At 40.7% G+C, this 72,089-nt stretch overlaps 1 protein-coding gene across 1 annotated transcript; it reads right to left on the reverse strand.

The window, feature by feature from the left end:
• Positions 1-29,509: 29,509 nt before the first annotated feature.
• Positions 29,510-33,229, reverse strand: neurod6a (neuronal differentiation 6a). Its single transcript, XM_007900862.2, has 2 exons — positions 33,097-33,229; positions 29,510-31,590 (listed from the first exon to the last, which is right to left on the reverse strand). Exon 2 carries the CDS (start codon positions 31,580-31,582, stop codon positions 30,566-30,568), a length of 1,017 nt encoding a protein of 338 aa, XP_007899053.1. The 5' UTR covers positions 31,583-31,590; positions 33,097-33,229; the 3' UTR covers positions 29,510-30,565.
• Positions 33,230-72,089: the final 38,860 nt, after the last annotated feature.

Raw genomic sequence — 72,089 nt, forward strand, 5'->3', positions numbered from 1 at the left:
ACAGACAGTTCTTATTGTGTGACTGGATAAGAGCTATCTGTATGTGAGCTGAGCTCTCAGTGATAATTTGTGAAAAGGAGTCAGAGCTGGTGGAGGGGAGGCAGGACAGAAAAGAGGTGGTGGTCATAGGAAGGAATGTCAGAGGTACTGAGTGGACATGTGATAGGAGGGTCTGAGACAGAGGCATGGAGATAAAATTTGTGCGTAACAACTACGCACAATTAAAAAAAAAAAGGTAAAACATAGGATAAATTGTGAATGAACCTTCACAAGTTATCTGTATGCAACAGTTCCTGCAATAACATTCAATCGTGACAAGAGCAACTTGCATTCGTATAGCGCCCTTCACATAGGATATCATCTTGGATAGCTTTCAGTATAGTGGGCAGACTTTTACAAGACCTTTACAGCTTGTGATGTGCCAGCCACCTTGATGTTCTTGAGGTCCAAGTCCAATGCTGGATCCAGGCTTACTGAGCACTACGTGACTACAGGTACGCCAAAGAGGTCGGTTTTTAGGAGGGATTTAAATACAGATAGTGAGGGCACAGGGCAGAGAAGTAGAGGGAGGGACATTGCAGCTCAACTCATGTAAAGAACAAAAAAGAACAAAATAGTTATTTTGTTTACCTCGTCTGAGACTGTACAACCAAGATCATGCAAATTGTAGAAAATGCAGGCTTAATTTAGAAGCCTGTTATTTTTCAGAATTGTGGAAAACTGGCTTTCAAATTAAAACTGAATTGAAGAGTTCTCCACAATTCTGCATAATCTTAAATTTTAAACCGAAATGGTTTGATGAGCTAAGACTAGGTGAAATTTCAGGCATCTCTTTGGTAATGTCCAGCGTGAAGAAATCACTCCCTCTGCTCAGTGTCCAGTGGCCTGCTTCATGTCCCCCGCATGGTCTGCCTCACCATCAGCAGGCAAGTTCTAAGCCCTGCTGCCCTGCTCCCTGGAACTCCCCTCTCCCCACTCTCTTCAGTACGTTACCCTTACCATCCCATTTCGCACAGGTAAAGCACTTTGAGACATCCTCCCGACGCGAAAGACACTATATAAATGCAGATCATATTGTATTTGCGGTTATGAAAATGACTCTTTTGAGGGAACAAATATTGGAGTTGAGAAATCCTGAGTGAAGTATGGATCCTGTTTGTTTGCTATTGATTTTAATGTTTGTTGCCAGCACAGGATAGCACTGGGATCTGCCCATTGAAAATGACACTTCCCTCTCCATCTGGGAACCCTGAATCAAATTACAGTTCCCAGCATGCATGGCAAGCTTACTTCAGTGCAGTGCACTGTTAAAAAGACAGGTGACATTTAAATTCCAAGAAAACTGTTTCGAATAGGAATACTAATATAATTTTCATGAATATATTATACACAAAAGATAAAGGAGATTTGGCATTGCAGATCCTCGCCAAGTTTGTTAACAGATGCCAGCTATCAGTGCAGACTATCAGGATTATCGGGTACTGAAGGTTATAAATATAATAAACGCAGTAAGTTATTTTTATAGATGTCAGCCACTGCTACACTGCTGAGCAGATTGGAGTCAAGGGATTATGACCCTTTCCATGGCTTCATTGTGCCAATTCTCCTTAGTGAAAAATGCACCACTATCGGAATAAATTATTTCACTTATGAGAAAACAAATGTCATCTTGATGTAAAGGTCTGGACCGGAATGGAAACATTATTAGAGAAGAATTCCTGCTCAAATCCTGATCAGGGCAAGGAATAGGAAGAATTATTCTGAAATAAATAAACCATTCTGATGTGTTATATTTAAAATGTATCCTCCATTCAGCAAATGTATAACTTGTGAAATTGAAATGGTCACATTTTGGTGCTTTACTGCTACTGGACAGAACAGACCTTCCATTACAGGATAGCTGCCCTGTGATTTAATCCTTGCATTTGGTTTAGTGCCTTTCACATTGGAAGGATATCCCAAAGCGTTTCACAGGATTTACTGTGGCTGTGTGTTGTCAGGAACATGTGCACACCCATGTAATTACCTTCCAATTATTCCTATGGTAACTTAGGGTGCAAAGTGACAGACAGAATATTGTAAGTACTAGTTTGTCAAAGTTACAGTAGTCTCCAATGGACGGGATGTATGCGATTATGTGATTCCCTTATTTCTCCCTGCATGTGCTTATAGCACACAGCAGACAGTTAACCATCAATACACCATTGTACAATTGCTATTTCTAATAGTAAGGGAGTCAGTGATTAGGGGTCATAGCTATAAGTCACAAAAAGAGTGAAAGTAGAGCTTAGGTGATTTTTTTCACTCTTTGTTGTTGGGATGTGGAATGCTCTGCCCAGTAAGATGGTAGAGGCAGAGTCCATTCTCAGATGGGAAGCAGATGGGTATATGAAGGACAGAGGCGTGGAGGGGTATGGGGATGGGACAGGTCAGTGAAACCTTGTTCTAAGATCCAGTGCAGACTCAGTGGGCTGATTGGCCTCCTTGTTTGCCATAAATTTCTTTGATTCTATGATTTCACCCACAAAATATACACAGTCACACTACAATATATCCTGGGAAGCACTTTGAGGCATCTCAATGACATGATTAGTCATCATATCAAATGTAAGGTTTATTATTATTATCGAAGGATTATTATTGGAGTGGTCAGGAGAATTCTTTTCACACACAGAATAGTTAGTGTATGGACTGCCATGCTTACCTGAAGAATCCATAGAGAGAACCACATAACTATTTTAAAAAGAGTCAGCTACAGGGAGTATGGGGAAAGAGCAGGTAAATGGGACTGAAAGAATAGTCTTGAGGGAACCAGCAGAGACATGATAGGCTGAATGGCCTTCATCCATCCTGTACATTTCTATGTTTGTATTATTCTATACTCTTCTGGTATACACATTTACTGAAGGCTTCAATACTTCCTTTTATTAAAGCAATGAATCAGCTTCTTAAGCCATTCTTATTTGAGGCTGGCTTGTGATGCTGGATGTCAGGATTACTAAACAATATTAAGTAATTTACTTCAAACTGTTTGAATGCAGCTGGGTGTCAAACTACGCTCTGGGTTGACAAAGCGGTTCTCCATTCTGGGCAGCTGTGGCAGTGGATACAGCATATTGTGAAAGTTCAAACACATGATTTTGTTGCTGCAGAACAGGTAGACATTAATTACGGAGTCATGCCAGGGTTGGAATCATAATGAAATTCCAGGTCTTTTCTACATGATTATTATGTACATATTAAATACATAGGTAGTGAACAATTCCTCCTCGGTCTTACACAATTTTCTTAGCATTTCAAAATGTGTAGAATTTCACAAATTCTCAAATGTGGTCTTAATTTTGCAGCCTTTCTATCTGTGGCTTATTTTAAGGTCTAGAGTAAACTGGCTTGAAAATGAAGTCTGAATTTGAGAATTTGTCAAACGTTTCTTGCTCTGAATTGCTGAGAAAATAGTGCACGTTCAAATCGACCCAGATGGAATTTCTCCCCTAAGGTGGTAAAGAGAAAGGCAAGTACTGCAGATCTATACTAAGTCTATTGCCCAGTATTGGTGAAGTAGTGGTTGAAGAATCCATCAGTAGATGTTACAGACGTTAGTCATCTGTAGCGTTTCATTCTCAATCGTTTGTACCCTGGCAATACTCTTATGATAGTTCTGGCTAGTGGACCAGAAAAAGGCAAAGAAAGCACACTTATTTTTGTGGAGTCCAATGAGGCTTGTGTTACATCATAATATAATAATAATGATAATAATACTTGCATTTGATATATTATGTCACCGAGAATTTTCAAAGTGCTTCACAGCATATATGGTAAATATATGTGCGTGTGTGTGCCTATATAAGCAAGAGTGCTACCAACTGAGCTAGGCTGATATGTGTATATAATAAGAAAATATGGTAAGAACCAGGTAACAAAAGAATCATTGGGGTTAACAATCAGTCACACAGGCAATATTACAACAGAGATAAATATAACAACATAATAATGATCTTTTCATTTGACATAGAGCCTTATCACATCATTGAAACATCTTAAAGCGCTTCATAGAATAAACTGTAAAGTGAATTGACTGTTCATTTTGTGAGCGAAATGTGGCAGCAAATTGCCCACAGATAAGGCTGATTTATTAGATTCAACCTAGCAAGACACTTTCACCTACACTACACAGTCACTACACTTTACAGTAAATCCTGTGAAGAGCTTTGAAACATAAAAGATACTATATAAAATGTAAGGATTATTATTATCACTGATAAAGGGGAAAGTCCAAGCATGATGAAAGAGGTTGACAAGTCAAAGGAAATTTGTTAATATTTTTTCCGTGACTGCAAAAGACACAACTGTAGCGAGCATGAGGGAAAGTTGTTGCAAAATTGATATTAAAGCAAGGACAGGCAAAACTTTAACTTCTATTACTTTAAGTCTATAATATACACAAAAGAACTAGGTGTCTCCAATGTGTGATGGGCACACTTAATAACCATTCTCAAATGTCATTAAAGATAAGAAGAAAATGCATTAGTTTGTTTAGTGGGATGTTGAGACTGGGCCACCTGTCAGCCCTAACCTACAACTATTAGAAATAAAGATAGGAGTATATTCACAGAAGTAAATTAAATGAAGGCACATATGCCAATGATACCAAATCAACAACTTGGCACATTGTCTGCATTAATAATGTCATTCAGGAGCTCAATGGTAAACAGAGGCCATGTCACGGCCAACAGTGAGATGTGATAAATATCTCCACAAGTGAGTTACGACCAACCTCAGGAGCAGTTCCCATCTTTCATAAATGAATATTACATAATTCTATTTGAATCTCGTGATTATATCTAATTTCAAGACAGATTTTACCCACCGCAGTTGTAAAACTAAAAAGAGAGATTTCTTTCTAACGAACCAAACATGCAGAAAGTGCAATTTTTGTCATATATTTATACTCTATATTTACTTAAATAAATAACTATTACCATTTATCCCTATTAATAGAACATTGGGGAGAAAGTTTAGAATATCCAGAATTTGGCAAATTGTTGAATTCAGTCTTAAATTTGAAGTCACTTCTCTACAACTTTTAAATAAATCTCATAGCAATCCAGCTTCAAAGTTATGATTAGTTAACAATTTGTCAAATCCTGGACTCTATAAAATGATACTTTAATAGAATAAATTTAGATGCAGAGGGAAGTTTCTTCCCAATGCTTTCTTCAAAACTAAAGTTCCAGATTTTTATGAACCAAACGAGTTGTAACATAATAGCTTGAGTTCAGAAAGAGTTCAGGTTTCCACAGTTCTTAAAAAGATTGAATAAAATTGAATTTAAGAATTCAGATTGAATTTAAGAACTTAGGTTAAATTTATTAATTTTCCACAATTATGTGTAATTTCGAATTTTAAGACAAGGTGGAATTTTGAATCTGGGAACTTCAATGACCCTTTTTCCCACATTGCCTTAAGAATTGCAATATAATTTTTTTATTAGATTGCAAATGAACATGTCTTCTTTTCATGACAGCACTACCTCCAGTAAGCCTGCCTGCCTGACCATCATCAGTGATGATTTTCTTTTGTGATATCACTGCTTCCATTTAACCTTCTGATTTTAGTTGGCATCATTCCATTCCGTGAAGAATTAACCTGCATATTAGGATCTCTCAGTCTGGTTTCAATACTTTTAAGTCTGAATCATCAGACACCTGGCTGACCAATACAAAATCAGTCATTACTTTTTGAAATGAGTTATTACAGATGTTTACATCAATGTGCAGCGACTACATAAATACAAGTTACATCATAATCCCAATAGTATATTAGGCTGCAATTTTGGTCTGTAAATTAGGACATGTGTGGATATAAATTCCATTAGGGACTAGGTTTATCCTATTAATGCAATACTTCAGAGCATAAACAATTTGTCAAATTCATTTTTAATACGGTTTTCTGTAAGTTTTTTTAAGAAGTACAGAAAAAGGGTTTCAAAGTTAAAACTGAACTTAACAATTTGCCAAATTCTGCATCCTCTGAAATGCTACACTAAAAATTGAATAAATGTAGACCCTGAAGAGATCGTAAACCAGTGATTTGTTAATTTTCATACAGTTGATAAATGTAGACAACAAGTCCAATTGATACTGGGACCCATTCATTGCAACATCGATATTAGGGGTCAGACCCCTAGCCAGTCTTGCCACCCCCGGCCTTATTGATTGACAATAATCACATTACATGTTGCACTTTTCACCCCAGTATCTACAGACAAATATGATTGATTGACAATTAGTTATTTTTGTGTTCATTTTTTCAGCGATACAAACTTTCAACTTCAGTAACAACTATTATTACCTGTAGTTACATAAATCCCAGGACCCTAGATTCATATCGACCTCTTTGACCATGCTTTTAGTCATCTTTACCCCTTTCTCTCACTCCCTTCAACGCCTCCCCACTCTCCCCTCAGCTCGGGTGCCCAGTTAGCTGTGTTAAGTGCTTTGAGACATCCTTCCAACATGAAAGGCATTAAATAAATATAAATTGCACTGTATTGTGTAGAAAATTCACATGAAGGAAGGAGACAAACACTTTATTATACTCTTTACCCACTCATTATATAGAGTACTAGGCATAGGTTAGCAAGAACCAAGCCTTGGGGCCGCCAGAGTGTGCTTTGGGGTACTACTGGAGCCTAACCAGCTAAAACCACATAACTTGCCATTGAGAACACTGTCTGGCAATCTTCCCACAATGGGTATGTTGCTCCTTTTCAGGCGTGACATTCAATGAGAGGCACCAAATGCTAATAGTAGGCAGTTGCGTGCATTGTACTGCATGCAGCAATATAAATTCGTCAGAGGTACGTCCTCCTCCACTGCTTGTCCTCCCACCTCAACCTTCAAGGCCCTGTCCTTGAGTGGTTTAGGTCATACCTCTTCCACCGTCTTCACTTTGTTTTCCACAAATGGCTTTTCCTCCAGCCCCCGCACTGTCTCGTGCGGTGTCCCTCAGGGCTCTGTCCTCGGTCCCCTCCTCTTCACCCTCTATATGCTCCCCCTTGGTGACATCATCTGCAGACATGGGGTTAACTTCCACATGTATGCGGATGACAGCCAACTCTACCTTTCCTCCTCTACCCTCAACTCCACGACTACCGATGTCCTGACAGCCTGCCTGTCCGACATCGAGTCCTGGACGAGAGACAACTTTCTTCAGCTCAACGTGCGTAAAACTGAGGCCCTCCTGATTGGGTCGCATCAGCGCCTCCGCACCTCAGGCGCTGACAGCATCAGCATCCAAGGCTGCACTCTCCACCTCTCAAAGCCAGTCAGGAACCTTGGTGTTCTGTTCGACCCTGAGCTGTCCTTTCTCCCTCATATCCGCGCCACAACTGGCACCGCCTTCCATCACCTCCGGAATATCGCCAGACTACGGCACTACCTCACCCCTCACGCTGCTGAAACTCTGGTCCATGCATTTATCACCTCAAGGCTGGACTATGGGAACTCTCTCCTCGCCGGCCTTCCCGCACCTCCCTCCACAAGCTGCAGGTCATTCAGAACTCTGCAGCTCGTGTACTGTCCCGCACCAGGCTTCAGGAACACATCACTCCCACCCTCGCTCGCCTCCACTGGCTCCCCATCCCCCAGAGGATCGAATTCAAGATCCTCATCCTCACCTACAAGGTCATTCACGGCCTTGCTCTCTCCTACCTCTCCGACCTACTATCCCCCTACCTACCTGCCCGTACTCTCCATTCCTCTGGCTCCGGTCTGCTCCACATCCCCCGCCCCAACCGCCCTACCATCGGTGGCCTGGCCTTCAGCCTCTCAGCCCCTAGGCTCTGGAACTCTATCCCCCAGTGCCTTCGCCGCCTCCCCCCTTTCCTCCTTCAAGTACGGTCTCAAGACCTTTCTCTTTGACCGTGCCTTCAGCTCCCCTCTCGACTCTCTACCCCCTCCTCACTCCCTCCCTTCCCTCCCCTCACCCTGACCATTTCCCCCCTGCTCGCTCCCTCCCTTCCCTCCCCTCACCCTGACCATTTCCCCCCTTGCTCGGGTCCTGACCCAACTGTGCAGCGCCTTGGGACGTCCTCCCGACGTGAAAGGCGCTCTATAAATGGAATCTTGTTGTTGTTGTAAGAGAGGTTATCAATAAGTAGCAGTGTGCTGTCCTACAAGGTGCTCACAATGGCAGCTTGAAAACTTAACTTGACATTGGAGCAACAATGGTGTAGTTCAAGAGCACCCCCATGTTAAAATACTGCCTCATGGAGGTTGGCTTTTGAGTGCAAAGGTAGAAGAGACTGACTGAATTAAGACAGATCCGGTCTTTCTGGACTGGACTTAAATTCTGCCTTCAAAGTGACAGATCTCAACAGGGCCAGTACTTGAGATTACAATATGTGCCTTGAAGTTCTCGAAGTATCGCTAAGAAGACTGAGCTCAGATATGAGATGGGCGGTGGTGGGCTGGGGGTGAATCAGGGTGGTGTTAATTATCGAATAGTCAGAAATTAATAGCATTTCATAATATCGTAACATATATTGCTTGTGATAATTATCATAAGAAACACGTTATGGAATGTCGCTAATTTCGGTCCTTGAGGGGTATATTTACGACATTTCATAACAAATCCAATGTGCTAATTATGGCAATTTATGGCAACTTTCAAGCCATAGAAATAGAAGTGTACCATTTCACTCAGGAGCTGTTAGACAAGTTTCTTAGTTCATGGCGGCTCACATAACTCTCTAACCTCGTCTCACTAAAATTTGTCCAATGCTCTTGCTACCATCACTTCTCACGTTCACACACAAAAATACACAGTCACTACACTTTATAGTGAATCCTGGCACTGTGAGATGTCCTCTTGAAATGCAAGACATCACATCAGATGCCATGATTATTATTATTATTAACTATCCATGGAGTTGAAAATACTCATCAGGAAACTGATAAAACAGCACTTGAAACTGGAAACAATGGCATAAAACACATCACTTTGAAGGAACAGGATGTGTGTCACACCAGCTCCTGAGACATCGGCTCCGACTGCAATCTTACAAGAGTCAAGCTCTCACATGTCGTTGTGATGTACACAGGGGTTTCCTGGAAGAGATGCCGATTGCATACCAAGGCCCATTTTCGGGTGCGGTACAGTTATACTACTTACTCCCCTGCTCAGTGTCTGACTCTGTCACTATAAAGAACACATTATCCTATGTAAATGCAAATTGTTGATTCTATGACTGACTGCTATTATTTTGTAACTCCTAGCAAATCCTGCATGCTCAATACATGCAAAGTGCATTAACACATGTCTCTGTTGATTTGTTACTAAATTAAGCCATTTTTAGATATTCAAGTAAATTTTCAGTTCACCATTTTTTTTCATGAATAGTGGATTACAGCTGCACTGTTTGTTCCTTCATGCTTGAAAGTATTGTGACTGATAGTGGGGTCTCCTTGAAGCTGAACTGATCCTGATCTAGGAGGGTCCACAGCAGTCCAGGGCACAGCTGATAACACACACCAGCCAGCCAGGCTCATGGAAGGGCAGACAGAACACTGGAGGTAGGTACTCCTGCCCACCCAGCTGCAGTTTGCTTGGGACGTCCTCCTGACGTGAAAGGCGCTATACAAATATAATTTTGTTGTTGTTGTTTACCCTGCAAGCCAAAGCCCTAATGGTGGTTCTAGTTAGACAAGCAACAGGAAACTTGACAGACAATACTTTCAGTGACAAACTATAACAAAACAACAATATATTTACATTTACATAACATCTTTCATGTTAGGAGGATGTCACAAGGCACTAGACAGTTCAGGTTTGCACCTAAGCTGGGGGTGAGGTTCGAGGGGAATGATAGGGGAAAAGATGGCTGAATGTGTGGTTGGAGAGGAAGATCTTAAGGTGGAGCTTGAAGCAGGTGAGGGAAGGGACATTGAAGGGACTCTGGGATAGAGTTCCAGAGAGTGGGGGCAGATACACTAAAAGTCCAACTGGCAATCTTAGGGCAGGTAGGGTGGCGCACATGAATCAGACCAATGCCTGCTGAGCAGAGAGAGCGGATGGGTCGGTTTGAGAAGGTCGCAGAGGGAGGGTGAGGCAAGACCGCATAGAGATTTAAAAGTTAGGACGAGGATCTTCATCTCAATCTTCTAGGGGATGGGGAGCCAATGGAGCTGGGAGAATATGAGTGGGCCATAGATTTGCGGAGCTTAGTGCAGGAGAGGACACAAGCTGCAGAGTTCTGGATGATCTACAGCTTCCTTATAAAGAGAAAGTTGGGAAGACCAACAAGCAGAGCATTGGCATAATCTAGCCTGGATGTGAAGAATGAATAGTCTCGACGGCTTGAGGCGAGAAATAGTGGTGGAGGTGAACAATGTTGCGGACAATGTTGCGTAGGTGGGGCATAGCTGAGTGGATCAGAGCACAAATGTAAGGTTTAAAGGACAGTTGAGAGCCTAACAAGACATTGAGATTCTCCACTGGCTCCATGAGGTGGAGTGCGCATCCAAGTAGTTTGATGCTGTCAGCAGCAGCTGTGATGAGAAGGCATTGCTTTCCTGGGGTAATTCCTTCAAAATAAATAAAATATAATTTGGTCACTCATCCACAACTGTTTATGGGACACTGCTGTGCGCAATTGGCTGCTGCATTTTGCCCACAAAATATACAGTTAATTCACTTTACTCTATATTCTGTGATGTGCTTTGAGACGTCTCAAAGACACGATAAGGCGCTATATCAAATGCAAGGATTATTATTAGTATTATTAGTATTATTATTGATGGGCTGAGCGGGAGAGCCTCTGTCTTGCTAATTTTCAACTGAAGAAAGCTGTTTAATTCCAGCAAAACATCAAAGCACACTACCCAAACCATGGCACTTTCCAACCTGCAGCTAATACTCTCCGGAATTAGGTAAGCGGGGTGAATCCCTCTGAGGAGAGAGTACACATTCCATTCCAGACATGGGAATTTCCATGTATAGGTTGCGATCATATAACTGTCAGTGTGGTTTGGATACTCTTTAGCATGGTAATGGGTTTCCACATATGTCAGTCATTTGACTGACCAAAAGAAAGCAACCCAGATCACCATGTTATTCATGTTTAATCCCCCCCCAACCCCACCCACCACCTGAGCTCTATTGTCTATTTGTTTGCCTGTTTGTATATCTGTATCATTAACTAAGAAATACTGCAAAATCGGTCCCCAATATAATTTCAAAGCTAAACATGTTTACTTTTTCCATCTTAAGATACAAAACAAATCATAGTTTGAAATTTTATCATCAATCTGAATGATTTACTGTGATTCCATTAAAAAAAACTAAAACCACAGCATTTTAGTTGATTTTCCCGTTATTTTCCTTGCTCATAAATTGTCTTCCCTATCTGAACCTATTAATTACAATGCAAAATGCAGAGCTTCAATGAATTGGCTCGAAGCAAGCACAAAGTGTCTTTTCTATAACATGGAAGTTCAGCAATGCCAACAGGTAGAGGTCTGTCTTGCTGTGGTGCAAGGAAAAGGGTATTTAATGGTATGGAAAAGGCATTTAAAGGGAAATTGTCTCTTGAACATCACAAAGTTCCCTGAGCAATTTTCCGTGACAGAGTATTGTGATTGTGCCATAAAGAGGGAGTTCTTGTCAAACTAGGATTTGTGCCAGACTGACACAAATCAGAAATGGTAATTGGTCGATAGCCGTGATATTGTGTCACTCTTTAGAGGGGAATCACCTGCACCCAGCTCTCTGAGGAGGGAATTTCAAATAGTCTTAGCTCCTTAAACCTACTAATTAAAATGAGAAATCCCCAAGCTTCCATGAATCATCCTCAAAAAAGATTATTAGGAATTTAATGGGGAAAAGCTCATCCCAGACCATCTGTGACCTGAGGCACTGTGAGCATTTCTGAAAAAGGAGAGAAAGCGGTCTTCAACTCACATGTGCATGGATAATGTAGAAATACAGTGCTGCAGTAATACATATTACAATGCCTTTATTCCCACAGCACACAACGTGACTGTAGTGTAAACACATACATGCTCCCTGCAACAAAAGGAACAATAGAATTGTTTCTAACCTTTGAGACTTAGTAAAGACAATGCAGATCTATCCTGTCAACAGGGAACAAGCTTCGACCGAGTTTACAAAACCGCAGAATACATTGCAAATTCAGTTGGTAACTGTAATGCTATTGTAATTACACCACAGACTGTGGAGATGGTTGTGCTGTAAGTTTAGTTTTGTTTAAGTGCAATGCACAATAAACTATCAGGGTTGCTGGTAAAATTTCAAAATTCATTATTTAAATTTTTTATGGTCCTTCATCTGAAGTGAGAAAAATAAACATCTTTGTTGCTAAACTGGGAAATTACACTGGGGGTCAATTTCGCGTTGTTTCTTAACTAAGAAATCTGAATGGGGGATTCATTTCGCTAATCGGAAGAGTGTCACGCTCATCATGCTGAGTCATGGGAAGTCTTGCTCTAAAAACAGATAGAGCTGGAGTGTTCTCGTGGGTCGGCATCACAAACTTTTACAAATTTCTTAGTCAAGAATTCCAGTTCAGAAATACTGTAAACCTGTTCCCTTTAATGTTGTAACATATTAAAGTGTTGATAAGGGATTTTAATCAACTGCTTTTGGATGATTGATTTGGACTTTGCATGAGAATGAGGGCCAAATTTTTATCCTCAACAACTGAATTTGTAATTAACATCAATGAGGTAAAGCCAACCATCCAGAACCAGAAAGCTATATTGTTTATCTTTTCGATGCCATAACTCAGATGGCGATTGTACTATTTGATTCACTTCCTGGTTCCCTTATTTTCCCATGCCTTTCAGCCATCCCTTAGCTCTAATAACACAATTCTTCCAGATGTCAAGGTGGAAGGAAAACTTTATACAAGTGCTCACCCGCATATTAAGCCTAGTGGTTACCGGTGAAATGTAACAAAAGGGAATTAACTTCAGCGTGGGGTAAAAGTAGGCTTATCATAAATTAATATTTACAGCCCAGTGCTGTTAGAAGAAACAATGCGAACAAGTCCTGTAATTTTCTTACAATTACGTGGGTTTAGCAGATCAAATCTGAGTGAGCGTCAATCCCATCTATCGAACCTCAAACACCATGGCTGGTAAAAATAATGGTGATAGTCAGAGGCTTCGATCCCAAACACCATTGTGGTTGACAGGTGGGAAGGCAACGACAGTGGAGGACTAGTAATTATCAATCAGTTGATAATTAAGCATATTAAGCCTAGTGGTTACCGGTGAAATATAACAAAAGAGAATTAACTCCAGCGGGGGGTAAAAGTAGGTTCATCGGGAGTCACCAAAAGGTCAAAGAAAAGAAATTTGGGGTCAACTTTGGAAGTTTATACTTCGAGCCACTTCTTACTTGTTACACTGAAATATTGCTGGAGCCCGCGCATGGTTACAAGCACAATTCAAATCGTCTTGCACTACTAACCTAGAATTTGTGCCAAATGCAGCCATTGCCGTGTTTTGCCCACAAATACACAGTCAATTCACTTTACGGTATATTCTGTGAAGTGCTTTGAGACATCTAGAAGATGTGAAAAGCACTATATCAAATGCAAGGATCATTATTATTATTGCCCACTGAAACTACTATATAAGCAGTATATATTAAAGGTGTCCATGGAATTATAGGAATAGAAAATGTGAAATGCGGGAAATAATTTTCAAAAGGATCATTATAAATAGCAGTTCAACTGATTGATAATGACTAATCCTCCACTGTCGTTGCCTTCCCACCTGTCAACCACAATGGTGTTTGGGATCGAAGCCTCTGACTATCATCATTATTTTTGCCAACCGTGGTGTTTGAGGTTCGATAGATGGGATTGACGCTCACTCAAATTTGATCTGCTAAACCCACGTAATTGTAAGAAAATTACAGTATTTGTTTGCATTGTTTCTTCTCACAGCACTGGGCTGTAAATGTCTTATTTTCTCATTGTATGTGCAAGCCCTGCATAAGGGTTTGTACAAGCCAGTGGTGCAGAGAATCCGCAATGGTCTTACCTGTGTGGCGTCAGGCTTGATTGTTTGGAGTTACCATTTTGTGGCTACTGGCACCTGGAATTGAATTAGCAGAAATGGGATCATGTTTAAAAGAAAACGTTTGATTGGCAGTGGTCCTCAGTGAGCAACGTAAGGGAGCAATAGAACAAAGGCCTCTATCATATGTGCTTACAGGACTGACACAGAAAGCACTGACATATTCCAGTTTATTAACAGATTAGTAATTGTAGTTCAAGAAGGCAATAACCACAAAAAAAAGTTAAATTGTGAGCAATATCAATTTTAATAACGACAACTTGTATTTATATAACGCCCCTCATGCCAGAAGTGTCTCGGAGCATGTAACAATCGGGTGGAAAGGAGCCGAAAAGGAGGGGGAGGTGACTGAAGACATGGTCGAAGAGGAAAGAGATTCAGGCTAGGAGTTCCAGAAATTCGGGGCTTAGTGGCTAAAAGCATGACTGCCATTTGTGGAGAGGAGGGATGAGGCACATGCAAGCTGAGTGAAGAGAGTGGGTAGAGGAATGGGGTGTGAGCAAATTGGAGAGGTGTCAGGGCATGAAGAAATTTAAGCATGAGAGTGAGGATCTTGAAATTGATCTGTTCTACAATCCATACCACATTTTTNATTCCTGTATATTTGTGTTTGAAATAAATCAATGCATTCAGCATTAGAATTCGTCCTGGAAAGAATTGGGGTGATGCAGGAGTGGAGCCTGAAATATTAGCAATATTACCCGTTTTGATCTCTTGATTGGTACAAGACAGTCAGTTTTCCTCTTCAATTTTGTAAGACAGCTTCTCCCCAGGAATATTTGACTTTAGACTATTTTTAGTTTAGGTTTGCTGGAACATGCCTTAATTTATTGGAAGAAAAAACCTGCGTCCATTTCAAGACTGCTGATGAATTTTAGAGATAAAGAACTGAGTAATTCAGAATAAAGCAATGTCTAGACCACACCTGGGCAAATATTAGTGCTGAATGCATTGATTTATTTCAAACGTGAATATACAAGAGTGAAAAATGTGTTATGGGATGTGATAACTATCACCTACGACAATTAGTATATCATATACCACAATTTTTACTCATAATGTGAAACCAGTGCAGAAGGCGGCAAATTGATGGCAACCTCTCAGCCAGCTCAGTCTCCTCCAATTGTTCCCCTCCCCATTCCTCCTCAGTGAATAACATATGTTGTTTATTTATTGCTACATGAACTTACTGTCATTTCACTCTGGAACTAATGGGGATGTAAGCTTTGTCTACTGAAGAGGCTGCTTTGGTTGTTGTGGAGGTGTAAGAGTCAAGTGCGCAATCAGCACAATCATTCTGATTCTGGATAGTCAACACTCTCTATGCAGAACATAGCAAATGTAGAAAAACCATACCTCTGGCCCATAACATCACAGGTGCCACAATATTGCACTATTAGACCTGCAATATTAGACCTGTGCAACATTGTGTGAAAAGTGCCAGTAAAATAACATGAGCTTTGTTCTGTGAAGGTATCATTACCTCATATGCTTGTAACAATGAAATGTGGTTCCTGCAAATCTTTACTGCGCTGATTGCAAATTTGGATTATATGCATGTGTCTCTCACTCATCCCCATTACACCTGCATTGAATTTACAAAGGAGAACAAACCTCCTTATGTCGAGCTCCTTTCAGATCAAATGTATTACACAATCAGATGCTTTATAGTGGATAGTTCCCATAGTGTATCTGTTGGTTTAGTGTTTCAGACAACAATCTCTTTGTGACTTCTGCTAGAGGCAATTAGACCAACACAAAGAATGAAAACAAGAGTGAATCAATACATGCTTATGATCACAAGAACCAAGGAAGGTTCGGATGAACTTGACTCTGGAACTAATGGTTTTAATGAACTAAGGCTGTTTGCTCCATTTGACCTCATCATTCCAGAATACCCACCTTACTATCCTTGCATCGCAGCATTAAGCAATTTTTTAAATTAATCAGCATCCTTGCTGCAACCACCCTTCCTGGTAAATATTCCAATTGTTAATGAATATCTGGATAAATAAATATTTCTTGGTATCCGTCGATTGCAACCCTAAACCTATGTCCTCTGCTGCTCTCTTGTTTCATCCAAATGTATTGTTCTGGGTTTACTTTTTCAACTAACTAGATACTGACTCAAAGGGGAAGGGAATAGAAGGATATGGGAGGCTGCAAGAAGTGGGCGGTGATTCATATAGAATATAAACATTGTCACTGACTGGCTGGGTCAAATGGCCTGTTTCCGTGCTGTTCAGTCTATGTAAATCTATGTCAGCATCCACCCATTGAGGCAGACAGGACCTTTGTTTAACATCTCAACTGAAACATGGTCCTCCTGACAATACAATGCTTCCCCAGCTTTATAGTAGAGTGTCAATCTAGCTTAATCTCAGAACTCAGAGAATAACACAATTACAAAGGGAAGCAAACACTTTGTACTCTGAATACCTGTCCAATAAGATATTTGAACTTGCTTAGCAACTAATGAAAACAAAGCAAGAGTAAAACTCCTTGTTAATAGCTAATGCTGTACATACCCTGCACTGGGCAAGTGGTACAAATGCCGTCTGGCAAATTGCTTACATGAAAGCTTACAAAAACAAGGCAGCTAATTTGATTGTTTGCATTGAAAGTTGAGCAACGAGAACCAAATTAGAGCCAAGGGAAATTAACCAGACAGTCCATGGTTTTTACAAGAGACCATGTGAGTCAGGAGTTTTGGTATCAGAGAAAGAACACAACAAAATGTTTTTACCCCTGTCAGCCACAACACCATGAATACAATTTTGACAAGAGTTTAGGGAATGATTGAATTGCCTAATGGTTTGTGAAGTGCAAAGCTCTCTATGCCTATTGCCATGGAAATAGTTTTTAAATGAAGATAATTTTCGGATTGAAACTGATACAATTCTGAATGTAAAGAATACTTAAGATGTACAAAAAGATACTGCAGAAAGTCAAGCTCAGACCAACCTTAACACTGTACTGTTATTGCTCTTTTACTGAACCCTTGTAAGGATGCAAAACATGTGTTAGTTGAAACCATATACCTGTACAATGCTGCACAGTGCAGCTTGTAGGTTTCTGACCAAATGTTAGTTGAGCGGGAGGAAATTTGGGCATCCAAATCCTTTCCAAAGAGGCTCCCTGCTTGGACATTTGTGGAACAAATGCACTACAGGCTTGAAATTTATCATTGAAGGTATCAACGTCAGCTACAGGTTTATTTTTGTCCTGGTTCAGTTGCATTTAGATATTCCTGGAAAAGCTTACATCTTGGCACGAACCACCCAACAAGTGGGAAGTGGTGCAGTTGGTAGGTATAATCTGGCATTCAAGGGGTCTTATGGCAGCATAGTCAACAAGGTCCTGGGAGCCAGAAAACACAGGGGAGAGAAGCTTCCCATGCCTTGAGCACCAAGTGATCCAATCTGCCTGGGAACCAGCATTGTGTGAACTAATGGGGATTTCCTGCATCCTTCAGAAATTATGCTCTCCAGCTATATCTCCTTATGATGTGGCTTGCATCACCAATACCCTATCAGCATGTGTCAATCTCCTACATAGTAGTTCTGAACAGTAGGCAAAATTTCAAGAAAAAATATACATAGAATTCTCAGAGTTGAACCTTCTTTGAACGTAGGACTGGAGAATCTCATAAAGACAAAACGTTATGTCCATATATATTAATGAACTGGAAAAAAGAAAATAATTAACAGGTAAAATTTGCCGGCATAAATATCATTTGCCATACATGAATGTCTCTTAAAAAGGCATGACATTTTGAAACTTATTATAGATATATAAAAATGTTGGCAAATTAACAGTAAAGCAGAAATAATGCCAATAAAACCATTGTAAATCACATTTCTCCATCACCATAAAGCATGCCCAAATGTGTACTACTACACAAATACACAAATACACGCTCCAATAAATGACCGCAATGATTTTAGAATGAAAAGAATGGCAGGTGTATAATAATTGTTGACACAATCAGTCTAATACAATGTCAATCTTCAGCAGTTATTCGAAGGCTGAGGTTTCTTTTCTATAAGAAAAGCAAAAATATTTTAGGTGCTGCTTCCTTTCCACAAACGTCATAAGCAATGTCCAAGGCTTTCTAAAATCGCTGAACTGTGAAGGTGTTGTAACTCAAAATTGATAAACTGTGAGCAAGGTGGGGGGGAGGGGGGAGGGGAGAGGGATTTATATTCTTGGTCAGCTTCTGGTTGTTGTAGCATTATTAAGGTGGAGAAGGAATATTTTTCTTTACGTTTGCCAAGAAGGCTGCGATGGATGATATAGCTTCCTCAATGCTACCTGGAGTTGCTTCCTGCCACTTCGACAGAAGGTTGCCCATTTTAAGTGCCATTGTTCAAAACCGCCATCTGCCCTGGTAGTTGGGGAAAGTGCAGTTGCTTTGAAAGCTACATTGTGCCGCAGGAGTAGTTGAGGTGAACAACACATTTCCAAGAATTAAAGGTCTTGCAGGTCTTGGGATTACACGATCAAGCAATAGTTAAATGGGTTCTTGGTGGAAACTTGATCAAGCAAGAGACGTTGGCGTGCATTCAAAGTACAGGTACTTCCACAAATACAACATATGGCAAACTAGAGAGCAACCACAGAGATAACAATGCCAAGTAACTACACATTTTGAAGAAAATTCTCTAGTTTATCATAAGATCCAAACATCCTTTCTAATGAGCTGGCTGTCTGTCCACCACATTGATAAATATGATTTGTGAAGTGTGTTTGTTCAGACGTTTAAAAGATTTGCTTTTGTCTTGAAACAGAGGAGCTGATCTTGTCTGTAATATTTAATTTTCAAAGTTACCCATTGTAACTGCTGTTCAATCAGCCATGTCAGATCATTCTACAGGACCAGTAATATTCTTGATTAAAAATTGACAGTAACAAATCAGCGGTAGTCTTAAATAAGTCTAAAACAACAGAATTTAGATTGGAAACTAACACTAATCTGTACAAGCGCTCTGGGATGCTACCCTACTTGGGGGCGCTGTCTAAATGCAAGTTGGTTGTTGTTGTAATGTGAACTTCACCCATTAATGGGGGGCAATTAAGATTATCTGGGTGATTATGTAAAATGTGTTCCGCAGAAAATTGAAATAATCCTCAATGGGATAATTTTTCTTTTCCCCACTTTGACTTCAGATGACAATTCCCATATATTTAGTCCTATTTATATAACAAATGAACCATCACCTCTTACACATTTTGTGCCTCTTCTGTCACTCACGAGCTGTTGTGCATTTGGATGTTGAAAGCATGTTTGTAGACAGCTGATCAATGGTGTCTCTCAACATATTAACATTAATCGACTAATTTGCTTTAGGTTTCTGGTTGTAAAGTTAACTGGATTGAGTAGGAAATTATATCTCTACTCAGGTTCCAAACTAGAAATATGCTAAATGAGTTTGATTTTGACTGGAAGCCAGAATGTGCAAGAACATTTGTGTACCTTGATCTCAAGTTTAGTCCTTCTCCTATTTTTGTCTATTCCTCAATGTGTTTGGCTCTTCTTCTGTTATACACACCATTACCCCACCAAGATGCTGGACATGTCTTTTGCCCCCAAGCCTGTGCCAGTTTTATCCTTGAGCCAATTACTATGGGAAGGCATCTGGCTGACTTCTGCTAATGATGTGTTAACACCTAGGTGCTAATTAACATGTTGGTCCATTTAACAACCTTACAATATTACTGGAAAGGAATGTAATAAGTAAGCAGGCTTCAGGAGCTTCACAATATACAGCAATGTTGACCCGATATTCTACCCAGTCTTAGCCTGGTGAAGCTCTGTTGTTCAAAAATTGGAGACCTCCCCTTAAGAATTGCAGAAAAATCTCAAATTCAAATTCTTAAATTAGAAGCTGTTTCTTTCTAAGAACTGTGAAGAATATTTTCCAATTTAAGACTATATTTGCGAATTTTCCAAATATTTTATGTGATCTCAAATGTTAAGATAGAATGACCTTAAGATTAAGATTAGGTGAAATTTCAGGCCTTATACCGCTACAGGAAACATTAAGGGTATGCACAATGAGTTCACACTGGCAAAAACAAAAGATCTGAGTGTGATTACTTCACTAAACTTTTCCAATCTAAGCAAATCCATCTTCAACAAAGTTAATTGAGTCTTGTATGTTTTCACAATATTTGATTGTGGAAATAAATTATTTTACAAAGCAATTCATTTTACATAATGTAACTGTGAAGTACAGTAAACTCCTAATACTTTGATCCTGGCTTAACGGCACTGCCACTTAGGTCACCACGCTGTCAATATCCTGGTGGCATTTATTTATGTATTTATATATATATGCCTAACTCAATGCTCAGGATAACTCATCATTGAACCCCTTTGACTTGCAGTGATGAGTTATCATGAGTTTGCTGTATAATGATTTGTATATATGCAACTGAAGCAGCTAATCAACGTCAGTAATGAAACAAATAGAAATGAAGAGAACGACCAGCTGACTCTGTTTTCTAACAAATTTAGAGAAGTGAGAGATATGGTCTAGGACACTGGGAAATTGCTCTGATCTGAAAACTCTGAATAATGAGGGGAAACTCGCAGAACTAAGTACGTATTCTTGAGAATAGAAAAATTGAACAGAGACCGATCCAGGTCTGTGTGAGTCATAGACATTTTACATGTAAACAAACTATTTAAACTGGGGGGAGGGTGTTTGAAACATTGAGCAAACCATGGAAGAAAACACACAGACCCCAGTTGACCAATAAAACAAAGTGTGGAAATGTAACATTCTTTAGGATCAAGGAGCTTCATACTCTTTTGCAGTGATACCTTATTTACTCCCTCCACACCTCAAGACTCCAGCTGGAGATGCCTATGGAATAAAAGAGAGGGAGATTTGAAGATTTGCTCTACCTTCACCAAGTGAGGTTAGTGGTCAGGGCAGCAGTTAAACAATGCAGGACACTCTCAACAATGTACTGGAATATCACCATAGACTTCGTTCAAAGTCCCGATATGGGGCTTGAACCTTCCAAGTAACCTTCTGCCTCAGGAAAGAGTGGTATCAATTTAGCCAAGAAGGCAGGTATTGATGCTTTAAGTGTGCCATCTCTGGTGGAAACCTTTTTTTAATAGACTTGAAAATCAATGCTTATGTAAATGATGATATAAGAACATAAACAAGAAAAGTCCAATTCATTTATCAAGCTTGCTCCTTTTTGTAAACCATGTAGAAGAGATCTTAACATACACTCTTACACCTAATTATTTCATCTTTTAATATTTAAAAGTAATCAGCATTCCCCAAATTTTCAAGAGAAACTTTCAGAATATTTTTCAATCTTAAATTTATCCTGGACAGCCCTTCTTGTTGCTCATTGTGGCCAACATTCCCACCAGGCCCGACCAGCACACAAACCATCTCTACAACTCCAAATCAGTGTCCACCCAAATATTTATTTACTTCCTTTTTGAAGCATTAAGTATTTTTGCTTTGCAGTCTCTTTCACATATAGTGAGGCTTCCGAATTTTTAAACATGTTCTCTATTTCTGCAGTCAAAATCTAAGTAAAATATGTCTATATTTATAGTTATGCCTCTCAGATATTTATGCCTCTCAGGAGATTGCAGACCTATATTTCGGTTGTTGATATTTTTTGTCAGCCATTAAGGCATTAGCACAGTGCTTCACCAACTGATCGCCAGATTGCAGTATTACATACCGCTGTTTCAGTATTACTGCAGCATGACTGTTCCACCCTAAGAAATGCTGCCCACTGCAGAGTAAAGAAAACCAAGGATCTTGTTATTTTTAACATCAAATGCATGAAAATTAAATATTTTGCAAGTTATTCTGCTTTGTATGCTTGTGTGCCTAAAAGTCATGACACCTACCAGTAAATCTTGTGAAGCGCTATGAGTTGTTTCAATGATGTCATAAGGTGCTAAATCAAATGTAAGAATTGTTATTTTGATGCCCATTTGTTGATGGGAAGTGCTATTCTAACCAGTCATTACAATCTTTCCAATCCCTTTAATAAAAGTCATAGATCAAAACCTCAGTGATTCAGTGTTGCTAATTCAATAATAATAATAATAATAATAATAATCCTTGCATTTGATATAGCGCTTTTTACGTCAGGAGGACGTCCCAAAGCGCTTCACAGAACACACTGTAAAGTGAATTGACTGTATATTTGTGGGCGAACGCGGCAGCCAATTGCGCACAGCAATGTCCCACAAACAGTCGTAGATTGAAAATGACCAATTTAATTATTGTTTTTGGTTTTTTGGAGGGATTATTATTAGGCGTGTGGAGTAAGGAAACTTGCCCAAGGTTTCGCCCTGCCTGGAATTGAACTCAGGTCTCTCACTTGCAAAGCGAGTGCTCTAACCACTGAGCTACAGGACTCCACATAATTCAAATTATGAAGGCAGAATGAAGCACAAATTCTGATAGCTATTACTAAAGCACCTTCTGCAATCATGTGCAATGACTGTTCAGAAGATCAGAGGAGAGATTTGGATGAAAAAAGCCCTTCAGCCTATTTGATGTCATCTTTCCAAAATACTCACCCTACTGTATTCCTATTATAGCATCAAGCTGTTTCTGAAATGGGTCCAATGTCCTTGCCTTCACCATTCTTTCTACTGACCAAGTACAACGATTGAGAAAATCCCAAGGGATATCTTCTGACTCCAATTATGTACCATGTTACTAATCAAAGCATTTTAAAGTAGAAAAGAGATTTGTTCAGATTGTGCACATGGGTTAATTAGGTGTGTACTGCTGCAGTTAGACTGCTGGCAGTGAACTGATGTCCAACACTGTTTTGTTATAAAGTACAGCATTTAAACCACACTAATAATGTCTCATAAAAAACAATGAAAAATTTGACCAAATAAGATCAGAAGACAACAATAAGAGTTAAATAGATGGCCCATGTCAATGTTTACTCTTGAAGATAGAAGTCAAATTCTAGACTTGGTCATTTCAATTTCTAAGGAAAGCAACACATGTTATGAAGAAGTTCATAGAATGTCTTCAAGGTAACCAGATCAGGTGGATGCATCCCAGGATCTTCAAGAAGTGTGGATGGAAGTAGGTCATCATCTGGTTGATAGTTTTAATTCTGTAAATACTAGATTTGAGTGTGGAAAATTGCAAATTTTGTCCTTTAAAGATTCACAAGATATATAGCAATGTACTAAACCAGATTAGCAAATGGTAGCAAGCAATGGATAATGGTGCATGGGCAATTAACCACAGGGAATCAGTTGCTAGATGTGCCACAGGGATTTTTGTGGACTATTGTTTATGATATTTATAAATATAATTTAATCTGATATTACATCAAATGTGTCTAAAGTTCCTGATGGCACTAAAGTTAGAATACAACTGAAGTTTCAAATTATGAAAATTAATATGTACCACATTCAGAAGGATCTGGATAATATGGGTACTTGGATAGACAGGTGGCAGATGGTGTTTAATATAGACAAATATAAGGTTGGTGATTCTGCAGAACAAAGGATACTGTGGAATAGCTACTGAACAGAAATGTTCATGAGGTATCAAAATAGAAAAAAAATCACACTATCACAAGAGATATTCAGATGAAGTTGGTGCTATGGCCCATTGATATGATACCTCCAGAATATGCTCAACTGTATATTGGTTGATAAGACATTATTATAGTGTTGCTAGATGGTTAAGAAAGGCTTAAACATTTTGAGATTGATAGCTAAATAGATCATATATGAGAGATTATTTTAAGATGATCTGTCCAATCAAGAGTGCTGCCTGCAGTTTTGGTATCCCTATATAAAATAAGATATTTTAATTAAGGGGCAAGAAAAGAAAATAGGAAGTGGGAGAAGACTTGTTATTTGGTAAACAGGTATTGAACATGTGAGACAAACTTCAAACACAGGTGTTGGGAACAAAAACAACAACAACAACAAAATTACATTTGTATAGCACCTTTCACATGGGGAGGACTTCCCAAGGTGCAGTGTTTTGGACCTGAGCTGGGGTTTGGGATTGGAGAGGGTGGAGGTCAGGGGAAAGCAGGATGATTGAAAGCACAGTCAAAGAGAAGGTCTTGAGATAGGTCTTGAAGGAGGCAAGGGAGGGTGCATGTGAAGAGACTGTCAGATGGAGTTCCAGTGGGTGGGGGCGGAGTGGCAGAAGGCCCCCGCCTGCCAATGGTCGAGTGCACGAGGCGGGGGACGTGAAGCAGGCTGGAGCCCATTGAGCGGAGGGAGAAGGATGGTAGGGGGTTAGGAGGTCGCAGAGGTGGGGGGGCGCAAGACCATGGATGGGTTTGAAGGTGAGGGCCAGGATCTTGAACTGTATCCTTTGTGTGATGGGAAGCCAGTGGAGTTGGATGAGGATGGAGGTGATAGGGTCATGGAGCCTGGTATGGGAGAGGACATGGGCTGCAAAGTTCTGGATGACCTGCAGCCTATAGAGGGAGGCGTTGGGGAGGCCAATAATCAAGGAGTTTGTACAGTCAAGCCTCAATGTTATGAATTTGTGTATGAGGGTTGGAGGCGCTGACAGGAGCCAATCAGGAGAGCCTCGGTCTTGTTGACATTCAACTGAAGAAAGTTAGCTCTCATGCAGGACTTGATGTCTGTCAGACATTCTGTCAGGACAGCAGTGGTCCTGGAGTCAAGGGTGGAGGCAGAGAGGTACAATTGGATGTCATCCACGTACATGTGGAATTTGACCCCATATCTGTGGATGATGTCACCAAGAGGAAGCATATAGATATTGAAGAGGAGCAGACAGAGCTCTGAGGAACGCCACATGCGACAATGCAGGGGATGGAGGAGAAATCATTTGTAGAGATGATATGGAGGTGGTGTGAAAGGTACAATCTGAACCATTCAAGGGCAGAACCATGAAGGTTGAGATGAGAGGAGAGGTGGTGGATGAGGATAGAGTGGTCATCGGTGTCGAAGGCAGCAGAGAGGTCGAGGAGGATGAGAAGGCAGAGGGAGCCCTGGTCGCAGGTGGACAGAATGTCATTTGGCACTTTGACCAGAACTGTGTCTGTGTTGTGGGTGCCTTGGATACCCAATTGGAGGGGTTTGTTAAGGATGTGGTGGGAGAGGAAGGAGTGAAGCTGGGAAACAGTGACTCAATCAACACCTTGGAGAGGAAAGGGAGGTTGGAGATGGGGCAGTGATTCGAGAGTAGGAATGGGTCCAGGGAGGGTATTTAAGGATAGAAGTGATGACAGCTATTTTTAAAGGGGGGGGGGGAATGGTACCAATGGATAGGGAGAGGTTTTTGATGTTTGTGAATAGAGGGGCAAGGAGGTGGAGCTGGGAGGTAAGAAGAGTGGTAGAGATGGGGACGATGTAGCAGGTGGTCAGTTTCATGCGGGTTATAGTTGTTGTGAGTGAGGAGTGCGAGACAGGTTCAAAGGTGTGGAGGGAGGGATGGGTAGGGGCCAAGGTGAGAGGGGAAGATGGAAGGGCAGAGGCAGCTGATTTTGGATTTAAGGAAGTCCAGCATCGCCTCGCAGTTGGCATTGAGGTGAGGATGGGTGAGGCATGAAAGGGTGGGTGGAGGAGCTGAATGGTGATGGAGAAGAGGAGCCTGGGGTTGTCCTTGGCCTCCAAGATTGTCTTGGACCAGAATGACAATTTATCAGATAACAAATTTTACAATGGTTTCAGAAGGGAGAATAGCTGAGTTCCTGTCAACTAAACAAATTGAAGAATTAATAGAATTAGAAGACATGGATACTGTAAATAAATCTTATAGAAAATTGGATGGAAAGGTTGGATGGACTGATGGTCCACTCCTGCATGGAATTGTTACAATATAGTGCAGTGAACAAGAAAAAAGAGCCTAGAAATTATAGAGCGATCATCCTGACTTCTGTTGTCATAAAATCCTTGAGTGTTACACGGAATACTATTAATGCTCATCTAAAAGGAAACATGCTGCAAACAGTACTCAAAATCTAGGAGCGATGGTTCAGGTCTCACAAGGTTAAAAATCGTGAATTGGTTTGGAGGTTAGAACAATTATGTTCCCATCGAATATTGGATTGTTAGAACAGACTCTTAATGCAATTCACATCTATTAATTGCTTCAAACAGTCACTGGACAATTATCCATTTCAGAAAAGTATTAGAGGTGTCCAGATAGGTGCCAGCTGAAATGAACACAGAGACGATGGGATCAATGCTTTCTCCCCTGTTGGGCCTCGTGTGCCTGTATGTGTGTATGTGTGTGTGTGTGTGTGGTGGGGGGGGGGGGGGGGGAATTGTTGCCCATGGTGGAAGTCCACCAGGGGTGAAAAATGGAAATGTGGTTAGGCAATAGAATGGAACAATAGGTGTTTTGCTTAATTATCTTTAGAGATAATAGACTATCAATGCAGAAGTGGCTGGGATGGAGTCCACCATTGGGTTAGGTCTTCCAAGGCATGTGGCAGAACTGGTAAGTCTGGATGAGTCCTCTTCTCAGAGCATGAGATCACCAGTGATGTCTTAAGCCAATATGTAGAGTTAATGTAATTAATACGACAAGACTAGGCTACCATGTTTATGTCACAATTGCGGTATACGATTCCTACTTGCTGATTATTTTTCCTATAGGAAATCTTTTTTTTAAATTTAGGATTGAACTTCCTTGCGTTTGCTCTTCAATCCATAGTTGCTTAAGTGCCACATTGTATAAAAATGTAACTAACTCAATGTCGTCTTCTAGATCAACGATACGTGTAATTGTAACAAAGTTGTGTATAAATAACTTAAGAGAACCGTAAAGTGCACGTTTCTATAACAGCGTATTTAACCAACAGATACATCGCCAGTAAAATCGGAGTGAGGCCATGGATGCTTGGAATACAGTGCACATTCATAGCAACAAAAAAACACAAGTACAGTACAGTGCAGATCATTTTGTATGTTACTAAATCTGCTTGACGTGAAACATCCTGACTATTCTAAAAATGATACTGGGTGTCCACATAAAGCTTTTCTGTTGAAGCGAATTTACACAAATTACAAATCCCCTATTTCTACTGAAAACATCAGATGTACCCAATAATGCCTATTTGCTTAATCTCTTCGAGAATATTGTCAATCGGTTACGATCATTAAATAAACCCGCACACCCTTGCTAACTTGATATTTACGTATATTTTTAAAAATCTAAATTGGATGTTTTGATCCCTTAAGGAAAAAATGCCCGTCTATATCGACAGATGGAATAAAATAGCCACTGCGCCTTGAACTCTATTTGTGGCATGTTTGAAAGTATTGTAATACATACATTTTCTCATTTCAAAGTTACCATTTGCGTCGTGTTAACTTTTCTAAATAGACAATTCGGTTCAGATCAAGTGATGTCTCAATATACAGCATTAACAATTGCAATAAACAAATTCCAGCTGTATTTCAGTATTTAAAATAAATAAACACGTTTATGGAAGTATCGGATGAAAATATGTTAATTAATCTTCAAACAAAAGTAAGGACTCGTGCCCAGAGTAGGAAATCGTGTAAATCAGTGTAGAACAAGAGATGTCTTCTTTATTTTTAACAAGTAATATGTCTTATATGTATCTCCCTCTCTCTCCTCAACTCTGCTACCCTTCCATCGGCTTAAGCCACAGCGTTGAAAATTCCCCATCGACTTTGCCTTGTTCTCAATTCATTGAATATTGGCGAAAACGGGATGTCTTCTACATTATGTTCAGAGAAAACCTGCTGGAAATCATACCAGCTTGGAAAGCGGCGCCGGCAGGACAGCATTGGCGACATGTCTGCAGTGTACCTCTTAAACAATTGCTAAAAGTTACAGTCAAGATGGATCTGCAATTTGTTATCGGGTTTTATCACTGAAAGATATTCCTACTCGCAAAATCGAGTCAAAGTATCTAACAGCTAAATTTCTATGTATGGTTAAACTGCCCCAATAACGTCAGATATGGATGAATAGCTATTGATATATTATCTGAGAGGTTCAGAAGTCAACAGTTGCTGAAGATGTGCTCTGCAGCACCAGTGACAGCTCCTGCAGGCTTCCTGCTACTGTTAGACCACTTGTGGCACTGTGGAAGTGCTGCATATATAAAAGAACAGTCCAGGACACGCTTGTTGTCTTTTTTTTATGTAACGCCAAGGGATTTGGGTTATTTATTTTCACCATGTAATTCCGACCGGAAAATATGTTACACGAGTTAGTATATTGTTGTGTTAATAATCGTCTGTGTTGTGGTTTTCGTCTCAGTTCTCAGGAGACATTGTTTTGCGTGTGCAATAGAAATACTCTTCAGAAAGTCAGGTTAGACATGCATCGACATGAGTATTAACTATATTAACTGATTTGGTTTAAATAAAATTAAACAATTCGAGCAAAATGCTACGACTTCTGATTTCGCTCATCATCCCATCCACTTTTGTTCCGACCAGTTTGTGATATTATGAAATTATGTATTTCTTTCTCTGTATTTTACTGACAAGACGATTCCTCTATTTTGTCTTAAAACCATTCATACCTATTTCATGGTAAATAACTAAATGTATTCCAGTAATATTACATCAAGCAGTGAATTGAAATCAAAACACGATGAATGCATTATGTTTCTCTTAAAAATCCTCCGTTTGATTAAAAATAAACCAAACTTACTTCGATTTACCACCGTTCACGTCAGGACCTCTTCACGGGATTTAGGTGTAAGGTGTAGTGACTATGTTTTGCAGGCGAACGCGGCAATCAATTTGTGGAGTATTTGGTGACGATCTGTTATTCTTTGGTTGGTGGTTATGTTGGATCTTTCTGTCCAGTGCTCTCTATTCCCCAAGTTGTAAGATCTTATCATGAATTGTACAATTGCAACTAAAATCCATTCATTTATAAATCCACCAAAACAGGACACAAACTCACCACAACTCCAGCCAACTGCCCAGAGCCTCACATACACATGCTTTCCCCCNACCGATTACTCGTTTGAAAAAAGGTAGGTCTAATAGTTCAAAGATCATTGGTCAGTTGCATTACATTTCTGTGCTTTTTCTATTCTAAATCATGTTCTCCTTTTCAGCACTTCTGCACAACTGCCAAACTGGGGCTGTCCAAAAATGTTCAACAGTTATTTCACTTTTTCTATTCACTTGCGCATAAATAGTAAAGAATGATACACGTGATCGTACACCAAGTTTTTTTTCTTGATTTATTATTCATTTTGTAAATGTTTTACAACATTCTGTTACTATCATGTTGTATTGCTATCATTTTACTCTCAGCCCAGCTGTCCACACTCTTCCAACTTTGCTAAATTTGAACGCCGTGTAAATCGTATTTGAATATGACATTCTTTGAAGTTTTCTTTTCACCTATATGCATAAAAAATAAATATCCACACGAAGATTTTAAACCAAACGATTTTATTGGGGAGAAACATCAGTCCAAACACTAGAGAGAGAGAGAGAGAGAGAGGGAGGGAACAAGCAACAAATAAAAATACACATGTTAATCCATTTCGTATTGCATATGTCAACATATACATGCCGTAGTGCCGTGTTAAGTTAAGGCAAGGAAGTGTGTTTGCGAATTTTGTTAAGAACACTTCATCAAGGTTTTCATGCCGTTACATATTGATACTCCGCACATCAGGGTGCCCTTCATAGAGCTTCGTTAATAGGGCATCAACACATTTCCTTAAGAACACGCACCTACTCCTTACTATTTGTTGACTATTGTATCGTAGCATGTAGAGACAATAAAAAACAACGCTTGATTTGAAGGATTGTAAAGGAGTAGTTTTGAAAACGTATCTTCCTATTATGTCACTTCAGTGTAAATATTATCTACAGCGGCATATTAAAAGGCAGTTTTGTTTTGTGAACAACCGTTTAACACAGTAAAGGGACACGTTTCCCTATTGACATCTAGTAAGTTGCATCAGGAGTAAATATATAAAATAATTAATCAGTAATGGTACTGATATTCATTATTTCCATAGGTATCCGGGTTTCTATATATGCAGTGACGGATTTGGATCCCTTCAATCTTGTTTGCACCATTTGGAATGGCCCCACACTTACACACACTGTGCTGTATCCATTACACATTCAATACTATCAAATGAATCAAACTGTTATCCTGCCGCATTGGTCATGTGGAAGGTATATCGTGTCTATCAAACTGGCTAAAAATATTTACAAATGTTCCCGTTAAATTAAACGTGTACCTGAAACGCAATGAAGGGTCCATATGGTGTATATTTCCCTTTAAAGGGTTCGTTACTGATATATAATTTACTCACTTGCATAGTTTTTCGATTATTGCTGCTCTGCCAACATGTAACATTCGAATATGAGTGCAGTCGTGCTGTTAAAAACAATTTTATATCAATTATTTAATGTACCACCCAGTGCTTTATCTTAATTACTTGTGATCTGTATAGCCACTATTTTTTGCTCATTAATTATGAAAAACTGCATTTAATTCGTCCTGCATTGAAAGTGTCTCGTTGCGCAGATGGAAATCGTAAGGAAACGCGCTGTCTGTGGGCACCACACACCGCATGGCTGGGCTGAACATGTAGCTCTGTCCAAGGGGACGGCTGGCTGGCACAGCGGAATAATGCATGCCATAGTGACAATTCTTCACATAGTCAGATGGATCTTCTTGCTTCAGGGAGAAAATCCCATTAAAGTTAATTGGTGGGCTTAGGGGACCTTCAAACTGTGGGCTCACACACTCGGGAGAAGCGCTTTGGTAGAAGGATTCATAAGCACCACAATAGCTGTAGGGCTTGACAGCCTTGGAGGAGCTGTCCATGGGCCCCTGGCCTGAAGGACTGCCAAGATCAGGGTTCTGATACGGGTAGAGACCCGAGGAATACTGGGATCTCGCCATGTGAGTTGCATCTCCTTTCTGATCCACCAGCAAGTTCCTCGTGTTGAGCTGCAGACAGCCAGCCACCAGGTTGGTGGTTGGTTGCGACAAGTCTTTGCACAGACTTTGCACAAAGGTCAGGAGGTCGGGTCTCTTGCCCATGCGTAGGATTTCAGACAGGGCGTAGATGTAGTTTTTTGCCAAGCGCAATGTTTCTATTTTGGAGAGTTTCTGTGTTTTGGAATAGCATGGGACAACTTTGCGAAGGCTGTCCAGGGCATCGTTGAGACCATGCATCCGGCTCCTCTCCCTGGCATTGGCTTCATGCCTTCTCACTTTGATTACTTCAAACCTGGCTTTACTCTTCTTCTTCCTCGGCCCCCGCTTTTTGGGCTGTTCCTCGTCCTCTTCCTCGTCTCTCCCGTTCTCTCTCTCCGACTCCACAGACTCGGTCATGTTGCTGTCTTCCACCAGGCACTTGTCGTGCTCTGTGCAGACATCTGTGCAGGATTTTGCTCGTCCGTCCTCAGTCTCGGACATGTCGCTAAAATTGGTACCGGGCATCAAGGCGGGTTCGTCAATGGGTGGCAAAGTCAACATGTTGTCAGCTAGAGAGACGGAAAGACAGAGCAGTCGAGTCATACAGCAGATTCCTCGCTCAAACCATCCAACACATTGACATATAACGGGATTAATTTACTCCGCGTTTCCTGCGCTCAAGCGGATTCAAATCCTTCGTATTGAGCACACGATTTCTAACTTTGAAACTATTTGTTCATATCCGATCCTCATTATTTTTTCACACCTCTCTGCGCTGTCCATTCCCGCGGTCTTATTTGCAAGATCAGAATTGTGAGTCCCAGCTCGGCGAGTGAGGCAGCTTTCCCCCCCTCGCGTTTCTTGTAGGCGTTTGAGATGTTCTGACAAATATTAAAATAATTGGGTAAACGCTGTGCGACTGACAGGTTTGTGAAAAAAAAACACAGGATGTCTCCACCGTTTTGCTTTAATTCTCCAGGGAAAGAAACTTCACATGGATTATAATTAAAAATACAGGATGGCTTACAAATGCCCATATCTAAACCCTAGTAATACTCTTAACATTGGCATCCTGACAAACGCAAAACAAGTTATACAAGATCTTCGATTTCCGCGGGGAGCGATCTTTATTTTTTCAGCATTTTTAAACGACCTTTTATTTGGGATTTAGCATTACAATAAAAAATCATATTGCATTGAAAGCCGCCGCGCGGCTTGTTTACAATTATACGCCATATTAATAATAACTTGGATCCACCACCCAGCCGCCAAGTTATAATGGAGAATCCGGTATTTTTTGGAGATGAATTCCCTAACAATAAAAAACGGAGATATAAAACTCTTGAATACTGCGGTATTGACTCGAAGATTCTGGGATTCAAATTCAGAAAGAGTTCCATGTGTTACAGAGCATCAACCTTGGCATTACTTATGCAGTGCAATAAATCATTTGACAGATGGAAGGGTTTTTTTGTGGGATTTTTCACCAAGAAATATTGCAATTTACACATGTTTTCTTTGCATTCGAGTGAAAGTTAACGTGTTACACTCCAAAGTTTCTCACCATATCACAATAATGCAGCATATATACATTAAAAAGGCTTGAAAAGCAAGATTCATTTTAATTAGCCTGATGTGCTTTGGAACCTATGGGAAAAAAAGGTTCAAAATAGCACCTTTCATCAATATTGATTGATTTTATCATTGCTTTTATTTTAGAAGCAGTCGCCCAAAGGGTAAGGCTATTTGTAAATTCTCAAGGCTAAAATGTGGGAGTTGGAACAATGTTCTGGTAATTTATGAATGAAATGACACCGGAAGACAATCGGTATTGCCCCAAATGATCGCCCACTGCACTGACTTGCAATCTTATCAAATTGCGTGCAAAGTGGACATTAACGCTTGGGCTTAAAACAACAGTGGTTAAACACTGTTAGGGCGCTCGCACGTCGCCGAAGGAGACGGCGATATTTACCATCTGCCCACGTTTTCATTTGATGCATGCGATCTCTTTGCTCCGAATGATCAATCGTACATTTATGAACGTACATTGGAGGCGTAACGTAGGTTCTTACCTGAAATCAATGCTCGGAAGGGATGCTCATTGTCGGCTGTGTGTGTGTGAGTGTGTGTGTGTGTGTGTGTGAGTGCTGTGGCTGCTCGCTTGCTCGCGGTGTGCCGGCCGGCAGTGGTGGGTTGCTGTGCGGGCTGGGGCTGGGGCTGGGGCTGGGGCTGGGGGTGTGTATGTGTGTGTGTGTGTGTGTGTGTGTGTATGATCGCTCTGAGCAGTGACAGTGATGCCAACTGCCAGTGCTGGTACCATGCCATCTGCCGCTGACGTCGACGGGCAGCCGCCGCTGATTGGCAGGTGCAGGCACTGGCATCTTGCGCCTCAGGGGAGCCCGGGGAACGGCAGCACACAAGGCATCAGATATTATAACCATCTCTGTGGGGCAGAGGGGCTTTACAGCACACAGGAGAAGAACACTATGGCACACATCCCACCTTATACCTGAATTAACCCCCACTGCCACCCATCACAGCCGGTTAGATAGACTCCGGGCAGAAATTTCACTTGGATCGAGGTTTTTTTTTCTTCTTTTTTCTGAACATGCACACTTTGGGCAATTCTTCCATTGACTCTGCAGGTGATTTCTGAGGCTGCAAAATTTCAGATCCGATCGTAGATTTGTTCAAATTTCGCACGCTTTAAAATGCTGAGATAAAACGAGAAACACACTGAGGTGCTGAACTGCCCAGAATTAATGCAACGTAATAAACTATAATGATAAATCACATAACAAATCATATAATAATTAATATAATAATAAACTATGAGGCTAAATCATATAATAATAATCATATAATAATTAATAAAATATAATAATAACAATCCTTTCATTTTTTATAGGGTTTTCAACATCGAGAGGACACCTCAAAGCGCTTCACAGAATTTAGTATTGTGTAGTGACTGTGTGTTTTGTAGGCTGAGTGATGAAGCGACCCTCAGGACAAGGTTTTCTTCTCACGTTTACCCAGAATTGAATCTTTAAATCAAGAATTGCCTTAAATCTATTTTAACACCAAAACATGGATAGATTTGGGTTAGGCACACACAGGCATCGAGGTGGGAAACCATTGTATTAAAACAGTATGGACCGTATCGAAAATGCTTCCAATTGTATTTTAGTAAAGATGTGCTCATTTGTTAGGATGTCGACTGGTATCATCCAGGTGTTGTGAAAGTCCAGCGATTCTGGCAACATACACAATGGCTCAAGTGTTAGACAATAAAACGTGTGACATATTGATCATGTTCATCCGCCAAAATTAGAGAGGGGCTCTCCGATAATATTTTTAATTATTATCATGGACTGTTAATCTATATTTTAACTACACGTCTGTCTGGGATAATCTGCCACACCTTGGTCCCACAGATGAATTTAAATGGATTACCAATCTAACCATTCGGAATGACATTGTGGATGTCCAAGTGTAAGTGACAGTTTTCGATATAATCTTTGTGTGTGTGTGTGTGTGTGTGTGTGGGGGGGGGGGGGTTGGAGTTTGATTCAATATAACATTATGTGTGGAATGCATCGCCTTTGTTGTTCCTTGGGCATCAAAGATAAATTGCAAGTGACTGAGCTGTGTGGAATAACTGGTCTATATGAATAGTGCAGGGGACCATAGTTCCAATAGCACCAATGTTTGGTCTTGTTTCCAGTATCATATCACACAAATCACAGGCTTTCCAAAAGAGAAGACGGGGGGAACCAGATATATAGGACACGCATTTGCCATCTGTTTTAGTGCGTTTCTGTTTACTTTCTGCCAGTTATCGCATCCCTCCCCAAGATTTCCAATGTATTTCGCATCAATTTATTTCCATGTGCACTGAGTTAGAATACCATTTTGCGTTTCGAAAAATGTAGGTTTATTTTTAATCCCAAGTAAGTTAATTCAACACGTAACGTAGCCCTTGAATTCAAAGGCAAATAAAATAATTAGCTTTCAATTAAGTTTAGACGTTCATTTTTAAGCTTCACATTTTGAACAAAAATGTGTCAAGGTTTTTATTTTTTAGGCAGGATGAACATGGGTGGAAAATGAACCCAGGAAACAGTGCAAAGCACATTGCTGCGGTACCTCTCTGTGAGCAGGGGATCAGGAACACACATTGAGCATTGCATAGCTAAGGCCTCCACCTTTTTCGGCATTAGAATTGTGTTCTCCAAAATAGTGCTTTCCGCCCCAACACGGGCTGCCAAACTGATACCACAACACTACCCAGGCAGCGGCACGGATCCTACAGAATAACAGATAATGCTATTTTAGTTAATATCTGAATGTCAATCTTTACGTGAACAAAATAGGCAATGTGTTTCCTACAGCGCAGGCTTAAACTCTTAAGTTAAATAATTATTACAGTGCATATGACACCATTTTTCTCTCTCAAATCCATGCATTATTAATACAGGGCGATAGAGACTTTAGTGAGAATATAAATACACCGCTGAGCTTTTGTTGTTCCACGGGGGATAAGATATTCTTATTTAACTGTTCGGCTTGCTCCAATTTCCCAAATGCATTGCCTTTGCACGGAGAAATACACAACCCGAGCCTTGCACTCTGCAATCTTTTAATCATTATACATGGTTTACGACTTCTGGCATGAAACTTCATAGCACATTACAAACCCCTGAAAGGTAGGAACTTTGGAAAGATAGGAATCCGAGTTGGTGGAATCGGGTTGGACGTGGATGTGGAATGGACAGTGTAATCTGCTCCATCTTGGTCCCTCTGCCCTCGCCTCCTCCAGCACTGAGCCGCAGCACAGCACAGCCCTGCCAGCCCGCTGTTACCAGCCTGCGACAGCCACTGGCACTGCCCACTGAGCAGTGGGCATTCAGCCTCGGCGTTACCGAACGCGTCTCTTCTCCAAATCTCTTCTTGCATCGCGCAGCGCTCCAGACATCTTACATCAATATCAAAGACAACCAGTTTAACTACAATGATGCATTTAACATTATGTGTGTGTGTGTGTGTGTGTGTGTGGTGGAGGTGGCATGAATATTTCTTTCAACATTTAAAATAGTCGATTATTAGGAATGCCCTGGAAAATCAATCAATCTGCTGCATCCCCCTTGTTGGTACGACAGTCATTTCTACAGTAACCGAAATTAATGTAAATACGATAAAATAATACTACAGACGTTGGCCTTTGCCAATGAGCTACACCTCGGCTAAGATGCCTCCAGACTGTTCCCGGAATCAATCGCTCGGGAATCGGGATGCCGCCAGCAGCCTCGCTACAAAACCTCCAGTCACTCACTAACCCTTTTTGCAATAAAATATTCTTCTTACTGTTCTTGTGCTGCATTTATTACAAGTAGGAAATCTGGATTTAGTAATTTTCACATTTAGAATATCTGACAGCAGGGAACCATCTCCATATCACTGCACAGAGGATGACATCTGTGGTTGCCTTTTTTTTTAACCCCCATCTAACTTTAGAAATAATACATATATTTATATTATATTTGATGCAATAAAACAATCGTTTCAAGGAAATAACACACAGATACAGTTCATCTCTATCAGACCATATAATGCAATATCTAGTCTAAGCTGGAGTCAGGCTATTAGGAGATCGAATCAGTTTGGTGCTGTTTGAGACATTCCTTGTCCTTGTAACCACAAGTGAGGGGGAAACAGTGTTCTTTACAGGGATGGAGTGAATGTGCTGCCTGGTCAACTTGGCTGTATTCGCTTAATTGGCATTTGCTTTAGCCGTGATCCACGCCAATAACAAATGGAGGGGGTTACACTTCTAACATTGATTTGCCTGTTGGAGAATGATGGGAGCTGGCAGGTTGGAATTATGGAGCCAGTTCTGCAACACTCTCACCCTGGGCTCTACTCAGGTCAAGCAGACTTGTGTGCAAGTGCACTGCAGAGTGTCTCTAAGTTGGTGCCTGGATGCTTCTTCCAATTGCTCTTCAATAACATTAAACCCTGAAGGCCTTGTAGGAACAATTTAAAACCTATACTATAATAATAATCCTTGCATTTGATATAGCGCTTTTCATGTCGGGAGGACGTCCCAAAGCGCTTCACAGAACACACTGTAAATTGAATTGACTGTATATTTGTGGGCGAACGCGGCAGCCAATTGCATACAGCAATGTCCCACAAACAGTCGTGGATTGAAAATGACCAATTTATTATTGTTTTTTTTAAGGGATTATTATTAGGCTCTGTGTGGAGTAAGGAAACTTGCCCAAGGTTTCGCCCTCTGCCTGGAATTGAACTCAGGTCTCTCGCTTGCAAAGCGAGTGCTCTAACCACTGAACTACAGGACTCCACACAGGACTCCGCTACTCTGATTGTATTGCACTTTTGCATTGATTCACTGTGAATATTAATGCCAAAATCCAGTTATAAATCACAACATGAGGCCGGAGATTCTATCTATTCAGCCTGCAAAAGCATTTTGTCTTAAAATGTAAGGTTGTATGGAAAACTCTTACTCGGAAAGCTAGTTTTCTACCATCCATATGATGAACCAATTTGCAGATTAAGACGAAATTGAGGAATTTTCTATAATTCTGTGCAATCTTAACTTTGTACAGGTGCAGTGGACCAAACTCAACCACAAGGGAGGGGTAAACAGTATTTCCAGTATCAGATATGAGCTGTCTCACTTTTACTTTTGATGGCCATTGTTGTGTGTTTTTCCATGTGACAAACGTAATACAGCATGTCCTGATCTTTCTGATAACAACAGAAGTATACATATTTCAGTGGTCCTACTTTCTTTTTAACTGTTTTCAATAAAAAACCTTAATTTCTCATAGCTCTATACAATGACAATGTGCAATGCTTTAATTGTGCACTATTACCAGTATCAGTTAATAGAGGTATAGTAATAATATTTTTTATTATTTTTGCATTTGACATAACAGCTCCTTTCATGTTGGGAAGACGTCTCAAAGCACCTTACGGGATTCACCATTATGTTAGTGACTGTGAATTTTGTAGGCTAGGATACAAGGAGAAACTTCTCTTTTTGAATAGTGCGATGGGATCTTTGAAATCTCAAATAATAGTCACTACAATTTACATTGAATTCTGTGAAGTGATTTGAAATGTCCTCTGACGTTATTAATTAATTTTCAGTCAAGCAGGGGTTACAAATTCAACAAAGCAATTCTTGCTAGGAATAAATGCAATACAATTGGTAATTTTTTTGCGTTACTGTGCAATATTACGTGTTATCGATGAACTGTGCCAATCCATCCAGGAAGGAAGCTGTGGTCAAGAAGACCAAATGTTCGAAGAATTTGCACCCAGGATTGAAACAACTAGAAGGAATAAGGTGGAACTCCAATTGTTATGTGCAATCACCAGGGCCATAGGGTACATTTCATCCTATTCATTAATTCTTGGTTCTGTTGGTAGCCCTCTCATCTCTGAGTCAGAAGATTATTGATTCAAATCCCACTTGGATTTCATAGTCAAGGTTAACAATCCAGTATTGTGCTGGGAAAGAGCTGCATTGTTGGAGGTACTGTCCTTCAATTGATATAATAAACTGAGGTCCCACCTGCCTGATCAGGTGGACATTAAATTGCACTATTCGAAAACAGAAAGAAGTTTCTCCCAATATCTTGACCAACAATCCTCCAGATAAAATTGATCATTCCCTTCATGGCTGTTTGTGAAACATTGCGGTCTACAACTATGCTTTGTGTTTTCCACAAAAATACATTGTCACTGCATTTTAAGTAAATCATGTGAAGTGCTTTGACTTGTCCTCCTGACATGAAGTCCCATATGAAATGTAATGATTGTAAGGATTATAATTCATTCATTTCTAATATTCATTAGTTGAGAGTGTCTTACATACAAATCAGAAAAAGTCATTTGAGCGATCAGTCAAGGAATTTTCCATAAAATAAGGTTGACTGTTTGAAAAAATAATTTGCCTAAGTCAAACCCCTATCTTTCCACATTTTGGTGAATCTGGTAGCTAAGGTCAATGGTAATTAAAAGCTTATTAAAATGGTTGTAAAGGAACAGTAGGACTACCTTGTCATGAAGGTTGCAAACTTGAGAATGAAGTTGAGAATGAAGGAAAGGCACAGTTGCTTAAAACATATTGCCCCCTCAGTGTTCATTGAGGATTGTGAATGTGTAACTGTCAAGATTATCAATGGAGGATGACCGGAGATGATAATATATATGACCATTGAATACAAGAGCAAGGAGGCAATTTAAAGTTGCAGTATTACTTTCAGTTTTGGGTATCTCATTAAAAAAGACATCAGATCCACATAGAGCGTATAGTGATGATTCAGAAATGATACCAAGGATGAGATTTTATAATTATTTGGAGCGGCTTCAAAAGATGTGAATTTTTTGCTGGAGCAGAGAGGTTTTGAGGGGAGGGAATCTAATCAAGGTTTTAAAATTATGAATAACTTTTAATTGGTATTTGAATTGAGAGTGACCATTTGGATCTTCTTCCCTCCCTCCCTCCTTCCCTCCCTCATCCACGACTTCAAAAACACCTAAAAGCATACATTTTCAACTATTGCATAAATTAATTATCACCAAAAGAAAAAAAACACAGAGGTTAGAAGAAATATTTTTGCACAGATGGCTGTTAGAATAGGGAATACTTCACCACCAATGGCTGTTGAAGTTGAGTCTATAACAGGATTTAGAAGGAAATTTGATAAATACTTGAGGTCAAATAATATTAAATGTTATGGCAAAATGACAGGGGGATGGGAATAGAGTAGATGGCTCCCATGGGGGAGTTAGCATCAGACAGACATGATGGGTCAAATGGCCTTTTCTGTGTTCCACTAACGTTGGCTGAACCTTCAGCCATTACAATGCTCCAGTCCTCTGGAACACTTTCCCAGAAGCACTTTGCCTTGTTAACCCATCTATCCAGCAAAAATATCCCTAAAACATAGCTTTTCGGCCCAGCTTTTGGTCAAGTGCCTTTATTTGAAAGGTGCTACGTATATGCAATTTGCTTTCAACAATTGTATGAGTCAGGAATTAGTGCAATGATTTTTGAAAAATCGGAAGTGTTCAATGGATTCATTGCTGCCTTTGCTGCCTTTAGGTTGGGGAGAGATTGTCTCTTCATCATTAACTGAGGACAATGAAGAGAAAGGCAAAGATGCAATAGTTAGCACAATCCTAACTCTAACATGCCATAATTTATTGTAGGGGTCTGGGTGATACTACAGGGTGATCAAAAATCATGACACCTTTACAATGTCTAATAAATCTTAAAGAAATTATGATTTTTTTAGATAATAGGGTAGTTATCATGAGTTTTTGGTCACCCTGTATTAGCAGAAATGCAACTTGAGTTGCTTATTGATAACATCAACAGGACTTAGAGAATACGCTACACAATTGGGGATAATTGTCTCACTTAGCCAAGATTTTTTTCATTATAATTGGCAATAAATAGCAATTTTAGTTCATGTTTAGAAATTCGGTGTTTTATTTATAACATAATTATAAAATAATTTACAATTTACGTCAATTTGCTCCAGAAAATAATGTCAGCAATGAGGCATGTGAAGCTTGGTCTTATAGTTCCCACTCCAAGTGGCTTCAAATTGGGGCTGAAAACATATTAACCACCAATTTTGATGTTCTTTGGACCACATGAGAGCTATGAGAAGCGAACCCGGTGTGATTCACACCCACTGTGTTTATACCGTGTGGGTGTGAATCACACTGTTCCTGAAACAACCTCTTCCAGGTGATGCCAGCAGCAGGGCCCCCAGTGAGACTCGCAATGTCTGGGCCCCCTGTTTACATTGCACAGTTGGAGGTGAATCATTTCTAATATCACAGCAATTCACCTCTAAAAAGACAGCATAAAGGCAGCATTATAATATGCAGGTTAAAATTTAGTGTGAACTATTACCAGAATCAACAGGGATTCAGTACTACCCTTAGATTTAGGTGATATAACTTTCACTTCTATTCAAAGGTGTTTTACCATCATAGTGAATCTATCTCAGTGGGGATTCAGGATAAGCCATGCAGTCTGCTACAGTGCCCAAAGGTAAGATTATTTTACTGCTCACAAACAACTAGCTGGCAAATAATCTCATCTGAGTGACTGAATAATAGGTATTTTTAAATATTTTTTAAAAAAATGACAATGCAATTTTTCTTTTTGGTGTCTGACATCACCTTGCTTAAGAACATCCATACCAGACTGAGAGTACTGCATATGCACACCTCCTGCACATGGAAATATCCCTGTGTCTGTATCAATGAATATTGATGTTGCAGGTAATATATCTATCTTCAAACATTTACATTGCGCTTCAGAATAGTGCAGACATTTTTAACCTCAAAATATAAAAAGTTAATATACAGTCACAGAATGTAAAGTTCTCATTATTTTTATTATGAACAATAAAACTTCACCTAGGGGCTGTACCAGCCCACTTTATTCAACTTGAATCTCAAATTGGAGATATTTTAACAGGATTTCAAGAATGAGGACACTGGAGAGTTGGGTAGGAAGAAGGAAAAGATAAGCAAATTCAATCATGACGTTATATTAGGGTTAGTCATGAAACAAATCTTTCAGAGAATGGAAGGTGACACACGTGTAAACGGTAAATGAGAGCAGAGACTTGAACGCCCATCTGCGCTAATCGTGCCTCCTGCAGAAACAAGTGATATTTCCAATATACTGCTGTTGCTGCTGCTGTTGCTTTGAGGCGATATCTCAAATAAAATGGAATGGGCAAGGGCTGGCAAATGGATCTGAAGGCATAAAAGTACCACTTAATGACACTTAGTTCCACTCTTTCCTATGTTGCCATGCACATCAGTTGCAAAATTGCAACATGGCAACATAAGAAAGACTGAGAAAACATTTGTAGTCCATCTGGCCCATCCTGTTTTCTAAAATGTCAAATCTTGTAGGTCTAATTCCCGCTATACTAAGCAAAGTGACATTCATTCATACGTAACATGGCGGTGTTATTGAAAACCACTTAGAAACCATCTCTACAGAATGATTTAAACTGTAATAACATAATTTTAAAAACGTCTGAATCCTTGTATTTGATTTAATAGCTGTCATGTCATGGATGTCTCAAAGCGCTTCATAGGACTTACTGTGTCAGCCTGGTTTGCTTGTTTCCTTCCTTCCCCTTCTCTTCAACCCGTATATGCTCCCTCTTGGTGACATCATCTGCAAACATGGGGTCAACTTCCACATGCATGCGGATGACATCCAACTGTACCACTCTGCCTCCACCTTTGATTGTGGATCCACTGATGTCTGACAGAATGTCTGTCAGACACCAAGTCCTGGATGAGAGCCTACTTTCTACAGCTGAATGTCAGCAAGACTGAGGCCCTCCTGATTGGCTCGCGCCAGCGCCTCCGCACCTCAGGCGCTGACAGCATCAGCATCCAAGGATGCACACTTAACCCCACTGAGCCAGTCAGGAACCTTGGCATCTTGCTTGACCCTCAACCGTCTTTCTCCCCCACATCCGTGCCATGACCCACTCTGCCTTCCCCCACCTCCGCAACATTGTCCGAGTCCGCCACCGCCTCAACCCTCAGTTCACTGAAACTCTCATACATGCCTTCATTACGTCTAGGCCTGTGGCTATGGCCTTTGGCCTTTGGGTGCCTTTGGCCACCTTCTCTGCCCTCCACCATCCCCGATCCCAATCCCCCTCCCCCTGCTTGGGTTCTAATCCCTAATCCTGTGTTTAGTGCCTTGGGACATCCTCTCGATGTGAAAGGCGATTTACAACCATAATTTTGTATTGTATTGATTTTGTCGGAAATCAGGTTCATATGTCCCATAGGGCATAAAACTCTATCAGAACATAAGAGGAGTTAATTCCATGTTAATAACACAGAAGATTTCTGTACTACTGAACCAGAGCAAAAAAACAACATTGCCCTTATTCTTTCACTCCTGGAATTTCTACCGACTAATGCTGCTCTCATGTTTCACCTCAGATAGACTGCTCACATTCAGATCTGAACTTCTATTTTTGGGTCCAATTGTGGCATTTCAACACAAGAAAGATCAAGAAACAGAATGAATAAAGTGGGTTTTCTCTTTATTTTTGTGCACAAAATTTGCCTTGATAACAGCAGATTACAGCACAGCTCTGCAGGAGGAATTTCGTATGACCATCTCAGTCCTGCAAAACTGGCAGTTTGCATGATCGACAGGTCAGGTGATAATTAAGGTAAGGTAAGAAATTTGTGGAGTTTTGTAATACGTTCCTTGTTATAATTATCCCATGAAACGCATTATGAAATGGTGCAAATTTCACCCTACTATTCCAATTGATTCTCCCCATGATCAACATTGAATGTACAATTCAGAAATGGTGATTTATTCTCGATAAATCCTCTAAATCTCATTACGTGAATGTCATTGCACCACCACATATTTGAAGGGCATGGACAGCTGGTATCAGAACAAATCCAAACGTAAAATCAAAAAGTATATATGATGAAATTACCAGATCCCAGGCTGCAATAAAGGTTATAATCTAATATTAATGTTCAAATGAGTGCTTACAAACCTCTTAAGCTTTATTCACATTAGTCATGAATCATGCAAACTCCTTGATGTAGACACTTGCCTTACAATGATCCATCTCTATTAGTTGTTCCCTGTCTGATTCTACATCACTACGCCACAATTTTACAACTACCCATTTTTTTTGGTAAGTAAACTCGACACACGAAAAATGCAAGAAGTGACATCAGTGGCGACGTGATGACAAGTTGCAAGAAGTTGCAAGTCATGAAGTCGCCACTGATGAGGAGTCCCATAGTGTAGTCATTAGCGCACTCATTTTACAAGTGTGAGGACTCGGGTTTGATTCCTCGGCTGGACGAAACCTTACACAAGTTTTCTTACTCCACATGTCACTGTTTACCTAGCAGTAAGTAAGAACCCGATTATTAGTCAATTGATGGATTGCTTTCCGGTGGTAATCATCCCTTCAAAATCCAGACTGTTTATGGAACACTGCTTGCGTAATTGGCAGCTGCGTTTCACCCACAAAATACACAGTCAATCCACTTTACAAAATATTCTGTGAAGCACTATGGGACATCTCAACAACATGATAAGGTGTTACATCAAATGCAAGGATTACTAAATTGGCCACTTTTGAATGCTTTGCTTATAATGTGGTCTCTGAGCTAGTGAAGCCCGAGGATTATCTTACAACAAGGTTCTCCGGTGGTTATGCAGTGCAAGTGCAGGGTCAGCCACAAAGTGTGGGTCGCCAAGTCCCAACATTCAACCTTATCTCCTCTCACTGAGACCAGTTGTACCAAATGTGAAAGAATACGAAGACTGACCCAGATCAAGGGAAATACAAAAAAGCAAGCCATAGGGTAGAAATTCCACCACGCTCTAGATTTACATTATTTTCTTAGCATTTTAGAGTATCCAGAATTTGACAAACTCTCAAATACAATTAACACAATTCATTTTGTAGCTGGTTTTCTCGTAAAGTTTTGAAAACCAGTTTCATTATTGAAACTCAATTCCACAATTTGTCAAATTCAGCATGCTTTGAAATGGTAAGTAAATTGGATAAATCTAAACCCAGTTGTAATCTCTCTCCACAGATGTAACTTTGCAACACTTAGGTAAGTATTAGGTGAGTGTTAGGTACCTCAACATTACATCCCCAGCACATTGGTTACATCAACGCAAGCACAGGTTAACTTATAACTGAGGTTGACAGACTCGTTCACAATATTGACCACTATTTTTCCACAAGGACTGTACATTGCATATGTTTTGTTAAATGTAAGTATGCCAGTGCTTTTGTCACCAATGCTTTTTAAGAACAGATTAACTATCTTAAATATTTAAAAGGTTTCGGTACATGTCTAATCATGTTTGCTTGAATCTAAGTGATTCAATACTATAAATAACAAATATACAATCTGTTTCTCTGCAACACATCGGGGTGTGTTTGACATTTTACTGTTTAAAAATATAGGAAATTACCATGAAAAGACATCTTTAATTCTTAATAATAATAAAAATAATAATCCATGCATATGATATAGTGCTTTTCATGCCTTCTAGACGTCTCAAAGCGCTTCACAGAATATACTGTAAAGTGAATTGATGGTATATTTGTGGGCAAAACACAGCAGCCAATTTCACACAGCTGTGTCCCACAAATAGTCATGGATTGAAGGGACCAATTTATTATTTTTTTTCTTGAGGGATTATTATCAGGCGTGTAGAGTAAGGAAACTTGTCCAACGTTTTGACCTGTTGGGAATCGAACCCAGGTCTCTCACTTGCAAGGCGAGTGCTCTAACCACTGAGCTACAGGACTCCACAGGATTTAACTACATAAGGTACAGATTTAAAGGCAATGATTTGCATCTCTTTACAAACAGACAGACATACAGACAAAAAAGTTCCTCGGGTTTCTTTGTGAGCCAAGATACTGCATCACCTGATTGAATGGCCTTCCTAAGGTGGGACTCTTATTTCCCAACACATTCACACCATTGATACTCAGGTCTGGTAAGGAAGCAAAAATGTATTGTGTCTATATACAGTATCAGTAATAATTTACTACATGATATCAGTGCTTCTTAAGACAGGAGATAAATAGATATGCAAAGTGAAATTAGACAATAACATTTTCACAAAGTATATCAAATACGCCACAGAGTTAGACTAAGTTAAATGAGCACAGCTAGTGCCAGTATCAAGGTTCATTGAAAACAAATCCACTGACATTGAAACTGCTGTCTTTTATCCAATGTTAAAAGCATATTGAGAAGCCATCCTTTCAATAGGGTGTTTATGGAGCTATACATTGTACAACCTTTTTATATTCCTTTAGAGAAAAATAATATTTTCAACTTGATGCTTCTGTGGTGTGAGTCGTAGGTGCAGTAAACTACTGCAGAAAATCCCAGATGGCTCAGTTGAGAGATTGAATGCACTTGGATTTATACTGTAGCTTGTAAAATCCTCTAAGACCGCTCTTAATGTCATTTGGGACTGCTAGATTGTTTTATTCAATGAAATTAAAGCTCTGATAGCTGTCATTGTTTCTGTAAGCTGCTATGTCTAGAAATGGACAACTTTGTCCCCACTGGCTTGTTTGTAAAGTGCAATTTTATCACAATGAGCAACATAGTGAGCTGAATTGTGGTATAAACATGTTCAGACTGTGGGTCCGGCACTCCTCTGTTCATTAAAAAGTGTCATTAAGTCCATTTTAACAACATTTTCTAAGGCTGCTAATGACATTGTATCAGTGCCCAACATTTTGAACTGCCTTTTGTGAGAAACTCAATTTCATTAGCGCTTTCAAAATCACAGCAGCCAACAACATGCACTGCAATAATCCAAAGTTCACACTTGTAAACGCAGTTAACGTTCCAACTGATTGGCATAAGTGTCCAGACATCTACCACTTTAATTGTGGATTGCAGCATTCAAAGGGGGAATGATTCAATGCCCACATGGTGAAGCACATTTTCATGTGGTAATGGAGAAGCACGGTGAGCTTTTAGTGGGGGAAGTCCACCTTCCAAATGCAAGGGAAGTAGCCTTGCACACATAGTCTGCATCAATGTTGTTTTAAGGATTTGGAAGAGCTGATAGGAGGCCCACAATAAAGGGCATGACTTGAAACAAAGCACCCAAGGCTAGTGTTAATCTAATAATAATAATAATTCTTGCATTTGATAGAGCGCCTTATTACTTCTTTGAGACGTTTCAAAGCACTTCACAGAATATACTGTAAAGTGAATTGACTGTATATTTTGTGGGTGAAACGCGGCTACCAATTGCGCAGTGTCCCACAAACAGTCGTGGATTGAGTAAACTATTTTTTTAAGGGATTATTACCCCTGGAAAAGCAATCCATCAATCAACTAACAACTGGGTTGGTACTTACTGCTAGGTAAAGAGAGACATGTGCTGATAAGGAAACTTGCCCAACGTTTCGTCCTGCCTGAGAATTGCTTGCGAGGCGAGTACTCTAACCACTAAGCTACAGGACTCCACAATATCAGGGTAGAAGAGGTCCACACAATATATTAGAGAAAGCTGTAATTGGTAGAGGTCCAATTTGCAACACTTCTTAACGATAGAATTTACTTTGATGATTCTCTTTGGTAACAGATAACATCAGAATGATGGTCTTTTGTGTTGGTATAACTTAATGTACTTCAGCTGACAGGAAGGAATTCCCTCATTTTCTTTTTATGTGACTTGTTTCCTCACTAAGAGATGCTGTAAAGAAATCACGTACGCTATATTGTCCTTAAAAATAAAAGGACAGATGCGTACAGGAATGTTGGAAATAATGAGGAGAGTCCAGCTCTAGCAATGATAACAGAAGTGGAGTGCAGAAAAAGAAGCACAGTGCTGATAATCTCAGATCATTTATTCCCTATAGGAAGTACAGTCCAATAATGTTGGGAGACTCAATATCTTGTGTCCAATCTTCCATCTGGTCTAAGGTATCTGCTGAAGTGCTGGAAGCTCCCCAGGCGATTTGTTGCAGGAATCTCCTTTTTGATTGGCGGCTCCTGCTGGGAGCACTGCAGGCAGCAGACGCTGCTGAGGCCTCCAAGCCTCTCAGATTTGCTGAGAATCTTGGAGAGTGATTTCACACAAACCCAGCGGTCTGCAGAAAATGCCTGTGAAGTCCTTTAATGCGTTGCTACGCAGAGCTACAGCCCAGCACCACAATCAAGAAGTCTCCATTTGAACTGCAGCAACATAACCCATCAGTACCTCAGAAATTGATCGTGGGCCCTGTTACTCGGAATGCAATGTCCACTCTCAACGTATTGCATCACCCTGCTACCTGTACATACCTGGCCTGCAATTGCCCCTAATTTAATGGGTAACTTGTCATTTGAACATTTCTTCAATTTAGTCTTATTCCAAATGAATTTGTGAATTGTCAAAAATTCTTTATGATTTTAAATTTTAAGACAATGGTCTTAAAGCTAAGACCATGTAACACATGCGGGCTACCTAATATGCAGAATTGACCGTGCTGTTTGTACTCCATCACTTAGATTTTTTTTCTGCAAGAACTGTTAAGCATAATGTTAAAACTTATATTATTCTTTGTTCTATAAATGTTGAATGCAAAATTGTGCTCCCCTAGCTAACCAGTAGCACCGATTTCTAAAAAGTTCGGACATGCTGGGACAATCTTACAGATTTTTAAAAGAAATAACAAAGAGGTAAAGATTGTGCAGTGGATGTGTTTTTTTTATGGATTTTCAAAAAGCATTTTGATGAGGTATCACGTAAGAGGCGTATTTCAAAGATTATGGCACATGAAATTCAGGGGAATTTGGCTGCAAGGATGGAGAGATTGTTGGAATTCTTTCAAGGAGTAAAGATAAGAGGAAGTTACTCAAACTAGGAGGATGTAGTGAGTGGATTTGCATTAATGTCTGTGTCGGGCATCTCTTATGTACTTTGTGCATAATTGATCTGGATTTAAGAATTGAGAGAAAATATTGAAATTTGCGAATTGGAATCATGGGAGTTTTGTGACGGATTAAATGTACCACTTTGAATCTGTTATAGAATGTTGCCTTTTCTATCCTAAATCACAAAATGAAAATAAATAACAATCCTTGCATTTGATATAGCGTCTTTCATGTCAGGAAGGCGTCTCAAAGCGCTTCACAAGAGATACTGTAAAGTGTAGTTACTGTGTATTTGTAGGTGAATGCAGCAGCCCATTTGCACACAGCAATGGGCTGCAAATAGCCATGAAAAGATTGAGCAATTTTATTTGGGAGATTGTTGGCCACGACACTGGGAGTAGTGCCTGGGAATCTTTAATCCACCTGAACAGGCAAATAGAGCGTCAGTTTAATGTCTCATCCAAAGGATGGCAACTCCAACAATGAAACACACCCCAGCAATGCATTGGAGTGTCAGTTTAGACTGAGTAAGGGGATAGAACCCACAATCTTCTGACTCAGAGGTGAGAATTGCTATGATCCGACTGTACACAAATTAAACAAATGGTCAGCAAAAACAATTCTTTATACGGAGGCTGGTTAGATCATAATAATCCTTGCATTTTGATATAGTGCCTTATCACGTCTTCAAGACACCTCAAAATGCTTCACAGAATATACTGTAAAATGAATTGACTGTTTATTGTGTGGGCGAAATGCGGCAGCCAATTACGCTCAGCAATGTCCCACAAACAGTCATGGATTAAGTGACTAACTTATTATTATTATTTTTATTTTGGAGGGATTTTTTGGAGGGATCATGAAATTATCTGTCACAAACCATTGTTTATGGAGAGTCCACAAATTATTTTGGAAAGGAATTTGATAGAAGCTTGAAAAAGAGAAAAATCAAAAAAAAAAGGGAAGTGCTCAGGAGAATGGGATTCGACTGGATAGTTCATGTGGAGATAAGCACCAGTGCAGACTTCATGGACTGAATGGCATGTTTTAATGCTGTAACATTCTATGATTCCAGGAAATCTGTGTAATTCTTTCCACTAAAATCATACTATCTTCCTTTACCTTTAACCAATATTCTTGCCCCTCTATGCTTGCTTCCTAAAGCAATGGCAGATGAAACCTGTCGAAAAAGTGGAACAGTAATCTGGTTGCTGTTGATAGAAACATCTTCTCAGTTTGTTGTTGTGAACAATTTTTTTTGGAGACGGGGAAAAAAAAACAAATTCTCACAGGAAAATGAAGCAGATGGTGGAGGCTAGGAGGAGAGACGTGCCCTTACCACTGTGAAGAGGCAGCAAAGAGCGGCATATAAATGCACAGCAAGAACTCATGGGAGGCGTGCGGATGACATTGTCAGCCTTTGTCTTATCGCCTGTCTCTGGATTTGGAATCAGCGTCCACTCAAGCTAAACAATTAGCCAAGGATCAATGAAACAACAAAACAAAGAAAATTAATGTTTCAGTTTTCAGTTTTTTATTTTATTCCTCCCTTTTTCTCTCTTTTGGGGCAAAATTTGCCTAGTTTCTTAACACATTCCTTCTGCTAATTAACACAAGGAATGGGTTAAGAGACACAGCAAATTTTTCCTTTGCGTCTCTTTCATGTTTTTATATTTTCTGTTTAGATTTCTGGATCTGAACAAATGCTTCAAGCAGATGTATTGTTTTTTAAACAAAAGTAATATCCTCACTCCTTATCACATGTGCAGATGTCAGCCTGGCTCAGCAGGTAACACTCTTGCCACTGAGTCAGAAGGTTGTGGGTTCAAGCACCACGTCGGATCTTTGAACTCACAGTCGAGGTTAATGCTCTAGTTCAGTGAGAGGGAAGTACCTTATTGTTGAAGATATTGCTCTTTTGGTGAGATGTTAAATCTCCCCATTCCTTCTCTCCCTTTACTCGGCATCTTTTCCCTCTCAATCCCTCTTGGCTCCCACCCCTAGCTTGGGTATCCAGCCAGCAGTTTCAAGTATGAATATAAATCCAAACTAATACATAAATTGTATTGTATTATAAATCTAGGTTTTGTGTGCCTGCTTAGGCGGATGTTAAAGATCACACGGCACTATTCGAAAAGGAAAGGATATTGTCTTAGTCAGCAAGTTGTGGGTTGATGCCCCACATTGGGATTTGAACTCACATTGTCTGGGCTGACATTCCAATGCAGTGTTGGAGGGTACTGCATAGTTACAGGTGCCACTCTTCAGATAAGACATTAAACCAAGGTTCTGTTTGCCGTTCAGGTGGATATTAATGATCCCACGACACTACTCAAAAAGAGAAGGGAGTTTTTCCCAGTGTCCTGGCTAACAATGCCCTATATATTTGCTGACATTCTACTTAATACTGGATCTTCTTAGTGACCTCAGTGTGCCCGGACACCCTATTACATAGAAAAGCAGTAACTTATTGAATTGCCTGTGCACAAGGCAAATTTAATATGTCATTTTTAAAACTAGATTCTTGAAATAACAGGATCTATTAAATTAAGTCATTTTTTGAGCAGCAAAATGAATAACTAACTGACCTTTTCCCTCCTTGTTTGACTTTGAGACAAATTCAGCAGACTCCCCACATCTTCTTACAAAAGGCACAGTTGCAACACTTCACAGTAAATCCTGTGAAGCGCTTCGAGATGTCCCCTTGATGGGAAAGGCGTTATATTATTATTTAGTGGATTTTCCTACCATAATCAAATGAAGCCTGCATGAGGTACATTTGTACACACTGAGGAATGCTCTACTTTTTCAACAGGAATTTTAACTCACAATCTAGGCTGACACTCCAATTTAGTACTAGGGCTACCTTACATTATCAGAAGTGCCATCATTTGGCTTAGACTTGTTCAGGTGGATGTTAAAGATCCCATGGCATTATTTGAAAAGAGAAAGGGATATCCCCCAGGGTCACAATCCTCCAGATAAAATTGATAATTTATTTCATGGGTGTTTGTGGATATTTGGTGATACATAATAGTTACCATGTTTTGCCTAAAAAGATAGTCACTACACTTGATAGTAATTATTGTTTAGCGCATTGGGACTCTGATGTGTTGAGGGGCTAAATTAAACATAACTTCTTTATTCTTTCTTTGTGCAATGATGAGGAACTCTGCTTACTTCAGACGCTTTGCTTCACTTGCAATTATTACAATAAACTGCATTGAGCCCACAGATTGTATGATCCTATTATGATTGTTACACTAAAAGAACCAGCTAGGTGTTAATAAAGAGAACAGACTGTTTCTCCTTAACCTGTGCCATAACACATTATAGAATTCAAAGACATAGCATTTACGCCAACCCACCCATTTGAATCTCTGCTAATTATGCAATGTGAGTAATATAAGGGATGTTCCGGAGTTCCACATTGAAGATTCACTTTGTTCAGCAAGTAACGGTAAAGATACACCTTGATGTTTCCAGCTGTCATTCGGATCAAGGAGACATTTCTAAAAATAATAAAATCATAATTCTTGCATTTAGACCCGTAGAACCAAATGAATTTACAGCACAGAAGAAAGCTATTTGACCCATGTGTCGATGCTGGCTCTTTTAAGAGCAATCCTTTCAGGCCCATGTACCCCCCTTTCACCATACCCCACTCACTTATTCCTTTTTATAGAACCAAGAACATTTGATATAGTGCCTGAAACATTGGAATTTCTTTCACAGGGAATCGCTTTTCAAGTGTAGTGACTGTGTACTTCTAGGCAAATGTAGCAGACATTTTCCATGCATTTCCCCCAGTATTCAGGTTCAGGAGTATTTACCCGTCCAATGACTTATCCATTAGCCCAGAGACCTTATCTGGTCCTGTTCAGTGCATGGTGCAGCAATGCATTTGCAGCTTTATTTACAAAGGAAGATTATATAGCAGATAGCATTCCTTGCATTTGATATAGTGACTTTCATGTTAGGCGAATGTCTCAAATCACTTTACATTCATTTTAAATATAGTGACTATGTATTTTGTAAGCAAACACCTGATTGGGAATTCATTGCATTCAATTTGAGAACACTGATCTAAACTGAGCGCAACTGCTTAGCATTTAGATGGGAGTGTGACTGTCCCTCCTCAGTGCCCCAGATACTATCTATCTATCCAGTGTTTAGATTTTCAGACCATTTTGTCTTTCAGTGAATTCCAATTATGCCGGATTCCTGCAATTCTTAAAACAAAACCGGCTTCCAAATTATAACTGAATTAAATTTTTTTCACAATTCTGTGCCATCTAAATAGACAAAATATTTTTCAGGCTAAAACTAAGTGAAATTTTTGTTTTCTGTGTTTGCCAACTACCAGCATAGATTGTACTGACAGGTCAGTGGAAATTCAAATCAGACCATTCACACCAGTCTCTTTGAAATTATGTCGTTTCACAGCTAGATGGATTTGGCATCAATAATTCTATGCTGTTTGATTGTCAGTTTTACTGTGAATCAACCGATAATTCACAACTAATGTGAGTATACACCTTTCATGTAAATTGTGGAACATTGGCTTCCATTTACATAGTTATTTGTCTCTCTGCATATTATCAGCCACATGAGGTAACTCTACACTATGGTGTCAGCCTGGCTCAGTCAGTAACATTCTTGTTTCTGAGTCAGAAGGTTGTGGGTTCAAGCACCACGTCGGATCTTTGAACTCACAGTCGAGGTTAATGCTCTAGTTCAGTGAGAGGGAAGTACCTTATTGTTGGAGATATTGCTCTTTGGGTGAGATGTTAAATCTCCCCATTCCTTCTCTCCCTTTACTCGGCATCTTTTCCCTCTCAATCCCTCTTGGCTCCCACCCCTAGCTTGGGTATCCAGCCAGCAGTTTCAAGTATGTCATACCTATCCAGTTTAGATGCTCGGTTATTGCCTTTTAAATTATGTCATATAAGTATTTATATGAATATAAATCCAAACTAATACATAAATTGTATTGTATTATAAATCTAGGTTTTGTGTGCCTGCTTAGGTAGATGTTAAAGATCACACGTTTGATAATCTAGGCTGACACACCTAGTGCATGGTACAGCAAGCGAATTGAAGCTTCAGTTACACAGAAAGTTTATGTGATAGATAACCTGGGGGAACACTGCATTGCTGGAGGCACCATCCTTCAGACTGAGGTCATATCTGTCTGTTCAGGTGGATACTAACTATCCCATGGCAACATTTGAAAGATAATGGAGTTTTTCCTGGTGACCTGGCCAAAAATGTCCCCAAGTAAAATTGTTCATTCATTCCATGGCTGTTTGTGGGACATTGCTGTGGGTAAAATGGTTTGCCACGTGCCCCTACAAAATACACTGTCATTACACAGAGTAAATCCTGGGAAGCACATTGAGATGGCCTCCTGGTGTGAAAGGCGCTAGATTAAAGTAAAGATTATTATTATTATTATAACTAGTCCTGTAGCTCAGTGGTTAGAGCACCTTGCAAGTGAGAGACCTGGGTTTGATTCCCAGCAGGGTGAAAACTTGGGCAAGTTTCCTTACTCCACACGTCTGATAATAATCCCTCAAGAGAAAAAAAACAATAATAATAAATTGGTCACTTCAATCCACTACTGTTTGTGGGACACTCCTATGCGCAATTGGCTGCGCAATTTCGCCCACAAATATACAGTCAATTCACTTTACAGTTTATTTTGTAAAGCGCTTTGAGATGTCTAGAAGATGTGAAAAGCGCTATATCAAATGCAAGTATTATTATTATATTATATATATTCTATTGCAAAGCTGCAGTCAAATGGTAAAATTCATCAGGCCGGGGGTCGTGTGTGCACAGACATCGCATTGAGGGCAGTCTCAAGGAAAGCACCAATACGTCGAGGTACATTTCCACAAGGAGATTGTACGTTCAAAGTGCATGTTAGACCACATATACAATGCAATCTATGTAATGTCGTTATTAGTTATGTATGGAACAAAATCAGGAAACTACCTGGGAATATATAGGTGTAGCTGCTCCAGGATAGAGTTTCAACACTCCCTATTGAGTGTCTTATTTTAATTTAGGTGGGTTCTGTCTACGTTTGATTCAGGTGAACATACAGGGACCCACCCTGCTGTGACCATTTCAAAGAAACATGGAGTCTGTTTCTGGGTTGTCCAGGTTTGTCCAAATCAAAATTTACCTTCCAATTGGAGTAAGGCTGCTCACCTTATTGATAGTCATGGTGGGTGATGTGCTTTTACTCACCAGGTCATCAAAAGTCCAAGACGTTTATTTTTACTCTTGTTTTGATTTTACCATTGCTATTCTGTAATCGTGTTAAATTTTCCCTTTCCTTTTAGCTTCCACTTGGTCACAAACCAAGAGTTAGCCAATGCCTTGCTCTTTAGAACTTGCCCAATGCCATTTTCTGCCACCAGAAGAGCATATGAGAATGGCCCTCTGGTTGACCATCTCTCTGATTTTTGCCTCCATTTCTCTGGACAATCACCTGCCCTGTGCTCACCTCACTTCACCTCCCCCCCTCCCTACGACTAAGCCCAAGGTTACAACTCAGATCCAAATTTTTTCATGAGCCCAGTTTTTCCTGTCCTTGTGGTTGACATGCTACACATCAGCAGATGTTTCCTTCACATTCTTCCAGGAATCCCTTACATGAGTGAGCATCTGACGATGTCAATGCCATTATTTCACATGAATAGGCAGACATTAGGATGACCTGGTATTGCAGGCAATTCAGCACCTAATTCCCACCCAGATGGAATCAGGTTGCAGTCCCAGGGCTGCTTGTAGCTCAGGCTCACTGGCATTGAGGAGTGGGAGATCCTTCAATTCTCAGTGGGATATTACATTTCATACTGTAATAGGAAGAATGTTTGAAAGTCCTGATGGCAATCACTTCAGATACTCCTCATCAAACCACAGTGTCTGAAATGCGACATTCACATTTAATTGCAACTTCTGGTTTGCGAGTGTTGCATTATTCGCACTGGGACTTATGAAAATTGAAGAAGGAATCCCAAGCCGTCAGTCAGTCTGAGGAAAGGCCAGCTTCACAGGATATTGATTGAGTAAAATCAGCGCTCTCATTTTAGCAAACTACTGATCTCTGTGAAATTGAATGCAAATATCTTCAGATCCAATCACTGGACCATGGGGAGAAGGGGCTTGTTTGTGTTCGGTATCATGGGCGGTCTGTAGGAATGAATGGGAAATGTGAGGTTTCATAATACATCTAATGCCTTTTAGATGCTCTGTTATTGCCTTTTACATTATGGCATTTAAAATGATCAGCAAACCTGGCTCTTCGATAGGGCTCTGACCAGTCACTGGGACCATGGATTGTCCTAGCTGGACAAGCAGTTAGAAGCTCGATAATGCTCTCATCTTAAGCTAGCTAAACTTTAACAGCACCCCATCACACATTCTGGATCCCTTTTGCAATTGTGTGTGTAAAACTCCTGGAATTAGGTAAGCAAGGTGCATCCTTCAATGGAGAAAGTGTGCATTCCAATCAAAACACAAGGAAATCTCCCCCAGTGACCCTGTCCCTCTTGTTGAAGCCTCCGCTCCTGGCTACACTTTTCACCACACCTCCCGCCCCAACCAACATGGCGGTGGGGTGGCCCTCGTCTTCAAAGCTTCCCTTGGTCTATCCCTTTATTCCTCTGACTTGTTTTTCCTTCTTTGAGCACCTCACCCTCTACCATCCCTCCTTCCGCTCCCTCAAAATCCTCCTAGTTTACCGCCCCATCCCCCCCAAACCTCCTGGCTCCTTTCTCATTGATATCTTCTCTCTCCTCTCATCCCTGTCCCTCTGCACTGAACACCTGCTCATAATGGATGATTTCAATCTCCACCTTAACTCTTCTTGGATTTCACTGCCCTCCTCCTCCTTAAACCTCACACTCAACATCAACTCACCGACCCACAACTGTGGCCACCCCCTCGACCTCGTCATCACACAGGGTCTTGACATTTCCAACATGTCCATCATGGACAAGGCTATCTCAGATAACTTCCTCATCTCCCTCTTCTCCAGTATCCCCTTCCGCTCTTCCAAACCTTCCACCATTTTTTTCCACCTCTGGAAAAAGCTTCCCCCTGCATCCCTCACAATTGCCTTGTCTTCCTCAGACCTCCTCTCCCTCTAGCCCTTCACCTGCAGCGATCCTGATGTAGCCACCAAGCTGCTGAATGACCATCTCTCCACAACCTTTAATTCTCTGGCTCCCCTGAAATCCAGGACTGTTTCCAAATCCATCCACCCGCCCACATTGGTACATAAGTCATCTCCGCTCACTTAAAACTCAAACCCAGACGCTTGAGCACAGATGGCAGAAATCCAGTCTCACGATTCACCGCCATCTGTGGCTCGAGCACCTCCGCACATACCGCCTCTCCCTTTAACAGGCTCAAACTGACTTTTACTCCGAAGTCATCCTGGAGGCCAAAAACAACCCAAAGACACTGTTTTCCACCATCCATCACCTCCTCCGTGCACCTCTTCAAACCCCCACTATCCTCACATCAAACACCAAGCGCAACAAGGTCTTTAACTTCTTCACCTCAAAGATTGAGGCTTGGCTGCATCATTCTCCCACCCATGTGCACTTTCACCCCACCCAGACCATCCACACCAACTTCTCCCTCTGCCACAACTCTTGCCACTCTCCGCTCCTTACATTCGTTTGCCCCCATTATTCCCTCCTTCCTCTCAACCACAATCACCCAGATGAAGTTCACCACCTGCTGCCTTAACCTCCTCCCCACTCAGATGCTGGTCACTCAATTCCCCCTTCTCTCCCCCCTGCTGGCTGACACGGTCAACCAGTCTCTCTCCTCATGCTCTGTTCCACTCCCACTGAAAAATGCTGCGATCACACCCCTCCTCAAAAACCCACCCTTGATCCCTCTAATCTACCACACTACCATCCCATCTCCAACTTACCCTTCCTTGCTAAAGTCCTGGAAATGCACTGCAGGTCAACTTCAGTCACACCTCTCCCTCCACTCCCTTCTCGAGCCCCTACAGTCTGGTTTTCGCCCTGCCCACAGCACAGAGAAAGCACTTGTCAAAGTCACAAATAATGTCCTCTCCATCTGTGACCTCTGCCTCCTAGTCCTCCTCATAGTCAACCACACCATCATCCTTCATTGCCTCTCCTCCCTCCACCTCTCCACTTTAGTGGGACCGCACTCGCATGGTTCGAGTCCTACTTAACGAACTGCCTCCACTTCATCTCAGCAAATGGTTTCTCTTCCCACCTCTACCCGATCACCTGCAGGATACCCCAGGGCTCCATCTTTGGCCCTCTTCTTTTCCTCATATATATGCTCCCTCTTGGTGATGTTATCTGCAGATATGGGGTTAACTTCCACATGTATGCATTTAACACACAAATCTACTTTGCCTCCTCCAGTATCGACTCCAGGTCCGCTGATGTTCTATCAGCTTGATTGGCAGACATCAAGGCCTGGATGAGTGCGAACTTCCTCAGCTGAATGTGGACAAGACGGAAGCCATACTCTTTGGTTCCTGTCAATGTTTTCACTCCTGCTGATCTAAACTCCTCAACCTTTCTGGGCTCTCCCTTAGACTCACCAAACCAATGCGCAATCTAGGCATTTGGTTTGACCCCCAGCTGTCCTTCCTCCCCCACATCCGGTCCCTGACCAGGACTGCCTTCCGACACCTCTGCCACATTGCCCGTCTTCGACCATACCTTACCCCAAATGCAGTCGAAACCCTTGTGCGTATGTTTGTCACCTCCCTCTTGGATTATTCCAACGCACTCCTTGCCAATCTCCCCAGCTCCACCATTCAAAAGATCCAGCTCATTCAGAACTCTGCCACCCGCAAACTGACTCGGAGCAAACTCTGTACTCACATATCACCAGTTCTGGCCAGGCTCCACTGGCTCCCCATCAACAAATGGATCGACATCAAGATCCTCACACTCGTGTTCAAATCCCTTCACTCCCTGGCACCTCCCTACCTCTCCAACCTCCTCACTCCCCAATCCACCACTGAGTGCCTCCATTCGACTGGCACGGCCTCCTGCTCATCCCTCGCATCCTCTGTTCCACCATTGGAGGTTGCACTTTCAGCCACTATCTCCCGAAACTCTGTAATGCTCTCCCTCAATCCCTCTGCCTTGTCCCCTCGCTCCCCTTTTTCAAGTCTCGCCTGAAAACCTTCCTTTTTGACCATGCTTACAGTTACCTCCCCATCCCCACTCCCCGCCCCCTGGCTCAGAATCAGGCTTCGCCAATGTTAAGCGCTCAGAGACACTACCCTGTGCGGAGGGCACTATATAGATGCAAGTTGATGTTGTTGTTTACACATGTGGAACTCAGTCTGGTTCAGATACTCCTTAGCTTTGTGATGCATTTCCGCAAATGACAGACACCAGGATGATACAACTGAGCAGGAAGAAATGTTTCACAACTTGCAAACCAATGCAGAATGGGGTTTCGGGGTCTAATTTGCGATATTACTTTTTAAGATTCTTTAATAAGATATTAGAGGCATGAAAATCAAGGCTCCTTCCAGTTTCTGATGGATCCATCACAGTGTCTCTGAGACTCCTCTTCAATACAAACTGCACCTGGAGCAGAGATCCTGCGGGTTGACAGGAATTCTAACAGAATTCTTTATTAAGAAATCCTGTTAAGAAATTCTGCAAGTTTGACTCCTCAGTTTCCAAATTACTCTAATAAACATTCTTCATGTTGCAATTGTTAGCTCCTCCAATGCACTGAGCAATTTCTTGCACCACATCACTCACTCTGGGGATTAAACGTTTTTGTTGAGTAGACAGGAAATATAGGCTTTGAATGGGGTACAATAGGATTGCAGAGCTACTGCGCCTAAAGCAGGAATGCGAGTAAAAGAACTATGGAGTAGTGAGTGTGACTGGAAATGAGTGAAACGGAGAGAGAAAATGGTAAGTTAACCCAGGCACTGCAGAGAAAGCAGAGGTCAAAGCAGAGGGGACTTGCAGGAAGATCTGAGTAAGATACACAGAATGGTTTTATAAAGCTCTGCAGAGTATAATGGAAAAAAAAGCATACGTTTAAATAGAACTCAGAACATTTGGAAGTAAACCGCAAGTTACAACAGAATCTGACCCTGGCAATGTTGTACAGAAAACAGAGGATGTGTAATGAGATGAGGGCGAGGCTTGAGAGCACACAGAGAATTTGATAAGAGAGAAAAGAATGGTTCATTAAGGGCTTGTGTCTTTGAATTTAACAGTAGCAATGACGAATTCAGATCGAAGATGCAATGCGGATTTTGAAGATTTTGGTTGAACATCTTACCCGAATGTCTTAAAAGAACTGAACCATTTGCATAGGAGATGTATACGGCCATTGTAACCTTCAATGCTTTTTAAATAAAATTCTGATGATTTTCTTACTGCGAGATTATGATTGTTCCGATGTTTCCTTAAGTGCAGTTTAATATTTCAGTGGTTCTTATTAAAATCACATGAAGTTTTATGATACGGCTTGGTATAAGAAGCTCATTATTTAAGTGAGTTCCCTTTTGTAACAAAGACCTCTTCTGCACATGCGCCCTGTTTATTTGCCCGCCTCATCTGGCAGCACCTTTCCAGTCCACTAGACACTAACATCTGATGAGTCAAACTTCCCATTTCAGACTAATCAGTTGACTGCACTAATTGCGAATGCAAATATGCAAATTTATATTAATTAATTACTCTGCTAATTAGTTATGTGGTCTTTTGCAGTAATAAATCATTGTGCAGTAGAAAGGAAACGAGTCTTGTCCCATTTCGCTCCACATAAAATTTTAATACATGCCTTCAAAAATAACTCCAATCTGATCATTGTGCTTCCAGTGATGATTCCCCTGCAGGAAGGTATAATTGTAAAAGGGTTTTCAAATCTTCAGCAAATGCCATCAACAAGGTATCTGTTAACAATTTAATTATCACATTATCAGCTTCCAAAAAGGCGAGTTTTCTGCGCTCCGGGCTGATACTGAAAGCTTTGTATATTCACACATTTAACTGAATAGCAAATTCTCTTTCACTCATCCCACTGAATAGGTAAATGAACCTGGAAGGCCTGTGCTGCTAAAGCAGGATGGACACCCTGTGTGACGAATGAGCCCTGGTGGAAGTACAGTGATTGTCAGCTGGCCTGTATGACTGCTTTTAGCACTTACAGTGCAATGAATGTGTTAGTGCATTTAAATCGAGGATGTTATGTCATTTCTGAGTACTGTATTCCTTTGGTTCGAAATAGGTTCAACAACAACAACAACAACAAGATTCCATTTATAAAGCGCCTTTCACCGTCAGGAGGACGTCCCAAGGCACTGCACAGTTGGGTCATGACCCGAGCAGGGGGGAAATGGTCAGGGGAGGGGAGGGAGCGAGCAGGGGGGAAATGGTCAGGGTGAGGGGAGGGAGCGAGGAGGGGGGAAATGGTCAGGGTGAGGGGAGGGAAGGGAGGGAGCGAGGAGGGGGTAGAGAGTCGAGAGGGGAGCTGAAGGCACGGTCAAAGAGAAAGGTTTTGAGACCGGCCTTGAAGGAGGAAAGGGAGGAAGCGGCGAAGGCACTGGGGGATGGAGTTCCAGAGCCTAGGGGCTGAGAGGCTGAAGGCCCGACCACCGATGGTAGGGCGGTTGGGGCGGGGGACGTGGAGCAGACCGGAGCCAGAGGAACGGAGGGTACGGGCAGTTAGGTAGGGGGATAGTAGGTTGGAGAGGTAGGAGGGAGCAAGGCCGTGAATGGCCTTGGAGGTGAGGATGAGGATCTTGAAATCAAAGTTCACTTCACAGACTGAATGCATGTAGCACATTACAGAATGCAATGCACTAAATATTGATAAGCATAAATAAGGATCTAAATAAGCATCTAAATATTGAGAGAACAGGGCTGTTTTTCTTCTCTATTCAAACAATTGTACTTTAGAAATAGAAACACAGGTATATATATAAAATTGGATGCATTTACAACTATTTGGAATAATATTTATATAGCATCTATTACATCAAAATGTTTCAAACAGCTTCACAGATCAATCCCGTAGAGTCCTGTAGCTCAGTGGTTAGAGGACTTGCCTCACAAGCGAGAGACCTGGGTTTGATTCCTGCCAGGGCGAAACTTTGGGCAAGTTTCCTTACTCCACATGCTTTTGTTTACCTACCAGTAAGAGGAACCCCAATTTTTAGTCAATTGGCGGATCGCTTTTCCAGTGGTAATAATTCCTTAAAAAAAATTGGTCACTTCAATCCACGACTGTTTGTGGGACACTGCTGGGCACAATTGGCTGCCGCGTTTCGTCCACAAAATATACAGTCAACTCACTTTACAGTATATTCTGTGAAGCGCTTTGAGACATCTCGAAGATGTAATAAGCCTCTATATCAAATGCAAGGATTATTATTATTATCATTGCTGTCACCCGTGGTGACTATATTTGGAAGCAGATATGACAACGAATTTGCACCCAGTAAAATCTCACAAACAGTCACAAGTGATTGATTTATCTGGAAGATTGTTTGCCAGGACACCGGAGGAACTCCTTTCTCTTTTCAAATAATAATAATAATCCTTCCATTTGATATACAGCCCTATCACATCATTGAGACTGTGTATTTTATGGGCGAAACAAGCCCTATATCTGCCAATCAAAGCCCCCAAACAAAAAGCATCACAAGTACTTTAGCGTACACCTGAAAGGCAGACAATTAACATAATTTAACATCTCACCCAAAGGATAACACCTTCAACAATGCAATATTGTCCCAGTTCTGCACTGAAGTGTCAGCCTGGAATATGAGCTCAAGTCCTGACGTAGAGCTTAAACCCACACATTTCTGGCTCAGAGTTGAGAGTGCTACCAACTGCTTGTAGCAGAATTGCCTACTTTCCTTTTGAAGAGATATAAATTGTAAAGTTTTTCCGTATCTGAGATCAGATAAGACAGTTATTCCATTTTGATAAATTCTGACATGTTGAGTTTGATACCTGATGAAGCTAAGTGCTAAAGCTGATTCTGAGGTGCTGAAATCTCAGACAACCACTTGCATTCACAGTTAACAGTGTAATTAAATGGCACTCTTCACTTTTCTTTCCACAAAATTATGATGGATTAAAACATTTTGTAAATCATGGATTAGACAGTAAACTGGGGACTTGCAAACTTGGATGGAGATACAAAGAGACAAGAAACTAGAAACTTTCAAAGATTAAATATGAAATACTAAACTATATTTACAAATACGCAAGAAAATCAATAATTCTATTTGGAAATAGCAGGCCCTTTGACTGTGGTAAGATTTTGCACTCTCTCTTCTGAACTGAATGCTTGCAGAAGTCAGAATGTGTACACCACGGTGAAACAAACAGTAGAAACATGTATGGCAGAGATAAATAATATTCAAATTGCTGTTAAAATTACAGAGTGTCCAGTCTGAAAACTGTGGTGTTTTTGAAGTTGAAGTTTCTTGGTATATGCGTTGTGGGTCAGTTGATAGGACTGTCACCTCTGGGTCCAGAAGGGCTGACACTTAGTTGCTGTAATGAGGAAGTGCTGCATCATTAAGAAATCCTCTCCTTTAATCTGCCTTTTAACCAAAGTCCTGTCTGCTGGATCCCATGACACTATTTTGAAAAAAAGCAGGAAGTAAAGTTCTCCTGGTGTTCTGACTAATATTCCACATTTAAATTCACATAAAAACAGATTAATTAGTCATTTGACTTACTGCAGCTTGTTGGACTTTCCTGGTGCAAGTTAGCAGCTACGTTTGCCTATAATTTTTCCCTGTCAGCCAGGTTGTCTGATACTTGCAGAAATCCATCAATATGCTTCAGAGAATCCAAATCAGACTGAGAGTTCCAATGGAAGAGTATATGCCATTGAAGTATTTTTTTATGTAGGGATTACCAGATACAAAGCGCTCCGAGATGCTACCCCTCGTGAAGGACACTATATAAATGCAAATTGTTGTTGCTGTTGTACAAAGGAGCATATTTCAATTTATCTAACTAAAATTCCTTGTAATTTTTCCAAATCACCAGAACTCATACTCAAGCTATATAGTTCTTGTAACCATGACATAAGAGGGCTACACAGGCCCTATTGACAATGCAGAGGACAGCAATGAGCCTGATCCCGAGTTTTCAATGAACAAGGTGTGAGTAATGATGAAATAAGTTAGGGTTCTTCATCCTTGGAAAGAGTCATCTCAGAGGGTATCTTCTAGAGGTAAGAAAAGATTACCAGGAAGAGTGGTTCAGGTTTGGAAAATGGAGGCTAGACTCATTTAAGAAATAGCTAAATGCTATATTGGGAAGATGGGAAGATGAACATTCTGGAAACTGAAATCAGAGGACCAAAGGAATTTTATTTTTGTGAACCTCCTGTGTGATCTTTAGACAATAGTTAATTTGTTCCAACAACAACAAACTTACATTTATAATAATAAGAATAATAATAATCCTTGCATTTGATATAGCGCTTTTCACATCGGGAGGACGTCCCAAAGCGCTTCACAGAACACACCGTAAAGTGAATTGACTGTATTTTTTGTGGGCGAACGCGGCAGCCAATTGCTCACAGGAATGTCCCACAAACAGTCGCAGATTGAAAATGACCTATTTATTATTGTTTTTGGTTTTGGAGGGATTATTATTAGGCGTGTGGAGTAAGGAAACTTGCCCAAGGTTTCGCCCTGCCTGGAATTGAACTCAGGTCTCTCGCTTGCAAAGCGAGTGCTCTAACCACTGAGCTACAGGACTCCTTTCACGTCGGGAGGATGTCCCAAGGCGCTGGACAGTCAAGGGTCAGGACCCGAGCATGGGGGAGGGGTGGATACATTGGGTTAGGGAAGGCAGAGAGGTGGGAGGGCGACTGAAGGCACGATCGAAGAGGAGGGTCTTGAGACTGGCCTTGAAGAAGGCAAGGGAGGAAGCGAGGCGAAGGGACTATGGCATGGAGTTCCAGAGTATGGGGGCAGAAAGGCTGAAAGCTCAGCCACTGATGGTAGGGCGGGTTGGGCGGGAGACATGGAGCAGGCCAGAGCCCGCTGAATGGAGGGAGTAGGCAGGTTGGTAGGGAGTCAGCAGGTCAGAAAGGTATGAGGGGGCAAAGCCATGGATGGCCTTGAAAGTGAGGACGAGGATTTTGGGGGGTGGGGAGCCAGTGCAGTTGGGCAAGGGTGAGAGTGATGGGGTCACAGAGCCTGGTGTGCAAGAGTACACAAACTGCAGAGTTTTGGATGATCTGCAACTTGTGAAGGGAAGAGTTGGGAAAGCTGACGAGGAGGGAGTTTCCATAATCGAGCCTTGATGTGACGAATGCGTGAGTGAGGGTTTTGGCAGCCTGAGGGGTGAGGCAGTGGTGGAGTCTGGCAATGTTGTGGAGGTGGTGGTAGGCAGTGCCAGTCATTCCATCAATAATAACAACAAAATATTGCATTTCCAATAATAGGTGTGGTGGATTGTGTATCTTACTCAGTTCTGTTCTATATGTTGTTTGCAGCATGATTCAATGCATCACCATTTGTTTGTTGCCAGGTGTCAGCCTGGCTCAGTTGGTAGCACTCTTGACTATGAGGCAGAAGGTTGTGGGCTCAAGCTCCTTCATTGGGGTTTTGAGCTCATAATCCAGAATGACACTTTTATGCAGTGATGTAAGAGTGTTGCATAGTTGGAAATACCATCCTTTGGATGACATGGTGGACATTTTAGATCCTGTGGCATAACTCAAAAAGAGAAGGAACATCAAGGCTCGATTATGGAAACTCCCTCCTCGTCAGCCTTCCCAACTCTTCCCTTCACAAGCTTCAGATCATCCAAAATTCTGCAGTTCGTGTACTCTCGCACACCAGGCTCCGCAACCCCATCACTCTCACCCTCGCCTGACTCCACTGGTTCCCCATCACCCAGAGGATCAAATTCAAAATCCTCGTCCTCACTTTCAAGGCCAGCCATGTCCTTGCCCCCTCCTATCTCTCTGACCTGCTGACTCCCTACCAACCTGCCTGCTCCCTCCAATAATCCCGAAAAAAAAATTGGTCATTCACTTCATGGCTGTTTGCGGGAATTTGCTGTGCAAAGATTGGCTATCGCATTCGTCTACGAAGTATACAATTATTAGATTTTCCATTAAGCTCTTTGACATGTTTCAACATGATAAATCACTACATCAAATGCAAGGATTATTACTATTTACTTTTCCTTGGAGAGCAATGAGACTGTCGATGGTAAATGTTCAGAGGTACAAAGGGAGCGCCACATTTACATCAAAAGAAGACAATGTGTCCGCCGCCTCCTGCAAAGGTGACCTGCTATCCACAGGAGTCCTAACTGGAGGTGAAATTCTATATACCTGTACACTCCATTACAGATCCACAGGACAAATAAGATCACCCCAGTCTGTACATCACACTCCTCCTGCTCTCCGAGGAGACTGAAGTGTTAATTGATTCAATGTGAAATGACTGAGCCCTCTCATCCTATGTACACTTCTTGTTGAGCATTCCACCCACTATTAAAGGAGCTATGAACTGTAAATAATGCTTAGATCTTCTGAACCAAATTTCCACAATGCTTACCTGTAACTATTATCAGTCACCTTAGCCACATTTAGGACTATGAATCAAAACTGCTTTAAAATAAATGAACAATTTAATGCAGTCTTGTAATAACTATGAAACAGTACTGATATGCAGTTTGGACTCTTGTGACCGAAACAGTGATCCTGGGGATATTAAGGAGAGATTGGGTCAAAGGAATACATATTCTGAAATGAAGTGTTTGTACTGCAGGAAGTGAAGCTGCTCTCAGCACTAAAGAGAAGCAGATCAGGAAGCCTGATGTATCCTTCCTGCTTCACATCACATTAATTGGGGCTGAATAAACAGCTAACATTTGATTTTTTGGTGATCATGCAGAACTCCAAAATCATGTGTTAGTATTTAATGTTACTGACAAACTGGTGACTCAATCGGCTCTTTACTAACATTAACAAATGACAATCTGTTAAAAGTTCTCTGGGTGTCCAGTGGATGTCTCAGAGCATTCTATGGATAAGGGAAAGAATAACCCAGTGCAATTCACACCAGCTGTGTTTACACGGTGCTCGAGTGAATTAATCTGCTCCCAAAACCCCACTATCAAATATATAGGTATACATACAGCCACTTTGAACCCTAAAGACTTCGGCATGCTGGTTTGGTTCCTACAAGCTTTGAAACATTTTTGGTCACACTTTCACATTTGATGGAACTGAAGAACTGCAGACAACATGTGCGCTGAATTGAACCAGAATCCTATTTTTAGTTGTTGTAATCTGCCATTTTCCGTGATGGTACGTGTTAAGGACGTGGAGTCCTGTAGCTCAGTGGTTAGAGCACTCGCTTTGCAAGCGAGAGACCTGAGTTCAATTCCAGGCAGGGCGAAACCTTGGGCAAGTTTCCTTACTCCACACGCCTAATAATAATAATAATACCTCCAAAACCAAAAACAATAATAAAATTGGTCATTTTCAATCTACGACTGTTTGTGGGACATTGCTGTGCGCAATTGGCTGCCGCGTTCGCCCACAAATATACAGTCAGTTCACTTTACAGTGTATTCTGTGAAGCGCTTTAGGACGTCCTCCCTACGTGAAAAGCGCTATATCAAATGCAAGGATTATTATTATTTATTTAAGATCTCAGGATCCAGATGCTGAATTTTTCCTCCCTGGATTGGGAGCTTCGAGGCCCATTGCAGAACCCCAAGTGACATCCCAGGAGAGAGCAGGACAGAACAGCATAAAGCTAAAATCTTCAATGACTCAGAGGAAAAACTTGCTGAGACGTTGGAGGGATCAGGCTCTAGTCTAATTGAAAAGCATAAAGTAAATGAAGAGGATCAAATGCATTGCACTCAGGTGTTTATTTTCAGTGAAACAGGTTCCATTGCACCAAGAGCACCAAGGCCATTTGTAGAGCCACCCTGTGACTTAACTTTCCAAATAGCCTTTGAAACTTTCTGTGTATTTTGTTTCGGTGTAGGAGGTTGTTAATAAAACAAAATTCAAAGAAAATTTTGTAAATAACTTAATTTGAGGACATTAGAGTTAAATTACTGCCCAATTGCCTGGTGTTACTGCAAAGTAAAATTGCATGCAAATCCCTTGATGCTTATAAATAGGCTTAAAGGTACGCAAATAAGCAGAATACTAAAATGATGGAAACACTTTGAAAAACATTGTTTGTCCCTGTTTGGCAATCTAATGTTGGTGGCATCTGCATTGCTTAAATAAATTTATAAATTAAAACCAGTCTGTTAATAGAAGCAGTGCGTTCTAATAGAGAGTACTAATGATCCATATGAAAATGAAGCAGTTTTAATAGTGGAATGGAATAGCATGCAAATTGCACTGTTTGAGGCCAGAGCTGTACAATGACAAGCTCTCATTCGTGTAAATAGCACCACCTGACACATTTTCTGGAGGCTGTGTGTGTGTGTTGTTGTATGTGTGTGTGTATAAAGCAGCTTAGAAGGGTTTCCAATGAGGTTGTATTAGTTAGATTTCGATATATACATTCTGCAGCCTTGAAAATATTGTGTTGATTGGAAACCTTATCCTCTCTTGTTTCCTTGTTTCTCCTTATTCCATGCAGATATGCTATGCACCATTCCACAAGGACGGACAAACCGTGACCTCCTTCTATGCTCTGTAAATGGTTGCTCAGATGTGGATGACTTTGGTGTGTGTTAACCTACCTGCTGATTTCTCACTCCCCTCCCCCCACCCAACATCACACACACGCACCCTCTCTCTGGAGAACGGCCACACTTGAACTCCAAATTTCGGAGAGTTCAGCTAACATCAGAATCCAGCGAGCTTGGTTGACATCAGAAACTCAGCACATGGACATAATAATATTAATCCTTGCATTTAATATAAAATCGAGAATATTTCAAAACACTTCATAAAGCTTATGGAAAATTTAGTGACTGTATTTGTTGCTGAACACAACCAAGATCTTTTTACAACTGAACTGGTTCCAAGGTAACATGTTTGGCAACAGAATGTCAGAATTGAGTCTGTGGTGATCTTGGTAATCTGGTTCCTGGGCCAGGTGAGTTCCGAGTACTCCAGGGAACTGATGACTTGGAGAGACAGATTAGGGGCAGGGATTCTTCCCATTCAGTTCCTGCTAACCCTGTAAGCCAAAGCCCTAACAGTAGGGTGGTCCTAGCTGGACCAGCAGCAGGAAGTGCAGTGCTCTCAATGGCAAACTATACTATTTTAGCTGCTAAACTCCATCAGTACTCCAATCACACTCTAGAGTCCCTAAGCCTTGCTCTCGCTTACCTGGGTATAATACTCTCTACAATCAGATTAGTCAGTGTGTCTCTCCAGTGTGCACATTCCATTCCAGACACAGGAAAATCTCCATGTGTGCATGGCATATATATGTGGAACTATCAGTCTGATTGATACTCTTAAGCACAGTGATGGGTTTCCACATGCATCCTTACCTGGATGAACCAGGCTTTAGTAAGGGATCTTACGAAGGAACATGCCATTCTTCATGGGAGAGCCTAGAAGGAGTGTATGTTAAGCTAATTGGCTGTGAAGAACATCACAACCAATGCTGTCTTCACAGATATCCATAATCACCCAATATCCAGCAGGGATTATTTGAAGCAAGGACACTGGCTGATTATTACCCTTCTCAGCTCAGAGGCATTTAGACCAATTGTGAAATCTCAAGTGCTGACTTGGCTAAGATCAATTATATCTGCTCGAACTAGAAAGCCAGACTGTGAACTTTTGCGATCAATGAATGTCTTGTTATCAACTGGGCCATCAGGGCAGCCCTGTTTCATCTATATTCATGCAAGTAATAGTTCCTCAATTTTTAAGGGGTCAGTTTGGTGTCTGACACCTGCAGAAGTCCATCACCATGCTTAAGAATATCCAAATCAACTGAGAATTCCATGCATCCCACCTGTATATAGAAATTCCAGAGATATGTATTGCAATGAAATGAGCACTCTCTCCCTGGATAGACGCATACTGTTTATCTAATTCTGGAGAGTATTAGGTTCAGGTTGGTAAGAATCAAGGCTTGGGGACCCAGAGTTGGGGTACTGCTGGAGTCTAACCGGCTAAAACCACATAGCCTGCCATTGAAAATACTGTCTGGCAAGCTTTCCTGCTGCTTGTCCAACTAGGACCACCTTACCTGTTAGGGCTTTGGCATGCGGGGTTAACAGAAACTGAGTGAGAAGAGGTCCTGCCCCCAGTGACTGGTCTGGCTTTGCTATTCCTGCTGATGAAACACACTGGCTGGATTGTCATCAACAGTGACCTGCAATAAAGTTCCTCAGGCTTATTGGAGGAGTTCCATCCAACTGAGAAGCACAGATAAGTATTACATCAAGTAGAGCTTTGTGCAGAAGTCTCCAGAACCAAACATTACAAAATATTGCATTTAATATAGTGCATTCATAGTTTTCAGTACAGTCCGTTGACCGTGTATTGATAGGCGAACATTTATCCCACAGATAGCCATAAAGTGAATGAACAATTTTTAAAAATTAGATGGGGTGATTGTTGGCCTGGACAAATAATGTCTTTTTAAATAATGTCATGGGATCCTTCACATCCACCTGAATAGGCAAACACTTTACGTCTTATCTGAAGGACAGTGCCTCCAACAATGCAGTGCCTCCTTAGCCCTACACTGGAGTGGCAACCTTATCTTGATATGGTGCTTTGAGATGAAATCCCCGGCTGAAATCTGTATTGACCTGGACAATAATCAACAACAACAACAAGATTACATTTGTATAGCGCCTTTCACGTCGGGAGGACGTCCCAAGGCACTGGACAGTGTACAGCATTTCAAACCCCACCAGAACTAAGAATCCCTAAAAGCTAGTTACAGAATATATTGCTGGAATCCGGTGTCACTCTACAAACAGAAGATTTGCTGTACATCAATCAACCCCAATGGTGGGAAATCTTTGATTTTAACTGAGATAAATTGATCTCCCAAAAACTGATCATTTTCCTTATCATTGGTCAACCTTACAGTTAGTCAGATGTGGAACAAGTTACAATATCTTGCTTAGTTTAGAAGAAAGATTCATTTCTATTGGCAGCTTCAAAAGAACTTGGCCTTAATTGACTATGATATATTTTCAACACTGGGCTGAAACTGGACTGAATCCTTTCCCCTGTGTGTTATTCATCCTTCCTCGTCTGCCTTGTTGGCAATATTTGGGGAGAATTGGTTTGCTGCAGAGCTTCTGAATTTAATTTGGACCCAACAGGTACAGCTTTTACACTTCATAAAGCAAACAGTGCCTTTGCATATATTTTTACAACCCTAAGGACGTAGGAATTTGAATAATACATTCAATCTATTTTTAAGTTATTTATCACAATAGATTTTAATGCACATAGTCTAGATACTCTAGATGCTTATTAAGAAACACATGTATAAAAATAAAGGCCCATTAATAACTTGGCTGATTTTTAAATTGAATTTGTGGTAGAAACATTTCATGTTAGGAAATGAGCTGGGTGAGATGGGCACCATGTTTAGCTGGGAAGCACAGTGCTTAGACAGTGGACTTCCTCCATTTGCACAGTCCATTGGACATCGCCAATGGAGTGTGTTTTTACACGAGGCCACATGTATCAAGCAGGATGGAGGGAAGTCACATTTCCTAACTCATAGAGCACCTGTATTATAGTGCTTGTGTTACAAAGACTCTCCTTGGTGACTTTCCTCCATGGTGTTGGTACAGGGAAAGGGCAGGGAAATGGGAATAGAGTAGATGGCTCCAGTGGGGGAGGTAGCACCAGCACAGGCAGTATGTCATGTAAACTTTATTATTTTATTTTGGATAAAGAGTCTTCTCTCGTAGGTGTACTTGTGTTGTTCATTGAAGGAATAGGAAGAGTTTGCAAAGGGGGTGAAGGAGAGGAAAACCTGCGGTAAACTGTATTAATTTAAATTGTAATAAGCCACCTAGAACTGAATACAGTGTGTAAAAGCAGAGGTGAGATATCAATCAGATACTTAAAATTATATTTCTGGCTGTCGTTAATAGCTGAAGTTCTTTTGTGGTGTGTTTGACTGACAGAAATACTTTGAATAAACATTGCTCTTAGTTAGATTCTGTGAATAATCTAAGGAAACACAGAACTGCATTGTAAAATATACAGGTAGAAATGAATGATACTTCGATTTGGCCACAATGCATGAAATTGTGATTAATTTACAAACAGCATATTGACCAAATCCTGTAAGAATTCCTAAGTACTCTGTGCACAATTAGTTATTGAAGGGAAGTCTAACAGCAGCTGTTTTATATATCACTAATAAATTGGTTGATGAAAACAGCTGTCAATGTGCTTTCTTTGGTTAAACTTATTGATAAGGGACTTTCCAAGGAGGCTTGTAGTGAAATGTTCCATATGCATTCCGCATGTTAGCGCATACACAAAAATCAAATCAGCAGTATACAGGGACTTGGGTTCAACTCCCACCATGGAACAG

The sequence above is a fragment of the Callorhinchus milii genome, unplaced genomic scaffold (assembly GCF_018977255.1).
Source record: "Callorhinchus milii isolate IMCB2004 unplaced genomic scaffold, IMCB_Cmil_1.0 Scaffold2, whole genome shotgun sequence".
Taxonomy (NCBI): domain Eukaryota; kingdom Metazoa; phylum Chordata; class Chondrichthyes; order Chimaeriformes; family Callorhinchidae; genus Callorhinchus; species Callorhinchus milii.

Coding starts and splice junctions, on each gene's coding strand:
- neurod6a (XM_007900862.2), bottom strand. CDS start 31,582: ATGTTGACTTTGCCACCCATTGACGAACCCGCCTTGATGCCCGGTACC.